Source organism: Papaver somniferum, chromosome 11 (assembly GCF_003573695.1).
Source record: "Papaver somniferum cultivar HN1 chromosome 11, ASM357369v1, whole genome shotgun sequence".
NCBI classification, from domain to species: Eukaryota; Viridiplantae; Streptophyta; class Magnoliopsida; order Ranunculales; family Papaveraceae; genus Papaver; species Papaver somniferum.
This window is the reverse complement of record NC_039368.1, coordinates 103,508,587-103,580,675: the sequence shown is the minus strand read 5'-3', so window position 1 is coordinate 103,580,675 and position 72,089 is coordinate 103,508,587. Positions and strand designations below refer to the sequence as shown.

Genomic DNA, 72,089 nt, shown 5'->3' with positions numbered 1-72,089 from the left:
CACTTTTAAACAAAACAAATACTAGATTAGTTAACTAGTAATTCTTGTTAAGGCATTCAGTTAGACTTGAATAACCAAAACCTTCACATTTGATAAGTCTAACTAAGATCCGAAAAACTTAGTTTCTCTTATCCGGAAATCACTTGGACTAAACAAATGATCCCGAAACACTTTTGTTAAGCCATAAACAATCCATACAAACCAAATAAATCAACTTGCATAATCATTTATCTTAACCGGAGGCAATTGAAACAAACATAGACATTATAGCACCGCAATTGCACCGAAATTTTGTAAGCCTAAACATTTGATATCAAACAATAACGAAAGATAACAATAGTTTTTCCTAGCCGGAAACAATTGAATCATAATCAAACATCCATACACAAACAATGGAATCAACATCAATTGTACCGAAATTTTTGTTAAGCAAAAGCAATAAGGATATGAAATAAAATCATGCTTTTCTTAAACAGGAAAACATTTAACTAACAAGATTGTTACCCCAAATTCCGCATCCTCTTCTCCTCTTAAGATATGTCATTAAGTGCAAGTTCACTTAGAACTCTCCCCTATTAAAGTTGTCATCCTCCCGCCAAAACAAAAGAACAACAACAAAGAGCAATCTTTACCAGAGAAAGGTTGAAAACCGGTTTTAACTGTGCGATGCAAAAGTTGAAACCTCGAAACACAAGGTACTAATGTACCTTGACAATGCCAATAGACTTACTTAGATTTTCGAAAGTTGACCTATCTAAGGGTTTAGTGAGAATATCATCAAGTTGACGCTCAGATGGCACATATTCTAATTTGATAACTCCATTCTCATATAATTCTATAATAAAGTGATACCTAATATCTATATTTTTAGTACGAGAATGTTCAACTGGATTTTCAGCCAAGCGAATAGCACTTGAGTTATCACACAATATGCTCATAGTTGAAATATTTATTCCATAGTCAATGAGCATTTGTTTCATATACAAAAGTTGAGTACAACATGTACCAGCAACAATATATTATGCTTCACATGTCGACAAGGACTGTGAATTTTGTTTCTTGTTGTGCCAGGCTACAAGATTTTGCGCAACATAGAAGCATCCGCTAGAGGTGCTTTTTCGGTCTTCTACATATCTTGCCCAATCAGCATCTGAGTAGGCAACGAGATTGTTGTTCGTATCCATAGAATAAGATAAACTATAATCCAGGGTACCATTAACGTATCATATGATTCGTTTTACAACTTTTAGATGTGATTCTCTGGGATCTGCTTGAAATCTTGCACAACATCCTACACTAAAAGCAATGTCTGGTCTTGTTGCAGTCAAGTAAAGCAAGCTTCCTATCATAGATCTGTATAATTTTTGATCTACTGATTTTTCTCCTGGATTTGATGAAATTTTCCGGTAGTTGGCATTGGTGTCGCCATAGGAGTTGCACTTTTTAATTCGAATTTTTCAACCAAATTCCTTGCATATTTTTCTTGAGAGAGAAGAATATTGTCTTTTCGTTGCTGTATTTGCAAACCAAGAAAATATGATAATTCTCCAACATTACTCATTTCGAATTCTCCACACATAAGATTCAGAAATTCATCTGTCAGAGATTTTGAGGTGGATCCGTAGATGATGTCATCTACATATATCTGAGCTATAAGAACATGTTTTCCATTCCATTTGGTGAAAAGTGTCTTATCAGCACCTCCTCTAGAGAATCCTTTTTGAAGTAAAAAGGATGTTAGTTTATCATACCAGGCTCTTGGAGCTTATTTTAGACCATACAATGCCTTTTTGAGCTTAAAGATATGATCATGAAATAATGGATCTTCGAACCCTTTTGGTTGAGCAACAAATACCTCTTCTTTTAGATCTCCATTAAGGAATGCATATTTAATATCCATTTGATGGAGTTTAATCTTTAGATAGCAAGCATAATCAAGTAGTAATCTAATAGAATCTAAACGAGCAACATGAGCAAAAGTTTCGTCAAAGTCAATACCTTCAATTTGAGAATACCCTTGAACAACGAGTCTGGCTTTGTTTCTGACAATTCTTCCGAATTCGTCTGACTTTTTCTTGTAGATCCACTTTGTTTCGACAATGTTTACTCCTGTTGGATTAGGCACAAAATCCCATACTTCTTGTCTTTTAAACAGATTAAGTTCTTCATGCATTGAGTTTACCCAAGCAGGTTCACTAAGAGCTTCTTCAATATTTTTTGGTTATATTGAAGATAAAAATCATGTGTAGTGACAAACATTTTGAAGTTCTCTTCGAGTCATAACTCTTGCATTAGCATCTCCAATGATATCTCCAGATGAATGTCTTTGATGTACCCACTTAGCAGGTTTTTGTACAATATTTTCGGTATCATTGGGTTGTTAAACAATACTTTCATTGTCATCTTTATCATCAGTGTCACTAACTAGAGGAACAATTGATGGTTCTTTTTCAGTCTGTTTTTCTTTGATAACCGTTTCATAGGGAGGTAGTTCTGAAATATGATTGTCTTGACTGAAATCGCTAATGTCATCAATAACCACGTTAATTTATTCCATCATGACTTTTGTCCTCAGTTTATATACCCGGAAAGCACGGCTATCAGAAACATAGCCTAGGAAGATTCTTTCATCACTTTTGGAATCAAACTTTCCTCTATGTTCTCTGTCTTTAAGAATATAGCATTTGCTTCCGAAAACCCTTAAATAACTTAGATTGGGTTTTCTTCCATACCATAAATCATAAGGAGTATTAAGAGTTTTAGATCTTAAATAGACCCTATTTATAAGGTAACATGCTGTAAAAACAGCTTCCCCCCCAGAAGGTTAATGGTAAGTTTTTATTGTGAAGCATTACTCTTGCTGTTTCTTGAATATTTCTATTCTTTCTCTCAGCTACATCATTTGCTTGAGGTATAATAGGGGCAGAGAATTGATGACTAATTCCAAGTTCATTGCAGTATTCATATACTTTTGCATCCTTGAATTCTGTACCACGATCGCTTCTTATTCTTTTAAGTTTGCGACCTTGCTCATTTTGAATCCTACTCACAATGATTTTGAACTCCTCAAGAGTATCATTCTTGTGTTTCAAGAAGGAAACCATGTGAAACATGTATAGTCATCTACCATTACTAAAGCATATTTCTTTCCTCCAACAGTAGCTTGTTGAATTGGACCAAACAGATCCATATGAATTAGATCGAGAGGAGCACGAGTGGCTACGTCTCGAGAAAGTTTGGGGGGAATTTTTCCTTGCTTACCTTTTTGACAAGCACCACATACACCTTTTACTTTAGTATTTTTCTTTGGAACACCTCTGACAAGTTCACGGTTAATGAGCTTACCAAGCATTCGGTAGTTAACATGACCAAAACGTTCATGCCATAAATGGAGTGAATCAACCTTAGTCAGGTTACAATATAAATTTGACTGTATATCGAGTAGATAACATTTTTTCATACTTCTTCGTCCTCGAAAAATAATTTTTCCGGACTTGTCTTTAATATCACAACCTTTCATATTGAAGATGACTTTATGACCTTTATCACAAATTTGACTCACTGAAAGAAGATTTGCTTTCATTCCTTTAACATAAACAATATCATGAATTTTGGAAATACCTGGAATCTTGATAGTACCTTTCTTGCTGATTAGACAGCTACTCCCATCTCCAAATGTTATCGATCCTCCCTTGTAGCCTTCAGTCTTTGTGAACCATGAAAGATCACCAGTCATGTGTCTGCTACATCCACTATCTAGAAACCATTGGAAAGGTGAAGTTGTTTTGAGTGAAAAATCTCTTAGACATTGTTCACCAGATTTATGATATCTTGTTAGTTCTTTATACAATCCCATGACACGTTTAATCAGATGTTTCGCAAGGAAAATTTTCTGAGTTAAACATTTCCATCCCTTTTTGAAGAATTTTCTGGCCAGTTCTAGATGTCTGGATGTTGATTTTGAACATTTTTGATATTCTCCCTTAGTAGGGTTATCTACGTTTTTGACCAGTCCTCTATCAATCATGACACTACTAATCTCGTTAGTAAATGACTAGTTATGTTCAACTTGTTTATCTAACATCCTGACAAGAGCAGAGTAATACTCTTTAGTGTCTTTTTGAAGATCACTTAAAATCTTTAGAACATTAACCGAATCGCTCATGGGATTCAATTCTTATAGGTTGGATCGCACCAAACACAGATTGTTAGATCTTTTCGTGTTTGCCTGCTCTGATACCAATTGAAAAAACGATGGTACCCAAATACACCTCAATCTATAACTTTTCCACCTATAAGTCCTTTCTCCGAAAGTGATTATCTATAGACTGAGTCGAGACAATACAACTAATCGGTTCACACTTCGTGTGATCGTCTATGGATACGAGATTGAGACAATACGACAACAAGATAACTTGTGCGATTGACTATGGATACAAGATCGAGAAAATACAACAACGAAGTATGCTTACTTGATAATAGGTTTGGACTTAACCAAACTCTAGGCATTGTCTATCAAGTAAAATATGAATTAACGTTTGTGTATTTTACTTCTAATTATAATGAAACAATTATAATTGCGGAAATAGAAAAATAAAAGACACAACAAGATTTTGTTAACGAGGAAACCGCAAATGCAGAAAAACTCTGGGACCTAGTCCAGAATTGAATGCTCTCAGAATTAAGCCGCTATACAAAATCAAACCAACTTCATATAGTTGAGACCAAGCAACTAAACCTATAGTTCACCTAGTTTCCTCAGTATCCCTGCGCCTCCAACTTGTTAATAAGTCATGCACTTGGAACAATTCCTTTGGTTCGTATTCCAAACAGTAAAGGAACAACAAATCTGTTCGGTAACAACTCTTTTCAAACAACGTGATATGAGTCTGAAAAAGGCTCTTCCGTTTAACCAATAAACTCCTTTATCGGGTCTTTAGATCAATCTCTCAAAAATCACCGAAGTAATTGTTAGACTATGCAATCAATACTATTAATCATAAAGAAGTGTATTGGTGCCGATCTACTCAACTAATCAATCCAATCTATCACAAAGATAAACCGATTATAGTTGGATCCCTTTCCAGCCGAAATAAGTATTGTGCACACCAAAGATTATGAAACCAAAAAGTCTTCTTGTATTAATATCTTCATTAATCTTCAATCAGCACCTACACACAATCAACTTGAATATTTTGTGTTCAGTTACACACATAATGAAGTCTGTTAACGTCAGATTATCATAAGATGTCTTTAGATCTACAAACAGTCTAAAGATCCCCGTCGAAACTTCGATCTAGTTTGAGTGAATCTTATATCAGAAGAGAAGATTCTCAAGCATAAACAAACAAGGTGCAATCAAAGTTCAACAACCGTTAGTCAATCAAATCAATCGAAAACTAATAATAAACCGCAATTATCTAGTTTTCCACCAACGGTACTAATAGAGCTTCTCAATCTCAAAGAAGTCTTTAAACTAAGCGGTCGTAAGAGATTTAGCCTAATTAGGTTACTTTCCTCTCCGAATAGGCGCTCCACCAGTAACAACAACACTAGGTAGTTTTGCTGGCTCTGAGGATTAGCTTGCTAGAAATGCAAACTTCAATATTTATAGACAAGGAAGTTTGGACACCAAAGAATTTCCAAAATCGAATATTCTTAAAGATATGCAATAAACACAAAATCGGTTTTCATAATTCCTGGAAATGCACTGTCCAAATATTAACCGAAATCCCAATAGAAAAATCTATAATCAGTAAATGCACATTACTAATTATTATTTTCTAAAGATATGCATTTAATTGCTGGAGATTAAATAGCATATAAAAACTAAGAAACCTTAATTAAAAGATTCTCAATTTATTTCGATCATGGGATTCTCCTTTAGCTATTAAGGAATATCTTTGAACAATTAATGATAAGAGTTACTGCACATGTTCAAAGTATGTCGACATCTTTAATTTGCAAGTCCTTTTCATACTTACAATCTTGGAAACGATTTTCCACACTTCCAAACAAGTTTAGAATTGGTTCTTCTGAATTCCAAGAACTATGTGATTGATTATCCTATCAAATCACCAATTATGGGTTTCAAGGTTCTACCAAAACAAGTTCGGTTCTACCTCCATGTGATTACTGTGCATAGTCACGCTAGTTACCAAAATTCGGTTGAATAGGTACTAGGATCGGTTCCCCACAACTTATGGTAACTACCTGTATTCGGTTGCACATGTCTGTAGGATCGATTCCCCCAAAACTACAAACTTGTTGCACATGTTCATAGGATCGGTACCCCATCTACTAAAAACGTGTTGCACCTCTTACAAGGATCGATTCCCTCTTGCAAATTTGTTGCTTCTCTTAATAGGATCGGTTCCCCAATGACTAGATAAAAGTTACTATTTACAAGGCATCAATCATACCATCTTGAGTGATTGCTTAAGATCGGTTTCACTAATAAAAGTCATACCAATACATAAGTCAGGCCTTGTGAATAGTTTTACCAAGATACATAAACAAGTTTATGAGGGGTTATACTAAATACATATTGGTAATTAAAAATAGATTTGCAATGAATAACAATACCAATAAGCCTAGCGATTTCCCTTTCGATTCACAAAACAAGTTTATGAACTTACTTCCTTTAAGAGAATGTAAAATATAGTTTCCTAGGATTAAATATTCACTCATACCCATACATAATCACAATAGCATTCATATGATCATGTCGTTGTCTTATATACAAAGTTTAATGGTTAAGCAATAAACCTCGTATTGTATTCCTTAATAATATGTCTAACTAGATTTTCATACACAACTTCGCAGTTATGTTTTCAATATGCACGACTTGAAAGATACGCTAGGGAATGAAACAATTCAAGTCAAATATTACTAGCCTCAAGAGGAAGGATAATGTTGTCATTGTAGCTCCATACTTCTTCACATTCTTCAAGTATTCATGTAATACTTGTAAGTCTCATATCCTAACATTTTCAAGCTAACCTATACGAAGTTGACTCTAGTATATAATCAAGCGACTCTTTAAATGAGTTTTGATTCACCAAAATGTGACAACCAAACTTGACATACCAACGCTTGGTGGGTTCAACCGGGCTATGCTCTAGCAACAGCAAGGTAAGTTCATTTCGTCTTCGTATTTTAGCTGTGAGTGTAATATCCACGAGTAGTTTATCAAACTTGAATATTTAGTTCGGTGTGAATGACCTTCTTTGTTATCAGCGGTAAAACGAGTATCAACAGCAACATAGCAATCTCCAATGGTTATGATCAACAACAATGCGAGCAAGGAGAACTCAATGTAGGTGCTCTTTTCTCATTTGCACATGTAGCCACCCAGCAATAAATAGGAGCGTAATTTTTTTTTAGTTGGATAAGATGTCACCTGGTGATATTTCCGTTGCTAAGCCAAGAGGCATTAATGATTCCAAAGACATGCCAAATATGGATGATGACTTCTTCGAAGTGTCATATGAGACTTTTAGGACTCATCTTAATCACGTGATGATTCTTCTTCCTGGACCAGAGGGTGTAGAAGTTGTACCATCGATCTTCTCTGGAATGTGTAATAAGCATCTGCCTCCTGAAGAATGAGTATCCATCCTCTCCAATGGATTTCAAAATTTTCCAAACTCCATTGTGCTCCTGGGTTGGATGGATGAGATATATGTTCGGCAATGATCATGTCAGGGCTAACCTTGGAGAGTGTAGCTGCGTTGTTGATCTTTACGATTGCAAGAGGCCTTGACTTTAAGTTGTTTGATGGGTGTCTGATTGGTATCCTCTAGACAAGGCGGAGGAAGTCCCCAGGAGAAATAGGTTATGTCGAAGAGGATTGCAGGTGGCACTTGAGCATCTACAGTGATCTTCAATTATTCGGATATACGTGCATGTACATGTTTTGCTCAGTTTGACTGGCTGAATTATATGGATAATTTTGAACTAATCTTGATCAACTTCTTACGTAGTTTTAGTGCTTTGAGAGGATGAACGCCTTTGTTGGACTTGCGCTAGCTGCAGGTAGCCGGGATGATGATGCGTTCAAGACACCTCCAGAAGAAAAGGAGAATTCTGAGGATACCATTCCCGAGGAGAATTCAATAAAACACCGTTTCCATAGAGAATTGGATGGATTTCTCTTTGATTTTGACCACTTCGCTTCCATATGGCGACGATGAAAACTGAACAGATTCAAGATCCAATGGCAATGAAGGCAACGCTTCTCCATTATTTGGGATGACGTTGTAGGAAGGACCGAGAGATAATCCAAGGATGGAGGCGACCGACGATGTTGATGATGTGAATGCGTCCTCAGCCCTCAATTTGATGCTCCTCTTGTAGATCATGTCTTAATTCGAGAGTCCAGCGTGTAAACCAAGATTGCTGAGTTGTACCCCCGAATATGGAAGAAGTATGGACACATTTCCACGACCAAATGTGTGGTATGATCAGGCATGCTGCTTCTGAATGAATGATCGAAAATCGAGAGTATCATCAATACATGTGCGTAGACTTCGGGTTTAATGTTTCCTGGTTATGTGAAGGGATTTCCAAAATACAAAATTCGAGAACTGAAATGGATAGGCTTCCTTCCATGAATGTCATTAATCGTAAAGAATCGGAAATTGAAAAGTTGTCTCAGGAGTTGAAATTGAAGCAGGCTGCTCTTCGGGGTATGAAAAGTGTTTTCTCTGAAAAAGATGAACTGTTGCCGAATGATTTCCCCTGAATACATTTATTTTCTTCCCAGGACTTTTCCCTTTAGGTGTTTTGGAAAGATGTGACGTTCCTTTGTGGTTTGATTTGGTTTTGAACAGGCAGGCGTCCGCTCTTGAAAGAATAAAGGTTTTTGTTTTGTGAAAGAAATGATGTTTCACTTGTTTAATAGACTGAAATCCTAACTATGAATGCAAATTGGTGCAAACATTTTGGAGGAATTGCAAACATTGTATGAAAACAAGGGAAATACTAGGAAATGACAATATAACATTTTAGGCACCGACGAGAGATATCTAGCGTGTACTGCTACTCCTTCCAACTTGCAAGTGAAAAGGCGGGGGGTATAATAACACCACCCCAATATTTCACTTGGAAATCTGTATGGACAAACTCCGAAACACTTTCTAGAGAATCAACTAGACTGTCAGACTCAATCTAGATAAAAGTATCTCAATGAGTTAATATCTCAATCTCTCGATTTAATCTTACTCAAGAAAACTGCGAGTCTCAATTAAAGAGAGATAACTTGGATGGTACCAAAGACCAATATCCAAGGATCAATCAATATCAATCAACAACCGTTAGGTCGGACTCTCCAATTAATCGATCTAACGCACAACCTGTATTATTTCAATTATAAAAATAAAACAATATAATGCGGAAATTGAAATAACACAGACACCAGAAAATTTTGTTAACGAGGAAACCGCAAATGCATAAAAACCCCGGGACCTAGTCCAGATTAAACACACACTGTATTAAGCCACTACAGACACTAGCCTACTCCAAGCTAACTTCGGACTGGACTGTAGTTGAACCCCAATCAATCTCCCACTGATCCAAGGTACAGTTATGCTCCTATGCCTCGGATCCCAGCAGGATACTGCGCACTTGATTCCCTTAGCTGGTATCACCTACAACTAAGAGTTACTACGATCCAAAACCGCAGGCTTTAACAATAAACAACTCTGTCTCCCACAGACAAGTCTATCAAAGGATCAATCTGTCTCCCACAGATAAACCCTAAAGATTTTGTTCCGTCTTTTGATAATAATCAAGGTGAACAGGAACCAATTGATAATCCGGTCTTATATTCCCGAAGAACAACCTAGATTAATCAATCACCTCACAACAATCTTAATCGTATGGTAGCGAAATAAGATGTTGTGGAATCACAAACGATGAGACGAAGGTGTTTGTGATTACTTTTTATATCTTGCCTATCGGAGATATCAAATCTCAAGCCAATCAATATGATTGTACTCGTACGATAGAAGATGCAAGATCGGATCACACAACTACGATAAAAGTAGTATCGGTCTGGCTTCACAATCCCAATGAAGTCTTTAAGTCGTTTAATCCGGTTTGAGAAAAGAAAACCAGAGGGTTAAAGGAGAATCGACTTTAATATGCAAACTAGTATCACATGTAAGGTGTGGGGATTAATTTTGCACAATACTAGATGCCTCTTATATATAGTCTTTCAAATCAGGGTTTTGCCTTGGTTACAAAGCAAACAATATCCACCGTTATATGAAAACCTGATTTAGATTCAAGGTAATACTTCTCAACCGTTAGATCGAAAACTTATCTTGTTATACACACTTTAACTACACGCCTCTAGGTTTGTTAACCGTACCCAAACATGTGTATTGTTGGTTCAATAATAGTCAACCAAAAGGTTAGCCATATGAGCATTTCATATCAACCATGTTCTTCTTCACCATAACTAGTTCAAATGACTCAGATGAGCTAGTTAAGAGAGTTGTTCAATTGCAAGGACATCTCATGTAATACACAAGACACAATTGAAGCAAAGATGATTTGATTCACTCGAATCGGTTCATGAACTTTTATAGCCACGGTTTGCAAACTGCATTTCTTAGTCTTTATAAGTTTAAGTTTCAAAAATCATCTTCAGATATATAACCTTTCTCAAGTTGGCAGACTAGGTTCGCGGACTTAAGAAACCGGTAGAGTTTACAAACTCCAGCAGAAAATATCTGCAAAGACTTTCCGCCGGTTCGCGGACTGGGTTCGTGGACGCATCTAGTTCGTCAAATCCAGCAGAATTCCTCGGAATGAGAAGTTCGGCAGTTCGCGGACTGAGTTCGCGGACTTGGCTCACGCCATTCTCCGGTTTCTCTTGATCAACAAAGTTCGCAAACTTTGGTTCAAGGAATAGAACTTATACATAAATGTGTTTCCACAACAATGTTTATGTCCACCATTGGTTATGTAATCTAAACTCTCATTTCAATCATTGAAACATTCTTAGAGGACGTTATACAGTTGTTACACCATTTCTCGTCAAATAAATTTTCAAAGTGATTGAAACATAACATGACTTTCGTCACTAAGTAAAGATAAACTTGATCGAAGCGAAAAGCTTACCAACACATATTTCGAGATATAGATAGGCGAGATATACTCGGATCGAAATACCAAATGTGTATAATCCAGTCTATATATATAGCATACGACTTCTTGTATCAAAGAGTAGGAGATAGAGTAGATAGACTTTTGAGTGACAGATAAGTTCAAGTCTTCACATACCTTTTTGTCGAGAAGTTCCACCGGTTCCTTGAGTAGTTCTTCTTCTTGTATGATGAATCGCCATGAAGTCCTTGATCTCAACTACACTTTTCTATCCTAGTCCGAGACTTAAATATAATAGACTAGAAATCAAGACTTATAGTTTTGATCACTAACATTGACAAACATGCTTGAGATAGCAACGCATGCGAGTTCGACCGAGCAATGCTCTAACAATCTCCCCCTTTGTCAATTTTAGTGACAAAACTATCAATACATATGGAATACAAAAAAGATAAAGAAACTTTAGTAGCTTCTATTCCACATGTCTAATTTTCAACATTCCTCGAAATCTTCGTCACTTCCAAGTACTCCAATGATCCCAAAGGTTGTAAGTTTAGTATTACCGTTGTTGAAGATCCGTAGCTATAACAATGAGAAAGCACCAGTCTCGATCATTGTTATACAGTGTCATAGTATTATTACACAGTGTCAAAGTCCAATTGTATCACAACTTCAACAATAATACTATGGTGATATGTATCACTCCCCCTTAGTCAATACCCCATCTCACATGGAAACCACTCCCCCTTACACAATGATCTGAAAACCATATGTATTTGTAGTGTGAACTACATATTAATTCTCCCCCTTTTTGTCAATAAAATTGGCAAAGGTACAAGAACGGAATCATAATGAAATTTCCGTAAGAGAAATTTCATGAATAAAAGAAGAATACATACCAACTTAATTTAGATGCAATCATATAGCCGAGCTAATAGCATTCATCAAGGAGTTTAAAGATACAAGATAACCCCTGTAATAATTCCACAGCCGCACTCCCCACAAAGATATGGCAATTAAGCACAAGTTCAAAAGAACTCTCCCCCATTTGATGTCATTCCCGAAAAAACAACAAGAGCGACCTTAATTTCAAAAGAAAAGAAGGATTTTATTGGACATCAAAAACTATGAGAATGATTTCCTATATCCAAAAACTCAATCAAATTAATCACAAGTAAACCCATGATTAATTTAATCGGAATATGCAATCAAATTAAACACACAAGGCGATCAACTTAATTGATTATGCTCAACATAAGAAAACTTACGGAACATATGACTAACATAACCATTAGACAATGATTAGGATAGTCGTTCATATACTCAACACAACGGCTCATGGTATATATGAATACTCAGCTAGACTAATTACAAGAGAACCCATAATTAATCTAATTGGAATACACAATCAAACTAATCACAAAAGTAATCAATTTAATTGTCAATTGTTTTGCTCGACATAAGAGAACTTACGGAGCAATAACTAAATAACCAAACGAGATGATTAATTTAGTTCAAAATTCTCGACATAACATGCCTCACGGAACAACCAACAAAGCCAATCATAAAATAATCAACTTTGTTATATCGTGCTCAACATAAGACACATTACGGAGCCTCACAGTAATACGTAGGATATGGATCAATAAAGATCTTTACTGTGGAATACACAAGGATTCATTCTATCTTTCATCATTATATTCATAACAACATTAATAGACACAATCCTTGAAAACAAAAGATTTTAACCTATCTTCCATCAAAGAATTGACAATATAGGCTTAACTTTTGTATTTGTCAAAAGTCTATACATCCTTTAATCAATAGTGAATACCAATTCATGAACGACTTTACTTTTGACAATATATGGGACCTTCAAGTTCACGGACGCAACCATACATATCCCATAACAAATTACAATATAACAAATCATAAAGAGTAATACTCAAAAAACATCATCCTCCAAATATTTTTAGAATTTTAAACCCAAAAACCTAAAAAAGAAACAAGAAGATGAAAAATAATAGCTATGTGTAGTCACAATCATTGTTATTCAAGCACTAGTTATTCGTCCAACTAAATCAAAAAGAAGACATACTAGGCAACTAAAAAGCAACAAGCTAAAGAAAGAATAGACTCCAGCGCTATGCCTGATCACGAACTAAGATCATATGGACGGTTCAGGATCCTCACGAGTCATAGGGTCTTTGAGCTTGTGATCAATAGCTACCATTGTCTCATCGAAGAGATGATTCTCTTTGCGAAGATCATTGATTTGATGTTTTATGAGACCAAGGTCAGAGACAACCTTTTACAACTCAGTTTTCAACTTATCAAGACCTTTTAGAGTATCAACGAGCTGTTGTTTTGCTTCCCCAAAGTACTTAAGAAAGTCATGAACAACTTCAGCAGAAATCATATCATCCTTCTCAACATCTTCATGATCATAGGCAAAGAAACATGAAGCATTAGGATGACCTTCATCTACAATTGTTCTCTTCCTCTTAGTTTCAACAACAATCTCTTTGTCAAGGAATCCTTTTGCAAAACCACCGTAGCAAGATGAGGAGGAAGACATTCTTGAAAACCCAAAATCCAACCTGGAGTACACGTACGTGACTTGTAACCAAGAGGTCGGATATTTATTCTTGGGAAGGGATTTTAGGTTTCTTAGAACCGTTGACTCGGGCCAGAACAGGTATCCGTTCGAGTACAACATTACCCAAAAGAATAAAACAAACAAAGCACAAAAAATACTTATGCAAATATGTTTGTGATTGATACTCCAGCTAGAGACGATAATAAAATAGCTTAGAGAATCAGAAAAACACTTTTCCATCAAGTATACCTGACTATATCTCACTTAACCAGGATTTTTGTGAATGAGATTCCACCTTATGATTAATTAGCACAAGTATGAGCAACCAGATCATCAGGAGATTTTTGTTTATGATCAAGTATCTTTTTCCTCCTAAAACTAGGGCGAGATCCCTTTTGTTGCGAGAAATTATCATAAAACTTACTGTCATCAAAATACGAGACATAGTTGGAGTTCTTTCCAGAAGGATTTTGACACGAGGCGGAATACATCCTGTTGACAATTTCTTTATATCTTTCAGTTAACTCTTCACTCAACTCATCAATTTTCCTTCTTTCTCCTGGGATTTCTTTCACGTTATGGGTAATGTTGCTTCCAGAGAACATAACACGATCTTTCTTTAGATGATGTTTATTAAGAGTCTGTTCTTCTCTTGAGAATTCGAGGAACTCATTGAACTGACTTTCCTGGTAACATACACAGGGTAGGTACGAAAACCAATTGGTTTAGACATACGAATGTCAGTTACACCTTTGAGAATTAAATCCAGGGTGTGTTAAAGTTGAACCATGGAGTTTTTCTTCAACTTAGAGTTTCCCTTTCGTTTAACAGAACTCTTTGTCTCACAGACAAGACATACTTTCTGATCATCAAAATGATTTAAAAGTACGGTATTAATATCATCGTTAGAAGATTTCTTTTCTTCATTAGATGTGCAACATCCTTGATTGATGGATACTTTAGGCACATCTGTTTTTACTTCTGAGAACACATCACCAGCAGTGTCAGAAGTACTTGGCATGTCAGATTGCTTTGAACATCCTTGAATCGAGAGCTTACTCAAGCGATGTTCAATTTCCAAGGCATCTCTTTCGAGGATATCCTCAAGAGTCGTGCACGAAGACTGATCTTCAGCATTACCTTTGAGTTTGCAATCTCTTATAACGCCAAGTAGAACATTGACATGGTGTTTTAATCGATTAAATCTATCATCTTGGATTCTAGCGAGGTTTAGAATCAATTTACTCTCTCCAGCTGCATCCCATTCATCAATAGAGAAATTCTCTTTAGAAGGGTAATCAGAATCACACATGTCAGTGTTTGTATGTCTTGTTAGAACACAAGGTTCGTCTATATTCGAGATTGAAATATCTTTCTCTTTATTAGAATTAGACGAGACGGAGCTTTTATTTCTGGCGACACGTTTATCAGAGATAGTACTCGTCCATATAGTCAGATCGCTACAAACACAGACTTTTTAGGTCTTAAACGTGTTTGCCTGCTCTGATACCAATTGAAAAAGCAGGGGTCTAACAACAACACCCAATATTTCACTTAGCAATCTGTATGGACAAACTCCGAAACACTTTCTAGAGAATCAACTAGACTGTCAGACTCAATCTAGATAAAAGTATCTCAAGGAGTTAATATCTCAATCTCTCGATTTAATCTTACTTAAGCAAACTGCGAGTCTCAATTAAAGAGAGATAACTTGGATGGTACCAAAGACCAATATCCAAAGATCAATCAATATCAATCAACAACCGTTAGGTTGGAAATTGATTGATCTGACACACGACCTGTATTATTTCAATTATAAAGATAAAACAATATAATGCGGAAATTGAAATAACACAGACACCAGAAATATTTTTAACGAGGAAACCGCAAATGCAGAAAACCCCGGGACCTAGTCCAGATTGAACACACACTGTATTAAGCCGCTACAGACACTAGCCTACTCTAAGCTAACTTCAGACTGGACTGTAATTGAACCCCAATCAATCTCCCACTGATCCAAGGTACAGTTATGCTCCTACGCCTCTGATCCCAGCAGGATACTGCGCACTTGATTCCCTTAGCTGATCTCACCCACAACTAAGAGTTTCTACGATCCAAAATCGCAGACTTTAACAATAAACAAATATGTCTCCCACAGACAAGTCTATCAAAGGATCAATCTTTCTCCCACAGATAAACCCAAAATGTTTTGTTCCGTCTTTTGATAATACTCAAGGTGAACAGGAACCAATTGATAATCCGGTCTTATATTCCCGAAGAACAGCCTAGATTAATCAATCACCTCACAAAAATCTTAATCATATGGTAGCGAAACAAGATGTTGTGGAATCACAAACGATGAGATGAAGGTGTTTGTGATTACTTTTTATATCTTTCCTATCAGAGATATCAAATCTCAAGCCAATCAATATGATTGTACTCGTACGATACAAGATGCAAGATCAGATCACACAAATACGATAAAAGTAGTATCGGTCTGGCTTCACAATCCCAATGAAGTCTTTAAGTCGTTTAATCCGGTTTGAGAAAAGAAAACTAGAGGGTTAAAGGAGAATCGACTTTAATATGCAAACTAGTATCACACGTAAGGTGTGGGGATTAGTTTTGCACAATACTAGATGCCTCCTATATATAGTCTTTCAAATCAGGGTTTTGCCTTGGTTACAAAGCAAACAATATCCACCGTTAGATGAAAACCTGATTTAGATTCAAGGTAATACTTCTCAACCGTTAGATCGAAAAATTATCTTGTTATACACACTTTAACTACACGCCTCTAGGTTTGTTAACCGTACCCAAACATGTGTATTGTTGGTTCAATAATAGTCAACCAAAAGGTTAGCCATATGAGCATTTCATATCAACCATGTTCTTCTTCACCATAACTAGTTCAAATGACTCAGATGAGCTAGTTAAGAGAGTTGTTCAATTGCAAGGACATCTCATGTAATACACAAGACACAATTGAAGCAAAGATGATTTGATTCACTCGAATCGATTCATGAACTTTTATAGCCACGGTTTGCAAACTGCATTCCTTAGTCTTTATAAGTTTAAGTTTCAGAAATCATCTTCAGATATATAACCTTTCTCAAGTTGGCAGAATAGGTTCGCGTACTTAAGCAACCGGTAGAGTTTACAAACTCCAGCAGAAAATATCGGCAAAGACTTTCCGCCGGTTCGCGGACGCAGCTAGTTCGTCAACTCCAGCAGAATTTCTCGGGATGAGAAGTTCGGCAGTTCGCGGACTTGGCTCACGCCATTCTCCGGTTTCTCTTGATCAACAAAGTTCGCAAACTTTGGTTCAAGGAATAGGAGTTATACATAAATATGTTTCCACAACAATGTTTATGTCCACCATTGGTTATGTAATCTAAACTCTCATTTCAATCATTGAAACATTCTTAGAGGATGTTATATAGTTTTTACACCATTTCTCGTCAAAGCAATTTTCAAAGTGATTGAAACATAACATGACTTTCGTCACTAGGTAAAGATAAACTTGATCGAAGCGAAAAGCTTACCAACACATATTTCGAGATATAGATAGGCGAGGTATACTCGGCTCGAAATACGAAATGTGTATAATCTAGTCTATATATATAGCATACGTCTTCTTGTCTCAAAGAGTATGAGATAGATTAGATAGACTTTTGAGTGACATATAAGTTCAAGTCTTCAAATACCTTTTTGTCGAGAAGTTCCACCGGTTGCTTGAGTAGTTCTTCTTCTTGTATGATGAATCACCATGAAGTCATTGAGCTCAACTACACTTTTCTATCCTAGTCCGAGACTTCGCTATAATATACTAGAAATCAAGACTTATAGTTTTGATCACTAACATTGACAAACATGCTTGAGATAGAAACGCATACGAGGTCGACCGAGCAATGCTCTAACATCAAGTACCAAGGAGCTTGCAATAGTCACCTTGTATGATTTCAGAAACTAGGTAAGGCTCCTTCTACTTGACCTCCAGACTTCTTATCCTCGATCGAGACTTCTTCTAAACATTTGATAAAATATTTACATGTACCAGCTTCCTCTTCACATCGCCTAGTCGCATTTGGGTTGATGATCAAATCAAGTTCCTAGTTCTTGATGAGATTAGGATTAGCCGGTTGTAAAAGAGGTTGTTCGATAAGACTTACTTGTACGTGGAGCCTCTGGATGTACGATGTTGCATTTACACAAGTGATACAGCCGTAGAAGCTTATGGACTTCCCTTCGTAGTCCCTGACTATGTTTGGACATCGAGTAGCTCATCGCTTTAGAATCCCTGCATCCTTCAAAGTCTGGATAATGACAACGTTGAGATTATTTCCTGCGTCAGTTAGCACTTTTCCCAACTCGACATCTCTAATATAAGCAGTGGTTAAGAGTCTCCAGCCGCTTATGCCAATCATGTCTTCCAAAAGAGATTTAGGCTTAGGGGAAGCTTCATCGATCGAAGGTAGTCGCTTGCCCGATACAACACAATTTAGAGAGGCAAAGATATCTTTACGTTGTGCCTTGGATAAATAGAGAATTTCGCACACATGTTCTATGGTTGACTGTACATTTTTGTAGACGAAGTCCCCAGAAAGCATGCAACAACTTCTAATAGGAAGATGGTATTTGTATACTCCTTCAGTGCCTAGTTGAAGTTCCCCTGATTCGATCTTCTCCTGGAAAATGCGCTTCAATTTATTGCAGTCACTTTTAGGATAGTTGACGAACCTATGGAAGCGGCAGTACTTGGGATCTTTCATTTATTGTATGGTTGGAGGACGTATGACACGAGGTAGCTTGATGACGCCATCTTGTATCCAGACCTCCAAGAGTTCAATCACCTCTTTCACTGGAAAGGCAAAATCTGGAAATGATGGAGTCTCATTTGATCTATGTGAAATGGGAGTCGGGAGCTTAGATTTTTGATAGTTGTTCCCAAGATGCTTCCTCTTTCCACCTTCACTAGTGATTAATTGGAGGTTGGATATTTTATTGGAAAGACTCCTGCTTTCCTGAACATCTTTACGAGCTTCTTCATTCTTTTCATCGCTAGGACTCTGATGAGGACGTGATAAATTCCACGAGTCTTCTTTCTGCGTTTGAGGAAACATCTCTTGATCTTCATGAGCATACAAGTTAGGTTCATGGTTACCTTTCCGTTCAGCGTGAGCATAGACTTCATCTTCCTCACCAGGGATATGAATATTGGAAGAAGGACTACTATCATAAGTATTGATCCAAAATGAATTGTTGATAGTGTTCCCTCCAGAATGAATACATGTTTGTTCCTTTGATAGTTGATCCGTGAGGACTTTCAAAAGCGTAAATACTTCGTCCTGCGTCTTGACAATAATAGCTTGATCCCTGACAATATCATTACGATTTTCATCAAATCGTGAATAATTGTTAAATATTGAGACTCCATAGCCTCGACAAGGGTTTTGAATGAAACAACGGATTCAGGAATAACATGTGAAGTATTTGATGAGTGCTAAAAAGTGCATATTTCTATATATTTTTCTTGGCATTTAACTCATCTTTTGTGCATTAATTCTACATTTTATCCCATATTCTGTATTTTCATTGTTTTCAAGAATAAATATTTTTCTTACTTAATTTTGCATTTTTAGGTAATAAATAAAGTTTGGATGAATAGCAGAGCGGAAAAGAGCAGAAAAGTAGTGAAAAGCCGGGAGGAATTACACAAGGAAGCCGCGAAGAATGTTGTGCACAAGACCAAAAGGATAGAAGTGGGCTTGAAGAAGAAGAATTGTCCTTAAAGAAGATATGGGCTTGGCATACCCAAGGCCCAAAACCCTTACTCAAACACATTTCCACTATCCAATCCCGTCTCGGATTTCAGCCGTCAGATCGAAGCATTTCAGCATCCTACGGTCGCTCCATCATCGCACATCAAACTCCGAAGCCCCCGCTTTACATCGCAACGCCCATCTCCATCTTGGGTCGTCCGTTTTGCTACATCCCTTCATCCGACGGTCGCTCCACGCTTACCTCCGTATCGCCGTTGGATCCACCTACCATCTTCCCATCCATCGCTCCTTGTCGCAGATCATCAAACTCCGCTGAACCTGCTTCACACCCTAGCAACCGAACACCTACACCCCAAACAAACAGACCCTAATCCCATTTCCATCGAGTTCTTCCCCTTCTTCCCAAAAATTTGCAGAGCTCTGCAACTCCATCACCACCATCTCTTCCATCTCCACCTCGAACACCACCACTACCACCTTCCCCTGACAAACTCAGGAGTCAATCACCACCCTTGTCTCTCCCTTTCTCGTCTGTAGCATCGAGTCCTGATGCTGCAAACTCGACAGTGAGAGAATCTAGGGTTCAAAGAAGTCTAGGGCTAGGCCAACAGCGCAACAAGAGTTAGAGGAGGAGCAGTAGAACATCAACAGGGCATGGGTCGAAGCCAATTTACACATGGGTATGTCGAATTTGATTTTCCCCAAAAGTTAGGGTTTGCAAATTTAGGGTTTTGGTGAAATTAGGTATTTGGTTGTAAACTATAAATAGGAAGTGATGTAGGATGTTAAAGGGTGTTCTTGGTTAGCCGAGATACCCCCAAATTTGGGTTAATCACTGTTTAATTTTAGTTTTAATTTTCAATTTAATATTTAGGGTTCTTCAATTTCTGTTCATGTTTGTTCTTTGCTAATTTCACTGTTAATTTTTAGGGTTCTTCTTTTGCAATTTTCATTCACTGTTTAGTAGTTTAAATGTTGTGTTGTTCCTGTTAATCATGTGTTGTTCCATCTGTTTTATCATGTTCTGAGTTCACTGCTGAGGCTCAGATGAAGCTTTAGTGGACTGTTAGATAGTGGAATGCTAGGTTAGAGCCTTAGTGCAGTGTGTTGATTGAGCAATGGGAAGAGATTGATGCTCATAGTGCCTGTGATTGATTGTTCTGTCAAAAGACAGTCAATGCTAGGGGCAAACTAGTGAGCAAATTAATTTTCCTCCCATTCTAGATGTATGCATAGGATTTTCAACTCAACCTAGGATCACATTGTTTGGCTAGGACACAAGGTGGATTCTAAGCCTTAGCTTAGCCACAGCTGCAAACTCCTCCCTTCCCTTGGCTAACAGCCTTGGTTTATTTGGCTTTGTTTCCTGTTAACTGCCACTGTTACCTTTGCTTCACTGTCACATTTACTTCACTGCCTTGGTCTTTCTCTTTGCTTCATTACCTCATTGCCATCCTCACTGCCATTTTCACCATTTCCTTTGCTTTTCTTCACTATCACTCTCCACTGTCACTGTCACCTGTTTTGTGTTTTGTATTTGTATCTGTTTTCTTGTGTTTATTGTTTTATCATCCATTGTCTCATTATTTCATTACCATCTTCATTGCTTTGTAAATATCACAGTTTCACTGCCACTATTTGCTCTTTCTTCTCTTTTGTTTCTCATGTTCTTGTTACTGCATTCACTGCCTTGTTTTCCCTGCTGAGCACCTCCCCCAGCTGCTACTACTTGCTGTTGTTGTGCTGCTGCTGTGCACTGCTTCTGCTGCTGCTGCTGCAACTGAGCTTGGCTCAGCTAAGACCACCGTTCAGGTTAAGGCCTAAGGCCCAGTTCACTGTTACCAAGCCCAGTTCACATCAAAAGATATTGAGCCCAATTCACAGTCACTGTTAGCCCAAGGCCCAGTGCAATTCAAAAGACCAAAAGCCCATAAGTTCACAGTCAATCCAAAAGCCCACTGAGCCCAAAACCATTTCATTGTTACAAAAACCCACTAAGCCCAAAGCACAATTAGAATCCCAATAGCAATTTAGAGCCCAAATAGCTAGAAACTCCAAACACACCCAGTCTCTGTGGATCGACCCGTACTTGCACGAGCTACAACTGACGACCGTGCACTTGCGGTATTACTGTAGGCCCGCGTTTCATTTCGCTTCAAATTTTATACGCTTTCCCGGGCCCACCAAGTTTTTGGCGCCGCTGCCGGGGATTGGTGCTGTGTTTTTCTTGTAGTTTTATTAGCTATTTTTGCATTTCACTGCATAGCATTTGCATCTGCATCTGCTTCACTTCATTTGCTGTTGGTCCTGCTGTTCTGAACCAGTTTTTCCTCTGCTGGGACGCCACCAAGGAAAAGAACCAAAGCCCAACTGGGTTTTTGCAACAATATCAGAGCAGCTGGGCTGTGCTTAAAAGGTAACCCATTTAAGAGAACCCGAATTGTGGGCTTCCAATTCTTAATTGTGGGCTTGTAATATTAAAGCCAATTTTTGGGCTTTTTATTTTCTGTTGGGTTTGTAATTAATTTTTGTGGGATTGTTTGTTTAATTTGTGGGCTTGTATTTAATTTTTGTGAGCTTGTTTAATTTGGACTTGTATTTTGTATTCTGGGTTTTTAAACCCAGCTGAGCTTGTAACCGATCACGCTAGGTTAACTCGTTAGTGGGCCGAGTACCCAAATTCTAGGCCGAGATTTTGGACTCAGTTTCACCAAACGTTTTCAAACCAGCTGAGCCAAAGCAAACACAAAACCAACAGTGGGCTTTTTTCCCATTCAAAAACCAAATTTTACTTGCTCCCATTTTAACAACCAAATTTTTTCTTCTTTAACCCATTAAAACCAAACTTGCTCCCAAAATTTTAAAAAACCAAAAAAATGTCTCCCACCAAAACCAAATTTTTCCCAAAAATCCAAACCCTTTAAAAACCAAATTCTGAGCTTTGTACATAGTTACTTAGCTTTTGAGCCAATCATGTCTAGATTTTGGCCTGCTTCGGGGAGTGGAAACAAAACACTTAGAGAACTTGCTTACGGGCCAAATTCACATTGTGATCCTCCCCCATTCCATGATGTCAATAGTTATAGGAATTATAATGGACATTTTCAAAGTCCTGAGCCTCGATACATGAACCCTAATGACTATTCACACATGCATCATTCATCACAACGTGAAAATGAATATTTTGCTAATGCCTCATCTCTTATGGATCAAATAGAAGCTCGAATCACAGCTTTAGAAATGCAATCACATGAGGAATCTGTCACATCTAATTTTCTTAGGCAACCTGAAATCTATGCATGTCCCGCATGTGGTAGTTTAGACCACCCTGTTGAGAATTGTCATATTTTGCATAATTTTAGGCAATCTAGAGAAAATCCAAGGTATGAAATGCCCATAAATTGTGAGAATGGTAGTCATTGGGACCATAATCAATCCTTTGAGGGTTGCGATCAATATTTTGTAAACCCTAATGACCATGCACACATGTACCATTCACCACAATTTGAACATGAAGAATTTGGTACTCCCATGAATTTAGACTCCACCACAGAAGCTTTAAGACTCTGCAAGCAAGACTATGATAGATCTACATCACGAATTCATGCATATTTAGATCAGATTTTGCTTCACCTACAAAAGGAGGAAATTCATGAGGAAATGTATGTTGTCCCTAATGAAGTGTCTAGTCCCATTCATGTAAATAATGTTGAATATGAACCTAATTTAGAGGAACATGAATCGACTAATGACACCACCACTGTTAATGAGGACCAATATGCATGCTACCATGATGATGATTATGATGATATGTTAGAAGAACATGAAAATATTGTGGAACCTGTTGGTTCAAAAACATATGGCTTCTCGCCCTCGACCTTCATGCATGTTGTTCTTTCTAATACTCATTGTAATTCATATGATTTTGATATTGACATGGGATTCGTACAATTATTCTGTGAAGATGAGCATGACATAGGAATAGTTGAATCTTCTGTAGACACTAATATGCATGAAAATATATTTGATGTGTCTGATTCTCTACCTAGGTCACATTGTGATATTTCTCCTGATTTGCCGATGCATGAGAATAAATTTGTTGATGATGTTGATGACTCTGATTGTGATCTTGCAAATTTGTTTGATGATTGTGAGCATGTTATGACACTTGTAGAAGACTTAGGAGATGTTGATGTGATTAGTAATGATGTGCCTATCGTCCTACATAAGTCACAATCTGATGGCCTTCCACCCAACCTAGATTTGGTTTGTACCCATATTGTCAAACCGACTTTTCTGAGAGTCCCTAATCTAGGATTGGAACTGTGTGCTTCCCAAGTCCTCTTGGACTATTTTGCTTCTAAGTATAATACATTTGAGGAACCACGGTTGGAATTAGCATGTTTGCCCGTCCCTAGCACAGTTCATTTCGAGCTAGACCTTGTGCATGATGAACCCCCAAAACTGCGAGATTTTGTTTTCAAAATTATATCTTCTGTAAAATCCAGGTTTGGGGGTAGCTCATTTGGTTTCACAGCTTCACGTGCTTTTCTTTCATGTGTGAAGCTGTTGAAACCTCTACACTTTGTCTTTTGGGTTGATCCTCAACTCTTTAGATTGTTAGTGTATGGTGAATTTTTGTATATAATCCAGTAGATAAAATTTCTTAAAAACCTTTTTGTTCCTTTTGTATATATTTTGCTAATCCAATATGATCTCGGCTGACATATGTTGGATTCTTTCCTTGAATAACGGAGTTCTAATATTGCTTTCGCCGAAATCGGGTATTCTCTTTCCTTTCTCTACTCAACATGATCCTCTTCATATGTTGTATTATAATTTTGTTCATATTTTGAAACATTGAGGACAATGTTTAGTTTAGGTTTGGGGGTGAAAAGTAGATACTTTGATAATATGCCATAATTGAAAACAAGAACTCCTTCTTTTTGAAAAAAATGAAAAATAAAATAAAAAAAAAAAATTGAAAAAAAAAAAAAAAAAAAAAAACATAAAAATGGAGCTCATTTACCTTGAAATGTTGACTCTTGTGCAAATATGTAATTATTAGGAGTCTTAGTCTAGATATTTAGGCACCCTGATTCTAGCACAATTCACATAGTGATAAGAAATTTGCACGCGCACGATCTACCAATACATGTATGGCCTCGATCTTCAAGGTGTTTGATAGGAAGTCACGATTGCCAATCACTTTAGAATACTGAACGAAACTTGACTAGCTTGTTCTTTGGTTGGTTGGGATAGAAGGTGGAGGTTACATTAAGAAAGACAACCATCGAATTTAACTGGGTGCATCAAAAAGGGCTACCTCTTGCAAAGTGTCATGTAATTTTTTGTTTCTTTTTGTTATGTATCAAAAGAGCTACCATATGTAAAAATCAATTTCAAGTTCTTGTGCAAAAAAAAAAAAAAAAAACGATGTATATTCAGAAAAAAAAAAAAAAAAATCAGAAAAATACAAAAAAATCAAAGTATTTATCAATTCCATTCTCTCTTGTTCCAAAAATAAAAAGAGAGTAGTCAATGTAAATAAGAGTCATGTAAATAGTCATTTTGTTGTTTTTTGTAATAAGCAAGGAGGGTGTATGCCATTGATGTACAACGCGAGTAATTGTGAAACACCTCCAACTCATTCACAATTCTCGTAAAGTCCGGACAGCTAGCTAGATTTCGACCTTGGTTCTTAGCCTGAGAAACTATCTCTTGGTGATTAGTAGTCATAACTTCAGATCTTTCTTTACACATGTGTAGATACACTTTACACTCTTATCACATGTCTTTATTTGTTATCAGTGCTAGGATTGTGCCTTCGATAGCTAGATTGACATCTCCATTTTGCTGTGAGCTTAACTCTTGCACATGTCACATTTGATGGAATCTGAGCTTATATTTTGACCTAGAACTTTGTAGGTACGTTCTAAGCAAACCTTCACGAGACTTCACTCGTCCACTAGGGACACTTAGTGGTTTAAAAGGCTTAGTGCATACGCTAAATGCATTCGAGAGACCAGCGACAGTGGTATAGGTAGGATTTCCTTAGTTTTGTTTTACTTGAGGACAAGTAAAATTCAGGTTTGGGGGTTTTGATGAGTGCTAAAAAGTGCATATTTCTATATATTTTTCTTGGCATTTAACTCATCTTTTGTGCATTAATTCTACATTTTATCCCATATTCTGTATTTTCATTGTTTTCAAGAATAAAATTTTTCTTACTTAATTTTGCATTTTTAGGTAATAAATAAAGTTTGGATGAATAGCAGAGCGGAAAAGAGCAGAAAGTAGTGAAAAGCCGGGAGGAATTACACAAGGAAGCCGCGAAGAATGTTGTGCACAAGACCAAAAGGCTAGAAGTGGGCTTGAAGAAGAAGAATTGTCCTTAAAGAAGATATGGGCTTGGCATACCCAAGGCCCAAAACCCTTACTCAAACACATTTCCACTATCCAAGCCCGTCTCGGATTTCAGCCGTCAGATCGAAGCATTTCAGCATCCTACGGTCGCTCCATCATCGCACATCAAACTCCGAAGCCCCCGCTTTACATCGCAACGCCCATCTCCATCTTGGTCGTCCGTTTTGCTACATCCCTTCATCCGACGGTCGCTCCACGCTTACCTCCGTATCGCCGTTGGATCCACCTACCATCTTCCCATCCATCGCTCCTTGTCGCAGATCATCAAACTCCGCTGAACCTGCTTCACACCCTAGCAACCGAACACCTACACCCCAAACAAACAGACCCTAATCCCATTTCCATCGAGTTCTTCCCCTTCTTCCCAAAAATTTGCAGAGCTCTGCAACTCCATCACCACCATCTCTTCCATCTCCACCTCGAACACCACCACTACCACCTTCCCCCGACAAACTCAGGAGTCAATCACCACCCTTGTCTCTCCCTTTCTCGTCTGTAGCATCGAGTCCTGATGCTGCAAACTCGACAGTGAGAGAAGCTAGGGTTCACAGAAGTCTAGGGCTAGGCCAACAGCGCAACAAGAGCTAGAGGAGGAGCAGTAGAACATCAACAGGGCATGGGTCGAAGCCAATTTACACATGGGTATGTCGAATTTGATTTTCCCCAAAAGTTAGGGTTTGCAAATTTAGGGTTTTGGTGAAATTAGGTATTTGGTTGTAAACTATAAATAGGAAGTGATGTAGGATGTTAAAGGGTGTTCTTGGTTAGCCGAGATACCCCCAAATTTGGGTTAATCACTGTTTAATTTTAGTTTTAGTTTTCAATTTAATATTTAGGGTTCTTCAATTTCTGTTCATGTTTGTTCTTTGCTAATTTCACTGTTAATTTTTAGGGTTCTTCTTTTGCAATTTTCATTCACTGTTTAGTAGTTTAAATGTTGTGTTGTTCTTGTTAATCATGTGTTGTTCCATCTGTTTTATCATGTTCTGAGTGCACTGCTGAGGCTCAGATGAAGCTTTAGTGGACTGTTAGATAGTGGAATGCTAGGTTAGATCCTTAGTGCAGTGTGTTGATTGAGCAATGGGAAGAGATTGATGCTCATAGTGCCTGTGATTGATTGTTCTGTCAAAAGACAGTCAATGCTAGGGGCAAACTAGTGAGCAAATTAGTTTTCCTCCCATTCTAGATGTATGCATAGGATTTTCAACTCAACCTAGGATCACATTGTTTGGCTAGGACACAAGGTGGATTCTAAGCCTTAGCTTAGCCACAGCTGCAAACTCCTCCCTGCCCTTGGCTAACAGCCTTGGTTTATTTGGCTTTGTTTCCTGTTAACTGCCACTGTTACCTTTGCTTCACTGTCACATTTACTTCACTGCCTTGGTCTTTCTCTTTGCTTCATTACCTCATTGCCATCCTCACTGCCATTTTCACCATTTCCTTTGCTTTTCTTCACTATCACTCTCCACTGTCACTGTCACCTGTTTTGTGTTTTGTATTTGTATCTGTTTTCTTGTGTTTATTGTTTTATCATCCATTGTCTCATTATTTCATTACCATCTTCATTGCTTTGTAAATATCACAGTTTCACTGCCACTATTTGCTCTTTCTTCTCTTTTGTTTCTCCTGTTCTTGTTACTGCATTCACTGCCTTGTTTTCCCTGCTGAGCACCTCCCCCAGCTGCTACTACTTGCTGTTGCTGTGATGCTGCTGTGCACTGCTTCTGCTGCTGCTGCAACTGAGCTTGGCTCAGCTAAGACCACAGTTCAGGTTAAGGCCTAAGGCCCAGTTCACTGTTACCAAGCCCAGTTCACATCAAAAGATATTGAGCCCAATTCACAGTCACTGTTAGCCCAAGGCCCAGTGCAATTCAAAAGACCAAAAGCCCATAAGTTCACAGTCAATCCAAAAGCCCACTGAGCCCAAAACCATTTCATTGTTACAAAAACCCACTAAGCCCAAAGCACAATTAGAAGCCCAATAGCAATTTAGAGCCCAAATAGCTAGAAACTCCAAACACACCCAGTCTCTGTGGATCGACCCGTACTTGCACGAGCTACAACTGACGACCGTGCACTTGCGGTATTACTGTAGGCCCGCGTTTCATTTCGCTTCAAATTTTATACGCTTTCCCGGGCCCACCAGTATTGTCGGTGCTAGGAGAAGTGAAATTGGGATTGAGGGTTTCAGAATCATCCCTAAGGTCAACCATCTTGAGAAATTTAGGAAATCGAAAATGAAATTGAGGAATTGATTTTGCAACCGAGAGATTAATCTCCCACTGTGCTCGCCAATTTGTAGTAGGGTAAAAATTGATTCTGCTGGAAATGGTAATTTGGGTGTGCCGCCGAGAAACGAATCTAAACCCTAAACAAATGTAGTGCACATGAGTACTTTAGATTTGAGAGATCAATCTATAAAATTCTGGCCTAAACCAAAAAATGGTCGGCCATCTTTGGGTAGCTGCCAGGAGCCGCTCGAGTAGGCCAAGGGCTAGTCGATCAACCCTTATGGAATAGGGGCGTACGGTGATCACTATGGCACCTTATTGGTCTCTCAGAATTGGATCTAAGCCGGTCAATTTGGATAACAAAGTTGGGCGACCAAGATGATTTGCGGTAGTAATCGGTTGTCGTTGAATTTATTAATACTTTTGTAAGCAGCGCGACTAGCCTGCTTTGAGCAACTTCCAGGAATTTTATGTGTGGGTTGACGATGGGCCGATCGGTACATATAGGAGAGCACGACTGATGATCATGACAGCATCTCATTAGTTCCCCGAAATCATATCTAGGCCAGTCGATTCGGCTGGCGAAGTTGGATGGTCGAGATTGCTTTGCGGCACTTATGTGCTGCAGTTGGTCGACCTTGAGTCCTTTAAAGCCATGTGGCCAACCTACTTTGAGCTAACGGTTTTAGGTGTTAGCTGCAGGCTGGGAGAAATTCAATTGTCCAGGGCTAAAGGCGAGTCGCCGGTGAGCATACCGATACTTCATTGGCCGCCCAAAACAAAATCTAAGCCATCCAACTAGACTGGCTAAGTTGGACGTCCGCGATGAATTTGAGACTACCATGGCCAGTCTTAACTTGTTAAACCTCTTTTTTCAACAGCGCGACTATCCTAATTTTGGCTAGCGGTTATGGTTGTTGCTGGCGGGCTAGGAGAATTTCGATTAGTTGGAATAGTACTGGGCCCGCTTGTGAACACCATAGAGCTTGTTTGGTCACATTGGAAGAAATCCAAGCTCGTTAAATCGGCCGGACAAATCGTGCGGCCGAGATTGTTCTAAGACTGACATGGACAGTCTAGATTCAGTTTATGAAGGAATTTAAGCGTGTCGACCAGCCAACTTCCGCCTTTAATTAAAGTGTAGGCTGCGCATTTAGAGCGATTTGATTGGTCGATGGAAAAGAGTGGCCGGCCAAGTGGTCTCGACCAATCAAATCCTGAATGATATTGTCAGGAGCGTCGGCCAAAGGAAGAAGGAGCGTCGGTCAAAGGAAGCTCGAGTCAGGGCAGATTGGCTGGCTGAGTGGCGTGGCCAAGCCCTTTCTTCCAAGGCTCCAGTTAGTCGCGGTTTCCTCTTTCTTCCTATTTCCCATTTTTTGGTAGGGTTTGCTCCTACTAGTTCCATGGTGGATCAATTTCCTAGTTTGCCTAGGTTTGGTCTCGACCAATAGGGTTCGAGATATTGCGCAGGCCAAAAAAACCTAATTTTTGCAAATTGATAAAATTAGGTTAGAAAAATTGAATTTTGCGAGCTGTCACAAAATAAATCAATTTTGGTGAATTTTGCGCATTGATACAAAAATCACTAATTTTTATCTCAGAGGGCAGCGTAACTTTGCATGCCTCTGATTGAGTACTTCCATGCACATCTTAATCCTGACACTTCGGGAAATTCATGCTACTCAACTGCGAGCGAACATTAATTGTCATGTCATGTAAATATTAAGAGTTCGGCTGGGTAACGTAGCATATAATAGATACTCAGCAGGCTCCGGCATTAGTGAATAATGCAGCTAGGAGCTTATTATGTAGCGGGCCTCGGCATTAGTGAATAATGCATCTAGGAGTTTAAATACTCATTAGGCTCTATACTGGTGAACAATTCATCTAGGAGTTTGAGTTTCAATATAATATGAAGAGAGACATAGGCACTCATCAGATTTTGATATATTCTTCAAATTCCTTTCAGAATATAGACGTATCAAGGCCTACTACTTCTGATGCCAGGTCAGGTAGACAGACTTTTACAGTTTGCGCCCTAAACTAAAAACCACTATCAACACAGGGTACAAGAGAAAGCTGAAATGACAATAAAATGTACTCCCTCCGTTCCTTTTTAATCCTGGCTCGATTGGGGTATACCCAAATTAATTGAAGTATACCAAATGAGACAAAATAAGGTCATTTTGAAGTAAAACACAAAACCCCTTATCCACATATTTACAAAAATGGCTAATCTACCCTTGATTAATTAACACTAATAAATGTGATAAGGATAATTAATTTAATTAGTTAATTAGTTGATTAAAATTTTGAAATTAGGTTTTATTTAGATTGAACTCATGGATGTGGGTAGATTTTTGAGATTTTTTTTTAAGAATTCTACTTGTAACGGAAATGAAATCGTAATACCCAAACACTTATAAATATGGGATTGTAGAGCTGCTGGGCGATTTTATACTCAAAATTATAGAAGGAATCAACATTTTCAGTTCTGAAAATATGAAAAGTCGGCGAGGTCTACGGATGAAGAACATGCCGACTATATCTGGCCGGCAAGGTCTGTGGATGAAGAACATGCCGACTATACTTTAGCCGGCAAGGTCGATAAAAAAATACCCTGCCGACTATAGATTTTTGACATACAAAGAAGGTGTTACAAATACATGATTAGTCGGCAAGGTATTAATTTCATAACCTTCCGACTAAAATATAGTCGGCAAGGTATAGAGATGGATATCTTGCCGACCCTGTAACTGCTAATTTCAGAGATGAAAAGTCGGCATGGTATTCAACCTTAATATAGTCGGCAAGGTCGACAAAAATTACCCTGCCGACTTTTGGTTCGTTTTGATTCTTCGTTTTTATTTTTTTGATTTCACTGTATAATTAGAGTGTAGAAGAAAGATTTTGATTTTTTTTTAATATGTTTTGGCCGGCATGGTTTTTTAGTATGGGCAATTTGGTCTTTTAACACCTTTTAGAACCCCTTAGCACACTAGTTTGGATAGGAATAAAATGAGTATACCCCAATTAATCTGGGTATACCCCAATCTCGCCAGGTTTTTAATAGGCTGGTTTTGTTTTTAGAGAAATTTAAGGAAATTAAGAGAACTAATCATTGAAAGTGGTCCTCATGACACTTGTCAATAAAAGAAATGAAGTGAAATGGTCCCCATGACACTTGTCAGCAAAAAAAAGTATAGTGAAATGGTCCACATGACACATGACACTTGTCATCAAAAGAAGTTAAGAGAAAATTAAAGTAACATTTGAGTTTCCCAATTACGAAACCAGCCTATTTTTTTGAAACATTTATTTATAGAAACTAGCCTATTAAAAAGGAACAGAGGGAGTATTATGGTCATTTGTATGTAATACTGCAACTGGCTATTAATCCCTAATTGATCGGACGAAAAATAAGGTAGCTTTTATTATGGGACTCTGAAAATGAACATTGTCGACTTTTGTTTCAATGGATAAGAAATTTTGTGGAGTCACACCCAGCCAACCAGGCCAACATGGTGTTCAGGCTTGCGTGTGATACACCAGGAAAGTGTTACCGCCGCTGTATTTTGATGCCAATACCTTTCCATCGGTGGTAGGCTGTGAAAATGCAACTTGTGATGCTTCAATAGTGTGACCCATGCAGAGACTCTTCCTGCATAAATAACAGAAAAATGAAATACTATAAGCTACGAACCATGAAACCTTAAGCTGTTCCCTCTGAAACCATGCTTGAGTTCAAAGATCAGAAGATAATGACTGGTGGGGTACTTAAAATGAATATCAATGATGGGTAATTGAGCAAGTACTAACCTAGCAGCATCAAGTAATTTGGTGGCAACATGTTTCTTTCGATTAAAAGGTGTGACCCAAATAGCTCTAATTCCACAGAGGGCTGAAACAGCATCCTTCTCGCACAGAGTGACTCCACTTGGGTCTTCTGACGCATTAAGTTTATCAACAGAAGGCATATGCTTTACAACTTCCTGCTGAAAGTTAACATCCCCAAAACGCAGTACAACAGAATTTGTCTTGCTGCTTTTTCATTTGAAGTGGAGCTTTTCTGGACTACAGAGTTTGAAATAACTCTGTATGCAGTTTTTATTGGTTCTACCACTAGACAACCAGCAATTCTCTGGCTCAGTATGAACAGATACACCTGAAACCAAGATGAAATGAACGAGTTGAGATTTTTTATAACTACCTGTGATGTATACACTAGAGGTTTTTTTGTAAAAGACTCTGGTCTGTACCTTGCAGAGTTTGTGGAGAAGCCACCCCTCGCCCAAACCAAGCTCACCCTCCACCATCTTTACAACCTCTTGAACCTGACAGTAGACATCTCCCTCATTAAACCTTTCAAATTTGATTAGACCAATTTTGCTTAAACAAATCTGGTAGACAGGAATATAACAATGAGAAAAAAGTGGAACCTTTTTCATGTGAGCTGGTGGGTCACCGTCTAACACTAAAATAACACGAGCACCCTCACTTGCTAAGATTACTCTTTCTTTACGCCAACCCTGTCCATGGATTTAAGATAAGACATGAGAAACAATATCCAGAAGTATATACAGATATTGTTGCTGATTAAACAATGATCCCCAATGACTTTGAGTTAAATACCTTAAATTGGTTTCCATGAGTGTAGCTCTTGTGAAGCTCTTTGTGAACCTTCTCATCCCCTCGTCTCCTATAGCAAAGTTAAACCCACATGTAGAGCAGGTATGTAGAAGGAAATCCGACTGCCCTAACTCCAAATGGAGCTGCGCATAACTTCTCTTTTTGATCAAAGTTTTGCTTGAACTAGAAGCTAGTAGTCTGGGAGGAGCAACTTGAGGTTTTTCTCTGTCTGTACTAGTGATTTCACCTTTTCTGTGCAGGACAAGCAATAATTTGTTCATTCAGTGCGAGACTCAAAGAAAATTAAAAATTATTGTAATGATGTAGATTCGCCTACTCAGAGATCGTGCAACTATGACTGAGATATCTATTAATTCTTAATCAATAGAAATTTGGTGCACAGGATTGAATTCCATACCTGTTTGGTTCCTCTTTAGGTGTTCGACGCTTGTATGTTATTAGAATCTCGGGTTCTTGAATGTCAAAATACGTATCTTCAACGGGAGTGGAAAGTTTAGAAGGGTCAAAGGTTTTGGCTGCGGAGCGCTTAAAGAAAGAACTGATTTTGGCTTGCATTGAAGTTGAATGCTTTTAACAGACTGCTTTCTGGTTTCTAAGGTGTTTAGCCGGCACAAATTTCGACGAAGTCTTAGGCTCTTTGCATATCCAAATGAAATGGGTTTTTCGAGCTTCAGCACTTCACACAAACTAACAAATGGAGTAGTATTTGTCTCTGAGTTAAAGCAAGCATTTAGTCTGCATTACAGTAAACTAAACCCTAAGACAAATTTGAAAAACAACATATTAGTGAACCAAATATAAATAGACGAGAAAATGACGACAAAACCCTGATAGGCACTGTAATAAGAGATCAACAAATGCTTAGATTGGAATTAGGTTTATGTGTGCATCGAATTGATAATTCAGATTGAAATATAAATAGATGAATCGTCTTTCTAAATAATTTGCCTGTTGTTTATAAATCAAATTGATAATTCAGATCTGGGGTTAGAGGATAACAAAGTTAAGCAAAAAGACATGATCAGGAAAACAATAAAAATACCTGCTAATTTTCTTCACCACTGGCACTGCGAAAAATTGAGAGAGAAGTGGGAGAGAGAGGCGGGGGAAAAGATCAGAAAAATAAGAGTTGCGCGGGAAATTTTATTTTAACGATTACCGCACTCAAACTTTGATTTGGGCACCCCGTGTTAGGGAAAGTTGAAAATGATCCTTAGGCCAAGTCCTACGGCTGCTAGATTGGCAGCTAGATTGGCAATCCACGTACCTCCTAAATCCCATGGGAATGCTAATCTAGCAGCTAGATTAGCAGTCCATCTTATCTGGGACCACTGTCCAGCGCTGTTTGGTTCAGCGTTTTAAATTTCAGTCGTCAGATCAAATTTTGTGATTTTTGTAATCCGTGTGATTTTTGTGATTTTTATGAGCGCTGAATCAGCGTTATGGTCACTTTTTGAGCGCTGAACTATTTAGCGTAAATGTCACTTTTTGAGTGTTGAATCATTTAGCGCTTTAAATTTCAGCCGTCAGATCAAATTTTATGATTTTTGTGATCCGTGTGATTTTTGTGAGCGCTGAACCATTCAGCACTATGGTCACTTTTTGAGCGTTGAACCATTCAGCGCTTCAATCTCGCTGCTAGTTCATCTGCGAGCAAATGCTAGGAGAGAGAACTAGTATTAACTTTTAGACCACACTTTTTTTTTTTATTTGCAACACTTAACTGCCAATCTAGCAGCTCAATCTAGTCCATAGAACTTAGCCTTACAGAGAAATGAGCAATTCACCTGAAATCTAGAATTGATCGTGCATGTCGTAGACAACAATTTTCTTGAAAAGTGAATTTGCGCATACGCAATTGTTTAGAATAGTGAAAAGAAAATCTTGACTCAAAGATAATAGTGATAGAAACCATCATTCTGAGACTTGTGATTTCAGAATCGTAATATCGAAGGGATCAACAGCCCAAAAATAATACTTAAAAAAATGCAGAGAATAGGCGCCAAATTGGTACAATAGAATTTTGTTAACAACATAAGATATGAATTCAATCCAAATTCTAATAACTAAACACCATATACTTTTTGCTAGTGAAATGCTAGAATACACGCCAAACTAGTCCACCCACATACTCGAATGTATTCAGAAAAAACCGAGTTGCAGGATTCAGAAAGCAGTAAACACTGGCCCTTGTTCCAACAAAAGGCATAATCATGTTCAAAGACATTATAAAGTTAAGATGTAGTGTAAAATAAAGCACATCCATAGTTCCAATGTCTCATTACAAGAACCGGCAAGTTTAGTTAACGAATTCAGGTAGGCTTCCGCTTCAGAGACTGTAAGCTTGAGATTCTGTGAGATGAGAAAGAAAACAGAAAACGAAATAAATATTAGTTATATCAGCTGGAAAAAAGAAAAAGAAAACGGTCTACTATTTACATGCTTTCTTAGTGATACCTCGAACTCCTCCTTCATTTCATCGACGTTACAAGCCTGGAATTCATTCTGACCATGGTGAAATTTCGCGAGATGCTGGAGATGTTCTTCCTTTTGTTTATTTATATCACGCTGAACATTCTCATCCATCAACTTCACATTTGTTTCCAAATGTTCAATAGAGTCCTCGAATTTCGAAAGCAGAACCCTTTAACTGATCACGGACCCATGCTTTGTGGGGATCCTGAAGTGCTGCATCCAACATGGTAGAAAAGCTACAAAGCATCTGATTACCAGTAAACGTAAAAAGAACTGTTCCTGAGTGATCTTGCATTGAATTAACATGCATCTAAAGGTAAGAAATGAAAATCAAGTAAAGGGAGTGTATCCGAATAACCTTGGCTTTTAACTGCAGTGTGTGGCAATAGAAATACTCTTGAACATACAATGCAGCAGTAAGCCTTGGACTTTCCTCTTAACAATTTGATATGAAGTTTCTATATGTAAAAAGAAAAAACAAAGAATCAATTAGGAATAATAATAATACTAATAGTAGTATGAATAACATGTTGGTGTTCAGATTCTTACATTGCAGATTGTATAATCAACAAATACTTCTTCTGTACTTTCATAACAACGACTTGCACAGTTGGGAAGTCACTTTAGAAAGATATAATGTAACTGTTCCTTCAGATTCTTCAAACCTTCTCCACTCAGTCAGAGGCCTATAATAGAGGTAATAATGTAGGCAAATATTAATTAAGCGATTCTGTACTAGTTTTTATTGGTGTATCACTTGCATAGAGAATGAATAGCTGAACGAGAGGAGAGATATGTGTCTTTCACTTTTATAGTATATTTTTTGCTTATATTGTAAAACATAATACAAATTATAAGATTAAGTGAAGGAGAGGGATTGAGCTACCCATTCCCTCCGCTGTCGCGTCTTTTCGAGCTTGAAGGTTCTTCCATCGTTTTCCTTTTCCCTGTTGAGAAGATCAGCCAACATAAGACGACACAATCCTTGATTGATGATCAAATAAAAAAGAAGCAGACGAAAAACACAGGAGACCAATAGAAACTTACCAGTGGATTTGTGAAACCCCACATAATTCTCTTTTTGTTCGAAATTTTGCTTGAACTAAAAGGTAGTTCTGTGGGAGTGGCAACTTGAGATTTTCCTATGTCTGTAGTAGTGATTACATTGTACCTGTGCAGGACAAGCAATAACTTGTTCATCGAGTGTGAGACTCAAGGAAAATTAAAATTTGTTGTAATGATGCAGATTTTCCTACTCAGAGATCATGCAACTATGACTGAGATATCAATTGGTTCTTACGCAATAGAAATTTGGTGCTTAAAAGTAACTAGATTGAATTTCATACCTGTCTGGCTCCCCTTTAGGTGTTCAGCGCTTGTATGTTATTCGAAGCTCTGGTTCTTGAATGTCAAAGTGCATAGTATCTTCAATTGGAGTGGAAATTTTGGATGGGTCAAATGGTTTTGGCTGTGGACTGCTCGAAGAAAGAACTGAAGCTGAGTGATTTTGACAGACTGCTTTCTGGCAGGTACAAATTTTGATAATGATCTAGTTGTAGGTACATTGCATATCCAAATGAGCCTGTGAATAGAGTTTTTTTGAACTTCAGCACTTTGCTCAAACTAACAAATGGAGTAGTATTGGTTTCTGAGATAAAACTAAAAGCAAGCATCTATCCTGCATACCAGTAAAGTAAAAACCATAAGTCAAATTTGAAGAACTACGTATTACTGAACCAAATATAAAAATAGACAAGAAAATGATGATGCACTATGATAACAAAAGCCTGATCCAAAATGTCACAGACATATACGATTACCGCACCCAAACTCTGGTTCTGTTTGGGAAAGTTATCCATATAGAGAAATGAGCGCAGCTGCACAGAGTAGTTCACCTGAATTCTAGAATTGAATAAAATAATTTAATTATTAAATAAAATAATGCAGAGAATACACACTAAATTGGTACAATGATAAAATTTTGTTAACAACATGAAGATATGAACTCAATCCAAAATGTAACTAAACCCCATATGCTTGGTGCTATTAAGGATAATCATCAAATTTATCTAAATCCTTTTCTCAAAGCATTCCCCTTGCAAACTTCTCTCGCAATAATCTTTGCTTCACTGCTATTTTTGATGACGCTTTCTTGACTGCAGACCGGCTGAACTGAATTAGGACCCAAGTTCTCTTTACTGGAGGAAATTTCGATGCTGATCGAGTTAGGATCTGCTTCATCGAACGATATCTGAAAACAGAATTATCATTAGATCACCTTAATAAATATCTATCAGAAACAGAAATGAACAGGACTATCAAAAACAGAAATGAACAAAATTTGAGTTTTGAACTTACAAGGTTGTTGTAATAACCAGTTATGTCTTCTAATGGCCACCTCAAAATCCACAAGGCGTCGAATTTTATTTCAGGCGCTGCACCCATAGGTTCGATCTTCTGGTTAGGACTTGTCTTCTTATAAAGTAGCCTCAGTTCGCTGTTGCTATTAGAGAACTCCATTGCAAATGTATCTTCAAAATGTGGCATCCTTTTTAAGGAAGAAAACAGAGCTAGTCATTATTGTAATCGCTGGGCGACCATAAAGTTTCGGTGAGACCCAGAAGAAAATGAGGAGAAAAGCATGTTTTTAACTTTTCTTTAGATCAATGAGTCCAGGTAAAGAGGCCAAACATAACGGTAACTAGCCAAAAGTATTTTCCCAAACAAGGTTTGACAAACTTGTTCACTTCATGACAAACTACCACAATTTTTTTTTTTTTTTTTTGTGGTCTAACATTCTGAGTAACTTGATTTGTTAGTATTTTGATGAATATATGAAGCTTCACAAGTTGTTATTGACTTATTGTGTTTTTATAGCAACCGTGCTGCAATCGAACCATCATTTTCTCCAATACAAGTCTGACATAGCCATTACTGGACAAATATATAAACATTATTTAGTACAGTATTATGTTACCCATGTTTTTAAACATTTTAAGTTTCTAGACTTCTAATGGGAAGTCTCTACAAAGACGTCCCCACATATATAGTGATGAAAGTGTCCAAATTCACAGATGAAAAAGATTGTATGAACCACAACAACAGGATCCATGTACTGTAACACACCACTTAAGTTCCAGCTTCTACATCCTTGACCAGGAGCGGCTCAAGCTCGCCTCAATTGTTCCATGTGGTTCATCAGTTGGTGTGAAAACGTCGTCGTTGAACTGCAAGTATCATCAATATCGTAAGCGTGATAGCAATTCTCGGACAGAGAAAAATAAGCATTTTCTAGGATCACATGCGCACTTGCTGAAACTGCATAAACTCAGAAAAACTTATACACACTGACAGATTAATAACTTGGTGTTACCTTGACAATGGTAGGGCTGTCCTTGTTTGGTAGATTAACTGGTAGGAAATGAAGATTTGGCATTCTCAACTGGATTGATGCTACATCTGGGAACCTGAAAATTTATGACCAAAATCAATCTCAATGGATTCAAAACCTACTTCTGAGTGTAATGCAGAGAAAAAGTAAGACAGAGAGGACATGACCTGCTGAGAACAGCCCTGGCCATCTGATAAAGTGTGCTCTGGACAGACGCACTGTACACACCCTCCTTTGGAGGTCCAAAGAAGGTCTCAAGCATAACTTTCTTCACATCCAAGTACTTCTCTGTGAAGTAAGGCGACTTCACGGGAATGTTCGAAAGTGATTCAAACACATACCTGCAATAATGGTAATCCAGCTTATAAGAATACAGTTTGCAGAAAGGAAACCAAATCTGTATATATATATTCTTTCGTTCTCGAAGATACTTGATGAGATGCGAACACATACTTCCATGAAGCACTAACTTCTGTGGCCAACATCCTCTCTCTTGTCTCTGGCAGAGCAGTGTACTTATCTCTAACAAATCCCTCAAAGCCTGACTACTCAAATCAAAAATAAATGTTATAATCACAAGTCACTAAGATTTCAATTATCAGTAAGAGCACTTGCATGAGATAAAGCTTGACATGATATGTTAACCGCTCACAGAATTCCGTCATTGAGAAAGACTTTCGATCATCTTACAGTGAAACTAACATGATTCGACTACGGGAGATTTATGTGCCATACTTCCAATGAACATAATCAACCACCAATGTCAAATACTAAACTCTAGTGACATCCGGATAGATGTGCAAATGGATAAACACAGAGATCATATGTGAGTTACTAAGCCGTGACAAGAGTGATAAACAGTTACCTGGGTTGTTTTCAGCACAGCTAGTCCTTCAACTCCAGAAGTCAACCTTACGGCACCTGACTTTTTCACTATTGCTTCTGCTGTATGTTTCTCAGACCCAAGTTTAAAACCTAAAAAACCAAACATCTCTAAAACTTAATAAGATTTATAATGAGACTGAGAGAAACTGACTACTAACATGATAACAAGGACTGCTCTACGACTTTATAAGATAATGAAATAACAATGTAAGCATCGGATTGCTCTAACCATGTTGATGTGGTTGACCACCTACAGATACGCGTTCCCATGGCTTCTCGACTATATTGATTATAGCAGTTGTAACCTGTGCACCACGTATACAGATTCAGGTCCTTAGAATCTATGCAATTGGGATACATTTACCAAAAGGATACTAGAATAACATTTGTGGTCATGAATGAAATGAATCAGGAGAAGCATCGGAAACGATCTTCATACATGCAGCCTTCTGTACAAATTCTCTAAGACAGAAACAGTCATATTGCATTCATGAAATCCCGATCAAATCTATGACCAGGGAGCGTAACTCTTCTTCAAAAAGCAGATCTGTACATACTTAAGCGTTCGCCACAATGAATTTCATTTTAACAAACAACCAGCAAATGAAATCCTAATCGGACTTTGATAAAATATAAAAAGGCATTTCGTTCAAAACTCATTACCTGAGGATACAAAGTTGTGAAGTGCTTTCCAAGTTCAATTGCAAATTCCTCCACCGAAAGAACTTCAGAACACTCCTTTGCTTTCGCATACACCTAATTTACATTGTTTAATTATATATGAAACTCTAGTGAAAAAAATAAAGTGAAAAGGCAACAGATTCATCGTCCAATAAAACAGTGGATGACCACAAATAGGTTGAATATAGCCAGCTCAATAGTACAAGAATCAAGATCAACCGTGACTCTAGCTAAACTGTACTTATAAACCTTATAACCATAGACAATCTGGAAAATTAATCTTCAACAGACATTCAAAAATCAAAATAGATCTTATAATATGGATGAATTAACGCATGAAATCAGATAGAAATGCAATGGATTTAACTCAATGTATCAGATCAATTAATTAGAAAGAAATTCAAGCTGCAATTCGTCTGAGCTAAATACTTACAGTGTTTTTCATAGTATCAGTAGCAACGATATCAGAATTATCATCACGAACATATGCAGGTAAACAATCAGAAAGGAGACTTATATTAACATTCCATTCTACAAAGAAATGATTTCCATCTTCTTTTCTCCATATTCTACCAACCCTAACTCTACTTTTTCCATGTTTCTGCTCAAAATTCAATCCTTCTATTTCATTCGCCATGATTCAGATTCAAGCTTCTCCCACAAACTATAGAGGAAGTATAATAGTAGCAACTTTTTTTAGATTCCTTTATCACTAATAACTCACAAGTGAGATCAGTTTTGGGTTCAATAATTAGAGGTTAGTGTGTCTCGAGTGTGTGTGACTGAACAAGGTTGGAAACACACTTGTTGCAGATGCAAACTACAGACTCTTTCCTGATGGATTCCGTCAGTACGTGGTGTCACTGCGTTAGAAGTCGGAACTCTGGTATTCCAATCCTATGGGCCTTTTCCAAATAACTCTATTATTGGGCTTAAAAACAAGGATGAATTGGGGCCATGGAAAATAATTAGGGGCCTCGTCCAATTTATAACCACCACATAACAGGGGCTCGTCCAATTTATACCCACCCATTAGAGGGCTTCCAAAATATTGGTGAAAATACCAATTTAGCCTTCTCTAATAACTACCCAAAAAATCTCATTAACCGCTAACCTCGGCCCACAATGTTCATTTCAATCAAAACTTCTTCTCCTCCCATTCTTCTTCTCCTCCGCTCCCTCCCTCCCACTGTCTCCCATTCCATTAACGATTTCTGAGGAAAAAAAAATTCTCACCGATTCATCGTCGTAAGTGAACTAAAACCCCCTAATCTAAGTTGGGTTTGTGTTTAATTTGATTTGTTGATTGAAAAATTAGGTTTTCAACTGCCAAATTGCAGTTATAGTTCCAGAGTCGTTAACCACGGTTTTTTATTGCTTAACGATTTTTGATATGCATATTGAATTGATGAAAAATCGTTAACCACTAGGGTGTAGTAGATAACAACCCTAAACCTGGTTTTTTGTCCTAGAATAGTGTCGTCCAGGAATTTCTAAATCGTTAACGATTCTTCTTGACGACCCTTTTTAAATACGAACGACTCTGTCTTATGCAGAACCACCTATCTGTCCCAAATAGTGATAGGGTCGTTGGGTTCTAAACATATTAAGTTAACAACTCTGTGTGACCTAACTAGCTGGAGTCGTCAATTATATCACACTTGGTTGACGATTTTTCATAATCTGCAAAAGTCGCAGGTTTGAGTCATCAAAGGTTGTGTCAAGTAATTGACGACTTCTTAGAGTCGTTCGTTTATTACCCTCTCAACTTAACGACCCTCACTCTGAGTAGTTGTGTAGTGTACATGAATCGACCACTTGGAGCATCATTCATACAATTTGAAGAGTATAGGATGTTTACCTGATTGTTTTGAGCTTCGGGTTCTTCATTTTGAGGATTGGTTCCTTCATTTTGAGCAATAGGATTCCTCCACTGGAATCACTCATTTCAAATAACCCTAAATTTCCCCCCCCCCCCCCCCCCCAAAACTCAATTTCTTCCTCTCCACAACACAAAACACAATTTTTCTTTTATCAAAATTTTATCCTTAAATCTGATTTTAATCTAACTAAACTAATTAACAATTAATTAAACTCAATTAACACTAATGATTTGGGGGTAGTTTAGCCATTTTAAAAAAAGTGTGATAAGGGATAACTCTCAATTACTATTTCATGACCTTTTTTTGTCCTGTAGGTAGGATCCCCAATTATTTTTCCAGGGCCCCCGATTCAGCCTTGCTTAAAAAGGGTGAGTTTTTTTGGGGGCTTGGTGGGGTCATGAAATAATAACTCACGGAACCCCTTATCTATCATTTTTTGTAATGTCTAATCTACCCTTAATATGATTAACGCTAATTAAATTGATTAAGCTAACTAATAAATCTTAGTGAATCGATTAGACTAATCAAAGTATTAATCTTTTGCAAATCAAAGCTTGATTTTATTGAGTTTTGAAAAAGGAAAAATTGTGATTTGGTGAATTTCTTTTGAAAAATTTTGAAGAAAAATGATGAAATCCTTCATCACAAAACTCAAGATAACCTTATAATCAACTCCCAACATCAATTTTATCAATTCAAATCCGTCAAAAATCTGAAAAAGATCTGGAATTTTCTGTTGTTATGGCTGGGTAAATGTGTCGACCTGGCCGAAATTAGATAAAACGGTTGGGATATTAGGAACTCCCAGCTGTGAACACATAAAACGGATGGGATTTTATGAACTTCTGGCTGTTATTATTCCCAATATAACCAGAGTCTGCATTACGGCTGGGTTTACATAAATTTCTCGTCCGTAATTAGATTTAAAAGTTGAGAATTTTTTTGATTCAACAGGAATTGTTAATACGATTGAGAATTACTAATACATTCATTAACTAGACCACAATAAAACTCATTACATGCTTAATATATCCCCATTACAAAGTTGGTTTTAGTAACATCCTTTCCGATGTATCAAGAAATCTTCGGTGATGGTCATTTGAGCTTCGAAGTTGAAATTATAACCTTTCCATTTTCTCCATTCCTTGTTAGCTTGAGCTACGACTTCTTCATCAGTCTCACCTCTAAGTCGAAGTTGCTTGCACATACGAAGTAAAGCCATATACTCTTCCACTTTTTTGCGTATGTTTGAGAATCGAAGATACAATTCAATCCCATCGCGGTTGTTAGTGTTGCCTGTTTCACTACAAAAATATTCAAAAATATTTTTCCAATAAGATTGACTTGGTACACCATCATTCCTTCGTTCTTCTCCCTTCTTTGGATAGCATAGCACAAAATTTTGGGAAAGAGATAAGTCTTCATCCAAAGTAAAGTCGGGTTTATCCTTTGAGTACATTGCATTGAGTTTGTAGGAGTTTTAGTAGAGATTATTAGTGTAGAAGGTGTGATTTTGATTTGGAATGGGTGGTTATATGGAGATGGGGTTATTTCAAGTTTAAATAAGTGGTTGAAAAGCTATAACTTTCTATAGATCAGTCTTCAAACGGATCTATTTTTTAAAATTCAAAAAACTATCCGATTTGAAGTGGTACAAAAGGAAATTATAGGTAATTACCACTAGGAAATAGCAAGGTCGACCAAGACGTAATTCTGTATAACTCCACCTTCATTTCCTCCAGTAACAACTCCACCTTCATTTCCTCCAGCAACTTCAGCTTCATTTCCTCCAGTAACAGTAAGACCTTCATTTCCTCCAGCAACTCCACATTCATTTCATCCACTAACAACAAGTACACCTTCACTTACACCACCAACTCCAAGTTCACTTGTATTCCTTGCGTTTACACCCAATGGTTTTCTGTGATGAGGTTGCGGAGTGGGATCACTAGAAGGTGTTACTTCTATTGATCTTTTCTTCCTCTTTTCTTTTCTGTTCAAAGACAAACCAGACCAAAATGCAAAAAAAGATAAGTTACAACGGCTGGGAAATATGCATAGTTCCAGACTAAAACGAAATTATGGATGGCATATTTATCAACCGACCAAGACGTAAATAAAAAACGTCTAGGAAAAATGGAAAGTCCCAGCCGCAACAAAAATAACGGATGGGATTTTGATTTATCGACCAAGACGTAAAACCAATAACGGCTGGGAAAGTTTTTTTTCGCATTGCTTACTCATATTATGGATAGGAAAACCTATCTGTTGTACCAAATCGGATATGAAACTAACTTATACAGTTGGGAAAATCAATTACGGATAGAAAAACCAAGACGTAACCACTACCGCTGAAACATAATTCGAACACAGGGAGATATACGGTTAGGAAATCCCCAGCCGTAAATAACTTGTTGCGGGTAAGATTTATCGATCTCGTACGCATCGACTACTTTACGGCTGGGAGTTCTAAATATCTCAACCATAAGAAACATAAACGGCTGGGGTTTCTTATATCTCCCAACCGTGATACATATACACGGCTGGGAAACCAATAGATCCCAACCATGAGACATATTTACGGCTGGGAATTCAAGAACTCCCAGCCGTAAACACTTTCTCAAACTATTTTTTCAGACCTAAAATCTTCGAAACAAACTTAAAGATCGATAAAAAGCTTAAATAAATAGTGGATATTTCAATTCATATCTTATTGATGTCATCTCAGGAGTGTAGGAGGATGGTGCATCTCCTTCATTCAATTCCTCTTCATCTTCACTCCCTACTTCATTTGTTGAAGTTGGTTTCTCTGCTTCAAGAGGAGGTTCATTCGACGAAGAATGAACTAATTTTTCCTTTTCTTTCATGATTTTATACAATGAGTTTTATCGACGACGATTTTTTTTTGAATCGACGATTAATCGTTTCAAACGAAGAATGATAGATGAAGAAGAAGGAAAAGAGAAAGGGGGGAGTGAGGGAAGAAGAAGAAAGAGGAAAAGAGAGAGGTGGTGGGACTGTTTTTTTTCTTTTAATGATTTTGATTTTCATTCTTTTTTCATTTAATGATTTTCAGTTTTTTTTAATTAGATTAATCAGTTAATGGAAGGGTAGAAATGTCATAAGTGAAAATGATTGAGGGTGTTCTTGAAATTTTACATAAATATGATCTCCCCCTATACCACTTAGTCTCCGCATAGTCTTTCAAGCCCCCAAAGTCCCACCCTCTTTAAGCCCCAATAATAGAGTTTTTTCCAAAACAATCTTTCTAGAAAAATAAAAATCCTCCGGGCGGTTTATCATTTGGAGAAAATTGGAGTCCTAATTTGTGCACCTCGGGTGGACATTCCGGCCTTTTTTATTGAGAGCACTTTTAATAGCGGGGGATAAAACTCCTACGTGGATTTTTTTTAAGACCCTTAGAGCATCTTCAATAGAGGGTAAAAATCTTATTTTTCATAGACATATCAGGAGTTATAACCCCAAAGGTATCACTATCCATCCACGAAAAACCAATCAAAACAAAAGTAACACAAAAACCCAAAATAACAAAAGTAACACAAAAATCCCAAAGGTGTCGCTATCCACCATCAATCACCACCAACCAGTAACACCAATACTAATAACGGTAACATGACAAACAACATCGATGTCATCATCCTACCATCACCAATCAGCAACACCATCATCACCGCCACCAATACCATCACCAACCACCACCACCATATCCACCATCAATATATACCAGCACCATCATCTCCACCAACCAGCATCATCCATCACCATCAGCTTCATAACCATCATTGCCACCACTAACTACCACTACTAGCAACCAACACCACATCCACCAACGAATACTAGCACTACCATTACCATAAAAGGCAACACCACTAACCGAAAACAGTACCACCAAAAATTTGGTTTCATCATAAACTTACTGTTTCATCATTAAAATCTTTGGTTTCATGATAAAAAATAGGCAAAAATAAGTTGAAACCAAATTTGGTTTCATCATAAAATTTGATGAAACCAATTTTGGTTTCATCATAGAATTTGTTGAAAACAATTTTGTATGGGTTTTTGTATCAATATTTAAAAATTTGGAGTTTTTGTATCAATTTTGTTTAATATGGAATTTTAGTGGATCCCAACATTTGAACGGAGTTTGTACTCCAAATTTGGTCACCTTGGTGTTTTACTACTAGTTTTGTTTTAGACCTGTTGATACATGAAAATAACCATCCCTTGAATAGATGGCCCCTTAACCTATCAAGGGTTCCTTTTAGGATGAGGATACTAGGGGACTAGGCCTAACCCAATAAGGTGGGATGTATCTATTTCATCCAAGACCACATTAAGGTGGTTGGGCTTCAGCCCAAGAAGAAAGCCTCTTAAGGTTTTGTATTAACTTAAGGAAAGGGTAATGGTAGTTTAGTAATATGTTAATGTTATGGGCACCTATTCATAAGATAGTCATTATAAAAGGGGAAAGAGGCACACCTATGAGATAATCATTAATTCTCCATTACTTCCCATAAACCCCTCTTATCCTTGGGAGTACTTTCTGTGATTAGGGATAGTTCCTCCTTCCCACGTTTTACCCATCAATATTGCGACCACAGTGGGAGGTTCTTAGCCTCTTTTCTAGCATGATATTATCAAGTGAGAGCCAGGAAGTACCGGCAGTAGGAGCACTCCCGAATCCGGACCATGTTTCTGTGGAAGACGTACAAGGAGAAAGGGATGATGAGATACGTTTCCGAACAGTGGTTACTACGCCCATTGTGCAAGGAGCGGGAACGTCTCAAAAGAATGGAGAAATGGTCAAAGAGAAAGCTACAGCTGAGACAAGCAAGCAAGAGATATCTCAAATACAAGAGGAGCTAGACGCGTCTATCAAGAAGCAGCAGGAGTTGCGCGGATGTCTGAAGCGATCAAGGGAGCAGAACATGGCAACTAATAGAACGACTAGAAAGAAAGACACTTTTGTGGGTATGATGGAAGACGCGATCGCAAAATACTTGGAAGCTAATTATCGAGTAACAAAGCATGATGCTTATGATTCGTTGGAACCACCGTACTCCGTAGAGGTTGCCGACTACTTGCACCCTGAGGATTATACATTACCAAAATTTAAAACATATGGAGGAAAAGGAAATGCGTGAGAGCATGTGAGTCGCTTTATATCAGCAATGAATGCGTATGCTCAGGATGAAAGCCTTTGTATGAGAGAATTCTCGAAGTCACTCACGGATAAAGCTTTTACCTGGTATGATAACTTGAAACCTGGAAGTATTAGATCATGGTCCGCCATTCTGCAACTCTTTTTGAAGACATTCTATTCTGCACAAATAAGGGTCACAAGAATAGATTTGGGAAGATGTACCCAACGGGTAGGAGAAGAGATCGGCAAGTACATCACTCGCTTCCGATATTTCACGTTATAATGTCATGAAGACATCCCAGAAGAGTGTCTAGTGGAGATTTGCATCCAAGGAATGGAATCCATTTTTCGGATGAACTTAGACGAATTTCAAAACTTAAACCTTTGTAGGGGTCGAGGAGGCTGCAGTCCGGGTATCAGATTGTGCGGACGTTATGAACTCTGGAGTAAGCGGACATACTTGGCAACTACACTATATCAATACCGCGTCCACACCAACTTTTAACGATCAAGGAAGTGATAGAGGTAAAGGATGGGCTTCTTTCGGCTCGTACCGCGGAGGACAATCCGGCAGAAGAGGAGGAAGAACGGATGGAGGAAAATATAATCCGCCACCACCATTGCCATGAAGTAAAGAACAAATAATAGGGCTTCTGGAGCAATGGGTGGCAAACAAGGAAGAAACTCTACCACCCGTATCCACAGAGCCTACCGCAACAGATAAGAAGCACGAGCGATACTACCATTATCACAGGAGAGTTCATCATCCAACCGTGGAATGTTTCTCCCTACGATACATTATGCAAAGAAATCTAGGTAGAGGCGAGTTAGAGATAGGAGAGCAAAGCATCAAGAGCGATCCGCTTACCCAACATCTAGTTATGATGATTTCACATGAGTCTACTGAGGGAGAAGCTTGGAGGCCTTGGGAGGATGTGGAAGAAGAAGAAGCGTGCGAGGCTTCTGAGACAACCATTTTTCAGACATAAACGGAATTGCTAGTAAATTTTCTCAAACTGTTTTATCTCAGCAGTTCTTCGACTCACTAGGTTTCAGTGAGAACCAAATCCGCGAGGCATCCAAATCTATCACGGCAATCGCATCCGGAAAGGCGTACAATCCTATACCCAAAGAAGCTATCACCTTTACAGATGAAGATATATGTTACCCGGGAGAGAACCTTCGCCCCTTATATCTGACAGCGCTTATTAATAAACAACCCCTCAAGTGAGCTTTTATATATGGCGGAGCTTCCTTCAACTTAATTTCATTACATACGTTAGAGTCCTTAGGAGTGTAAAAAACAGCGATTAAGATGCGCGCGACAACCGTGAGAGGATCTGGAGGACCGACTCAGACAGCGATTGGGATTATGCATTTGATGATGAAGGTCGGACCCATTAGGACACTCACCTCCTTCTACGTGCTTGAGGACGACACCACCTTCCATGTCTTACTTGGGCGAGGATGGCTCATGAATCACAAGGTAGTAGCATCGACGTATCACCAACGTGTTAAGACGAATATTTGGGGAAAGCAATTCCGGATCCCAGCTACGAGCAACCCATTCGGACCGGAAGAAGCTTACATGGCAGATGCAGTTTTCTATACACAGACATTCGTCGATCAAGGAGAACATTCAGAGCATCTAACACCCCTCCCAAAATGGGAAGAATTCCATCTTGAAGAGCAAACAAAAGGAAAGACTAAGTCGGTCTCTATCCCATCACGTATGAGACCTGTCATGGGAAATAAGTGAGTTGTAACCGAAACAAAGAATATACAGTTCAAACGTTTCTCTCGGCCGGAGGGTGGACATGTCTATCGCTTATATAAATTAGCCGGGGAAGCCTCCCACTGTCAGCACGACTGTGTTTTGTCGTCGACGGATGAAGAAATGGCGGAGGCAACCCCAGTAATTGAAGATTCAAAGTAAGAGGTAGAAACTCCTATCTCAGAAGAAGAAATAATAGAAAATTTTCCTGAAGAACAAATAAAAGTCGATCCAACCCTGGATGGGCTAGAAGAGATAAATCTTGGTTCGTAGGATGAACCCCGTTGTGTAGCATCAGTAAGCATTTAAAAGGGGAAGAAAAGTTACGGATGATTAAGCTACTCCGCGAATACCAAGATGTGTTTGCATTCACATATGATGAAATCCCTGGTCTGGATAGCAGTTTGATTGCGCACAACCTCAATGTCTCGCCCGAGTATAAGCCAGTTAAGCAACGAAGGCGTAATTTTCCGGAAAAAATAGAATTGGCGATCAAGGAAGAGGTATAAAAGCTATTAAAAGCAAAATTCATTAATCCGATCCAACACCCCGTGTGGTTAGATAATATCGTACCAGTAGCAAAAAAGAATGGAAAAGTCCGGTGTTGTGTTGATTATCGAGATTTGAATCGAGTGTGCCCTAAAGATGATTTCCCAGTGCCAAATATAGACATAATGGTGAATAATACGTGCATATATGGTATGTTTTCTTTCATGGAAGGGTTTAGCGGATACAACCAAGTCAGGATGTCCGCAGAAGATGCTCATAAGACAGCTTTCCAGACCACATACGATAATTTCTATTATGTTGTAATACCGTTTGGGTTAAAAAATGCAGGCGCGACTTATCAGCGGGCGATGGTAGCCATCTTTCATGATATGATGCACCAAATTATGGAGGTTTACATAGATGACGTTGTGGTAAAATACCGAGCACGAGAAGACCACTTGGATCATTTAAGACGTGTTTTCAACAGATGTAGAAAGTATCACTTGAAGATGAACCTTCTCAAATGCGCTTTCGGAGTTACTTCTGGAAAATTCTTGGGGTTCGTTGTTACAGACAAAGGAATACAGATCGATCCGGATAAAGTCGAAGCAATAACCACTACGAGGTCACCCACAAATATGAAAAAACTTCAAACTTTTATAGGTAGAGTGTCCTATGTCCGGAGATTTATCCCTGGATTGGCACAACTACTGTCCGTGTTCACACCTTTATTAAAGAAGAACAAACAATTTGAATGGGGAGATGACTAAGAGCGAGCCTTTCAGAAACTTAAAGAGTATCTGGTTAACGCACGAGTCTTACGACCACCCGTCAAAGGTGAACCCCTTTATCTATACACGACATTTACCAATGCGGCGATTGGATAATTGTTGGCTCAAGATATCGACAATGATCAGCTGTGCCCAATCCATTATACCAGTAGAGGGTTCAGGGACGTGGAGTTCAGATACTTAAAACCGGAGCAAGCATGCTTGGCGCTCGTATATGCTACACAGAAATTACGATCTTATTTGCTCGCTCACGAAACCATAGTGGTAGCAACTGCTAATCCAATCGCCTATCTAGCTACAAAGCCAGTCTTATCCGACAGAACAGCCCGCTGGTTGCTACAGTTATCTGAATTCGAGCTGAAGTATCAGCGGTCTAAAGGAGTACGTGGACAAGCATTCGCAGACTTGTTAGCTGCATTCCCAGGCATGGATATGACATAAATAAGTGATGATATACCTGGAGAAGTCGCAGAAGTCGAGTAAGAAAAACGTTGGTTAATGTTTTTTGACGAATCGTCATGTGGTTCTTACGGAGGAGCGGGTATAGTGTTTGAAACCCCCAAAAGAGAGTTGTTATAATTTTCCTTCAAGCTAGATTTTGAATGTAGCAACAATGTGGCAGAATATGAAGCGTTGATTCTTGGATTACGCATGGCTGAAGAGCTTAATTTGGAAGAGATAGATATTAAAGGAGACTCTAAGTTAGTCACGAATCAAGTGTCGGGTGACTTCCAAGTAAAATAAGTGCATTTATCCCCTTACCGAGTGGAGGCCCAAGAATTGATAGAAAAAAGAAGAAGTATCATTATTGAGCATACTGGGAGGTCTATTAACAAACACTCTGACGCGTTAGCTACTTTAGCAGCAAAGCTGCAATTAAATGAAGCGGACGAAGGAACAGTAGTAGTGAAGAGAAGGGCGTTACCAAGCACGTGGAAAGAAGACACGGCATTTGAACAAAAGGACGATTGGAGAACAGCGTATATTTAAGATTTAACCAAAGAAGCGGATGATCAGTTGTTGTCCGTTAAAGTGTTAAAACAGTTTGTCATAGTCCGAGGAGCGCTATACTATCGAACGTCCAGAGGTGCCTTATCACGATGTGTGGAAAAGATAGAAGCGCAAGAGATACTGAATCGCGTCCATGAAGAATCTTGCGAACAGATAGGAGGAATCCCGTTGTATCGCCAATTGCAGGGGATGGGTGTATACTAGCCAAACATGACAGTTCAAGCGGCGGTGATGCTGGATAATTGTGAAGACTGTCAAGCACCTCCACAACAGACAACGCTATGTAGTGTATAAATAGAGGATTAGAGAAACCTTACACAGACTTCCTCCAGCATAAGCGCCTGCCTCTAGACATACAAGACGCGCTTAAGATTCAAAGTAAAGTCGGACGCTTCTTTATGAGTGAAAGAATCCTATGTATAAAGAGTTATGGGGATAAGATACTGCGTTGCTTGTTGCAAGAAGAAGCGGAGATAGTCATGGATACAACTCACAATGCGGAGCACCAAGGTATAAGGAAACACTTCCTGCAATTATACGAAGGTGGGTTTTACTGGCTTACGATGGAATTTGATACAATCGAACATGTGAAGAAGTACCAGCAATGTCAAAGTCACGGATCACTAATCCGCGCCCCATATACCCTGTTACACAGTGTCGTCGGATAATGGAACCTCTTTCGTTAACCATACTGTTAAGGAATTATTAGATCAATATGGAATTAAGTTCCATACTTCGACTATCTATTACCCTCAAGGTAATGGACATGCAGAAGCGACTAATAAAACGTTGCTAAGGATATTGAGCCACACGGTACATGATCACCACAGGAGTTATCATGAGCAGTTTCCCGTCGCACTCTGGGCATATCGCATTCCCAAGAGAAGTTCGACTGGCGCCTCTCCTTGTTCCTTGGTATATGGAGAAGATGCAATATTAACAACGGAGATTGTTATTCCCTCTGCACGAGTAGCCATGGCCAGCCTCACTACCCTGGACGAAGTTAGCCGACTGGCTCACCTTTATACCTTGGAGGAAAGATGAGTCAAAGTTGAGAAGTTCGCGGACAAGTATAGGCAAAGGACGGTAAGGTATTATAACCAGAAGGTAAAAGAACGAACTTTCTGTATAAATGATGTAGTCATGAAGATCGCCCCACACGTCCAACGAAATGAAAAGGCAGGAAAGTTTGCTGCGAACTGGCAAGGCCCCTACATGATTAGCGAAGCAGCGGAAAGCGGATATTATTACTTGAAGCGGATGAATGGATCACGAATCAATACCCCTATCAATGGTAAATGGCTTAAAACTTATTATGCATGAGTAACTAAATGTATGATCGGACGGCTGATTAATAATAATACGATTGTTTCTATCTTAAAATATGCATCACTCTTAATAGCTACAGAAATGGCTAGGTTCCGTGCATGACCCAATGAAGTTCACCAATAGCCACAGAAATGGCTAGGTTCCGTGCATGACCAAATGAAGTGCACCAATAGCCGCAGATATGGATAGGTTTTCGTGCATGACCCAATGAAGTGCACCAATAGCCGCAGATATGGCTAGGTTCCGTGCATGACTTAATGAAATGCACCAATAGCCACTGAAATGGCTAGGTTTCGTGCATGAACCAATGAAGTGCACCAATAGCCACAGAAATGGCTAGGATCCGTGCACGACCCAATGAAATGCACCAATAGACACATAAATGGCTAGGTTTCGTGCATGGCCCAATGAAGTGCATCAATAGCCACAGAAATGGCTAGGTTCCGTGCATGGCCCAATAAAGTGCACCAACGGCTACAGAAATGGTCGGGTCCCATGCATGACTAATGAAACGCACCAACAATTGTAGAGCCGACTGAGTTCCGCACCCGAAACATATTAAGATTTCGGAGAATAACCATAGACACGACGTCAGAAAAATATTAGTGTTGATAAAATCAAGTGATGATTACATTTAAAAGGCGAAACAGATAAAATGCAAGCATATAACAAACATAATCCTAAAAAAACATTGGTGCTTCATAAAAAATAACATAACTGCTATATTCATAAAACACTCGGAGTGGTACATAAAGCAGACGAGACAAAACATTACGTTAAGCCAAAGAACTAAAAACAATACTGAGTTTGCGTGTCTCAGTCTGCCGCGTGCAACAACTAAGTCGTTCTCTTTATGCTCCATGTGGCACGAGCATTACAAAATACCTCAAATGCTTCGTCTGAAGCCATGATATTATCTACTGAAGGGTCAATCCGGCAAGCGCTCAATCGGTCCACATACAAATCCATTACATCAAGGTATTGTGTTTGGCTAACCTCGAACAACTCTTTACACTCGCGATCAAGTCGAGTATTTCCGATAACAATAGCTTGTAATAGTTCAATCTTTTGTTTTCTGAGAGACAAACATAAAAGCATTAATTGCTTCTTCCATAGTTATTGATCATTTCTTATCCAAGAACCTTTAGGCTATATAAAAGGAAGGAAACCTTCTCATGATGATTCAGTTTTTTTAAAAAAAAAAAACGGAATGGATTTTTAAGATGACTCAGCCATAAGCATACGGAAAAATGTGACTTCCTGTGCTACATCTTACATCATTACAAGTGCTTCTTCATATTGAATAGTAGCCATAGATAGAGCAGTCTGCATATCCCCTAGCACTTGGTTTACTTCGTACATAATATTCTTGGATGCATCGTTCTGGCGAGCCATGATAGCAGTTTCATTTTGCTCCTCGAAAGCTTGGCGCGCATTATCCTGCACAGCTAGCCTATGAGTCTGTAAAGCCTCACTTCATCCCTCAGGACCAGCAATCGCGCCAATTCCACGTGTTTATTAGAAGGATATACTAAAGCAGATATCACACATAAAGATAGTGCATAACCACGCAGGCGATGACCCGACTGTTGGGAAGTGGGTGCACGGCAGTATGATATAGCCTGGTCAATATCTACCATCATAAAGTTTATTTCCTGACATAGCCGATCAACCTCCCGGCGAGCAGAGACATCATCGTCTAATGCATGCTGAATCCCGAAAGAAACAGGCCCGGACACTTGAGTCTTTCGAGCCATTAAAACACTTTGTATTGCCTATCAAACCGCGTGTGCGCCTTAGCAAGACTAGCTATTCTAATCTCCCTAAGAAAATCTATTTCAGCCTTCACGAGTAGTAAGCGGTTGTTGATGGTGGTTTTTAGCTTAGAGTTAAAATCGTAAAACCTTAGTCAAACAGTGACGTCACACTTGAGTAATAATGTCGCTACTAACACATTTATTGAACCATTCAACATGCCTGCATAAAATTACCGGGGTACTTTTTTTTTCTATACACTATGTTCCACGACAGAACCCTCAAATATAACTGGGGACTGCTCACCGCATCCCATTCCATACGATAGTCCAAGATTCAGAAGCTGGTTCGAATGATGTCTCTTGGAACAAAGTCCTTGAAGACTTGATAGCAGCACATCGGCAACAGAATGTCTCCCAACTCATCTATTTCATCCCGTGGCTTCGGAAGATTTCTACCATACAATCATCCACAACATATCATCATCGCGATCAGAAGGTCCATACACTGAACAACCTAAAGTCAAGGATGGATCGACAACGCAACCATAATCTCCAAGGTTAGCCATGACATGATCGTTGCCGAGCATATATTTCATCCATCCATCCCAAGCCACACACTGCCAGCGGATCCATACCAAGACGCACCATGCCGGAGGCTTCATTCGAAGCCACACATTGCCAGTAGCTCCATTCCAAGCCGCACCATGCCAACGGCTCCAACCCAAGATTACACCAACTGCCTGCGTCCCAGCCAACGTCCATCTCTACCACTCTGCGCCCTAGCCAGCAGCACTGTTCACTTTTCTATGGCTAACCAGAGCACCGTCTCACAGACCAAATTGCAATGCCGCCTCTTTCGACCAGTATCCAAAGATGCAACACTAATGCCAACATACCATGGCCGAGACGAATTTACGCGAAGCCGCCAACGCAAGAATTGTGGATTATCTTTACCTCCCGAAAAAGGTTAGCCGGATCTTCCTGACCATCTCTTCATGACTTTCCATTTCGATTTTGTCCTCGTCTATCACCATCTCATTCTTACCTCGCAACAAGGCCCCTGTTCCGAGCTAAGCAGGGGACTTAATGTTGATGGTGGTTGTTAGCTTAGGGTTAAAATCGTAAAACCTTAATCAAACAGTGATGTCACACTTGAGTAATAATGTCTCCACTAGCACATTTATTTAACCATTCAACATGCCTGCGTAAAATTACCGGGGTAACTTTTTCCTATACACTATGTTCCACGACAGAACCCTCAAGTATCGACTGGCATTGTCTCCGCACATGCCAGCTGTGCATGCTAACCAAGTTTGCCGACGGCATGCCAACCATGTCAGCCACGCCTCCGTGCCAATGGCATACCATGTCAGCCACGTCTCTTCGTCGAAGGCATGCCAACCATGCCAGCCGCACCACCGTGCCAATGGCATACCATGCCAGCCACGTCTCTCCGCCGAAGGCATGCCAACCATGTCAGCCGCACCACCGTGCCAATGGCATACCATGCCAGCGACGTCTCCGCGCGAAAGGCATGCCAACCATGCCATCCGCACCACCGTGCCAATGGCATACCATGCCAGCCGCACCTCCGCGCGAAATGCATGCCAACCATGCCAGCCGCACCACCGTGCCAATGGCATACCATGCCAGCCACGTCTCCGCGCCAAAGGCATGCCGACCATGCCAGTCGTGCCACCGTGCCAATGGCATACCATGCCAGCCACGTTTCCGCGCCAAAGGATTGCCGACCATGCCAGCCGCGCCACCGCGCCAAAGGAATGCCAACCATGCCAGCCGCACCACCGTGCCAATGGCATGCCATGCCAGCCACATCTCTGTGCCAATGGCATACCAACCATGCCAGTCGCACCATAGTGCCAATAGCATGTCGTGCCAGCCACACCTCCGCACCAAAGCCATGCCGGCCCTACCACATGCCGCTGGCTTCCAAACGAAGGGTTGCAACAACCAACGGCTACCCTTCCATCTGATATGCAGATCTCAGCCGTCCAAATTCGCCACCTAACGCATGGAAACTTCCGGCCCAAGGCCAAACATCACGGTTTTCCAAAACCCTAATTTTGGCCGCGCCTAAAATATGCCAAAGCCATGCCGTCCCTACCACATGCGGCTGGATGCCAAACAAAGGGTTGTAACAATCAACGGCTAACCTTCCATCTGAAATGTAGATCTCAGCCGTCTAAGTTCGCCACCTAACGCATGGAAACTTCCGGCCCAAGTCCAAACATCACGGTTTTCCAAAACCCTAATTTTGTCCGCGCCTAAAATATGCCAAAGCCATGCCAGCCCTACCACATGCCGCTGACTGCCAAACGGAGGGCTACAACAATCGACGGCCACCCTTCCTTCTGAGATACGAATCTCAGCCAAATAAAATTGCCACCAAACGATTTGTGGAAATCTCTTGGCCACGGTGCCAATTCTTGGCCGCGACGCCAAAACCTTAATTTGGCCGTGCCAAGAGCATGCACGCGCTGCAACCATGCCGTTGGTTTCCAGACGAATGGTTGCAACAATCAACAGCTGCCCTTCCTCCTGAGATACGAATCTAGCCATATAAACTTGCCACCAAACAATTTTTGGCAATCTCTTGGCCACGACGCCAAAACCCTAATTTGGTCGTTCCAAGAGCATGCAAGCGCTGCAACCATGCAGCTGGTTGCCAAACGAAGGGTTGCAACAATCTACCGCTATCCTTCCTCCTGAGATGCAGATCTCATCTGTACAAACCTGCCACCAAACAACTCGTGGCAATGTCTTGGATGCTAAATCTTGGTCACGCTACCAACTTGGATGCGATGCTAACTCTTGGTCACGGCACCAACTTGGCTGCGATGCTAACTCTTGGTCACGGTACCAACTTGGATGCGATGCTAATTCTCTAGTCACAGCACCAACTTGGCTACAAACACCAAATCCTTTGTCCACGCCACACGTAGCAACATTGCCAGCGGCTCCATTCCAAGCCGCACACTGCCAGCACCTCCATTCCAAGCCGCACCATGCCGGCGGATCCATTCCAAGCCGCACACTTCCAGCGGCTCCATTCCAAGCTGCACCATGCCAGCGGCTCCAAGCCAAGATGACACCAACTTCCAGCGGCCATCTCTTCCACTCCGCGCCCTAGCCAGTAGCACTGTTCACCTTTCTATGGCTAACCAGAGCACCGTCCCACTGACCAAATTGCAATACCGCCTCTGTCGACCAGTAGCCAAAGACGCAACACTGATGCCAACATACCATGGCCGAGCCGAATTTGCGCGAAGCCGCCAGTGCAAGAGTTGTGGATTCTCTTTACCTCCCAAAAAAGGTTAGCTGGATCTTCCTGACCATCACTTCATGACTTGCCCTTTCGTTTTTTTACTCGTCTCCATCTCATGCTTACCTCGCAACAAGGCCCCTGTTCCGAGCTAAGCAGGGGACTTAATATTGATGGTGGTTTTTTGCTTAGGGTTAAAATCGCAAAACCTTAGTCAAACAGTGATGTCACACTTGAGTAATAATGTCGCCACTAACACATTTATTGAACCATTCAACATGCCTGCGTAAAATTACCGGGGTACCTTTTTCCTATACACTATGTTCCACGACAGAACCCTCAAGTATCGACTAGCATTGTCTCCGCACATGCCAGCTGTGCATGCTAACCAAGTGTGCCGACGACATGCCAACCATGTTAGCCACACCTCCGTGCCAATGGCATACCATGCCAGCCACGTCTCTTCGTCGAAGGCATGCCAGCCGCACCACCGTGCCAATGGCATACCATGCCAGCCACCTCTATGCGCCAAAGGCATGCCAACCATGCCAGCCGCACCTCCGTTCTAATGGCATACCATTCCAGCAACGTTTCCGCGCCAAAGGCATGCCAACCATGACAGTCGCACCATCGTGCCAATGGCATACCATGCCAGCCACGTATCCGCGCCAAAGGCATGACGACCATGCCAGCCGCTCCACCGTGCCAATAACATACCATGCCATCCACGTTTCCGCGCCAAAGGAATGCCGACCATGTCAGCCACGTCTCAGCGCCAAAGGCATGCCGACCATGCCAGCCGCACTGCAGCGCCAAAGGCATGCCAACCATGGCAGCCGAACCACCGTGCCAATGGCATGCCATGCCAGCCATATCTTCGCGCCAAAGGCATACCAACCATGCCAGCCGCACCAAATGGGCCAATGGCATGCCGGCCCTACCACATGCCGTTGGATTCCAAATGAAGGGTTGCAACAATCAACGGATACCCTTCCATCTGAGATGCATATCTCAGCCGTCCAAGTTCGCCACCTAACACATGGCAACTTCCGGCCCAAGGCCAAACATCACGGTTTTCCAAAACCCTAATTTTGGTCGCGCCTAAAATATGCCAAAGCCATGCCGTCCCTACCACATGCTGCTGGCTTCCAAACAAAGGGTTGTAACAATCAACGACTACCCTTCCATCTGAAATGTAGATCTTAGCCGTCCAAGTTCGCCACCTAACGCATGGAAACTTTTGGCCCAAGGCCAAACATCACGGTTTGCAAAAACCCTAATTTTGGTCGCGCCTAAAATATGCCAAAGCCATGCCGACCCTACCACATGCCGATGGCTGCCAAACGAAGGGTTGCAACAATCAACGACTACCCTTCTATCTGAAATGCAGATCTCAGCCGTCCAAGTTCGCCACCTAACGCATGGCAACTTCGGCCCAAGGCCAAACATCACGGTTTGCCAAAACCCTAATTTTGGCCGCGCCTAAAATATGCCAAAGCCATGCCAGCCCTACCACATGCCGCTGACTGCCAAACGGAGGGTTGCAACAATCGACAGCCACCCTTCCTTCTGAGATACGAATCTCAGCCATATAAACTTGCCACCAAACGATTTGTGGAAATATCTTGGCCACGGTGCCAATTCTTGGCCACGACGCCAAAACCCTAATTTGGCCCTTCCAAGAGCATGCACGCGCTGCAACCATGCCGCTGGTTGCCAGACGAAGGGTTGCAACAATCAACGACTTCCCTTCCTCCTGAGATACAAATCTAGCCATATAAACTTGCCACTAAACGATTTTTGGCAATCTCTTGGCCACGGCGCCAATTCTTGGCCACGACGCCAAAACCCTAATTTGGTCGTTCCAAGAGCATGCAAGCGCTGCAACCATGCCGCTGGTTTCCAAACGAAGGGTTGCAACAATCTACCGCTATCCTTCCTCTTGAGATGCAGATCTCATCTGTACAAACCTGCCACCAAACGACTCGTGGCAATGTCTTGGCTGCGATGCTAACTCTTGGTCACGACACCAACTTGGATGCGATGCTAAATCTTGGTCACGGTACCAACTTGGATGCGATACTAATTCTCTAGTCACAGCAAAAACTTGGCTACAAACGCCAAATCTTTTGTCCACGCCACACGTAGCAACATTGCCAGCGGCTCCATTCCAAGCCGCACACTGCCAGCGCCTCCATTCCAAGATGCACCATGCCGGCGGATCCATTCCAAGCCGCACACTTCCAGCGGCTCCATTCCAAGCCGCACCATGCCAGCGGCTCCAATCCAAGATGACACCAACTGCCTGCGTCCCAGCCAGCGTCCATATCTGCCACTCCGCGCCCTAGCCAGCAGCACTGTTCACCTTTCTATGGCTAACCAGAGCACCGTCCCACGGACCAAATTGCAATACCGCCTCTGTCGGCCAGTAGCCAAAGACGCAACACTGATGCCAACATACCATGGACGAGCCGAATTTACGCGAAGCCGCCGGCGCAAGAGTTGTGGATTCTCTTTACCTCCCGAAAAACATTAGCTGGATCTTCCCGACCATCTCTTCGTGACTTGCCGTTTCGATTTTTTCCTCGTCTGTCACCATCTCATGCTTACCTCGCAACAAGGCCCATGTTCCGAGCTAAGCAGGGGACTTAATATCGTAAAACCTTAGTCAAACAGTGACGTCACACTTGAGTAATAATATCGCCACTAGCACATTTATTGAACCATTCAACATGCCTGCGTAAAATTACCGGGGTACCTTTTTTCTATACATTATGTTCCACGACATAACCCTCGAGTATCGACTGGCATTGTCTCCGCACATGCCAGCCGCGCATGCTAACCAAGTGTGACGACGACATGCCAACCATGCCAGCCACACCTCCGTGCCAATGGCATACCATGCCAGCCACGTCTCTGCGACGAAGGCATGCCAACCATGCCAGCTGCACCACCGTGCCAATGGCATACCATGCCAGCCACCACTCTGCGCCAAAGGCATGCCAACCATGCAAGCCGCACCTCCGTTCCAATGGCATACCATGCCAGCCACGTTTCCGCGCCAAAGGCATGCCAGCCGCACCACCGTGCAAATGACATACCATGCCAGCCACGTCTCCGCGCCAAAGGCATGCCGACCATGCCAGCCGCACCACCGTGCCAATGGCATACCATGCCAGCCACGTTTCCGCGCCAAAGGCATGCCGACCATGCCAGCCACGTCTCAGCGCCAAAGGCATGCCGACCATGCCAGCCGCACCGCCGCGTCAAAGGCATGCCAACCATGGCAGCCGAACCACCGTGTCAATGGCATGTTTTTCCATCCACATATCCGCGCCAAAGTCATACCAACCATGCCAGCCGCACCATAGTGCCAATGGCATGCCGGCCCTACCACATGCCGTTGGCTGCCAAACGAAGGGTTGCAACAATCAACGGCTACCCTTCCATCTGAGATGCAAATCTCAGCCGTCCAAGTTCGCCACCTAACGCATGGAAACTTCCGTCCCAAGGCCAAACATCACGGTTTGCCAAAACCCTAATTTTGGCCGCCCCTAAACTATGCCAAAGCCATGCCGTCCCTACCACATGCCGCTGGCTTCCAAACGAAGGGTTGCAATAATCAACGGCTATCCTTCCATCTGAGATGCAGATCTCAGCCGTCCAAGTTCGCCACCTAACGCAAGGAAACTTCCGGCCTAAGGCCAAACATCACGGTTTGCCGAAACCCTAATTTTGGCCGCGCCTAAAATATCCCAAAGGCATGCCGGCCCTACTACATGCCGCTGGCTGCCAAACGAAGGGTTACAACAATCAACGGCTACCCTTCTATCTGAGATGCAGATCTCAGCCGTCCAAGTTCGCCACCTAACGCATGGAAACTTCCGTCCCAAGGCCAAACATCACGGTTTGTCAAAACCCTAATTTTGGCCGCGCCTAAAATATGCCAAAGCCATGCCGGACCTACCACATGCCGCTGACTGCCAAACAGGGGGTTGCAACAATCGACGACCACCCTTCCTTCTGAGATACGTATCTCATCCATACAAACTTACCACTAAACGATTTGTGGAAATCTCTTGGCTACGGTGCCAATTCTTGGCCGCGACGCCAAAACTCTAATTTGGCCACGCCAAGAGCATGCACGCGCTGCAACCATGCCGCTGGTTTCTAGACGAAGGGTTGCAACAATCAACGGCTGCCCTTCCTCCTGAGATACGAATCTCAGCCATACAAACTTGCCACCAAACGGTTTGTGGAAATCTCTTGGCCACGACGCCAAAACCCTAATTTGGCCGTGACAAGAGCATGCAAGCGCTGCAAACATGCCGCTGGTTTCCAAACGAAGGGTTGCACCAATCTACGGCTACCTTTCCTCCTGAGATGCAGATATCATCCGTACAAACCTGCCACCAAACGACTCGTGACAATGTCTTGGCTGCGATGCTAACTCTTGGTCACGACACCAACTTGGTTGTGATGCTAACTCTTGGTCACGACACCAACTTGGCTGCGATGCTAACTCTTGGTCACGGTACAACCTTGTCTGCGATGCTAACTCTCTGGTCATAGCACCACCTTGGATACAAATGCCAAATCCTTTGGCCACGCCACACGTTTTCCACGAAAACGCTCGATACTTCAAAACATGTCACAGACCGGGGGATGCTCATCAGGGTATTGGTCTGGCGGTTTACAGCGTGCGGTGTACACTATGCCCGTTACAGGAAAGTGTCATAAGGATGAGGCGGTTAGTAAATACAAGAAGTAATGGTGAAACATTTCCTTCGTTATGGAAACATCAATTCCAGGCGTTACCGTTACCACTCTCTTCCATTTACTCAACCGTTTCACTTCTTACGAGACCAAGGTACGTTTCGTTGCGACTTGTATAAATACGTCTCACCTATTTCCACCAAATACAAGTTTTGGTTAGGATAATACAACACTCAGAAATCACTTGTTAGCTTTCCCATCTATTAGCTTTCCACTTTCTGATACAAGTCGTCAAACAACTACTCTTCCTGAATCAACTATTCTGGTCTCAACACTCTCTTCGCTTCCCTCCCTAGACCAACCCTTCTCCTTCACTTTGTGACCGAAGCAAGTCTGGGACGACCATTTCTTGGTTTAGGCCAGATTTGTACAGATTGATCTCTCGAATCAAAGTACTCCCTTGCAGTACATTGTTTAGGGTTTGGACTTGTTTCTCACCCACACACTCGAAATTACCGAATCAGCAGAAACTGTTTTCACCCTCAAACATCGGTCTAACTCAGATCCTCTTCTATAGGGAGTTACTAGCATTGGCATAGAGGCCAGAGACAATACATAACCGTGTAAAAGGTGAGCCATCCTGAAAATTCTAATATAAGTAATGAACAGAGTAAAGAAATGGAGATACCACACCGGTAAACATACTCTATTTATATAGAAGATACACACATCAAGGCATTTATTACCCCATAAATACTACCATAATCCCTATCTAAAAAAAATAAAATAAAATAAGACAACACACGAAGCGCCCTGTGAACTTCAACAAGAGCCGCTTCAATAGATCTTACGCTACGATCCGCCTCCACACATCGAATATGAGTAATTAGACGTTGCTCACGATAATGTACACGATATTCAAGAAGCGCTATATTAGGAAATCCACCTTCACTTCGAATCTTCATCACAAGATGATCCGCCGCTATTAATTTTTCATGCCAATACGAATTCTCGATCTCAAAAATATCGCGCGCGAGACACATTACCCGCAAGAGGCGATTTAGATACTTTACCTCCAGAACTAACCTTACACGATTACCCATGATATAAAAGAACTTAAGGAATATTTACCGATATTAACCAAAACAACTCTCATATATATATAACCAAATAATAGAACTTCCAAGACAACATCTACGAATCCCCATAAAAAAATGGTTAGATGGTAATAATCTTCCCAGGAGCGCTCGGTTATAAGCGAGCGACAGTAAGAGATGTCTTCATCTAGGTCATGCATCATCAACTGCACTTCGCCGCTTCACCATATTGAGTAGTGTAATCGGTGTAAGCATTACGCACCTCTTCCAGTACTTGATGAATCTTGTGCATAACATCGTCAGAGGCATGGGCTTCTTGAGATATATTTAGCGTCTCTTCATGCTCTTCATAAGCTTTGCGTGCCTTATCCAGAGCAATCAATCGGTGAGTCTGTAACATTCCAACTTCATCCTTCAAAACTAACAAACGCGTTAGTTCTTCCTTCATATTTCTGTAGGACGAATGAGAGCAGATACAACACACAGAGTCAAAACACACCCTCGGAGATTAGGACACGCATGCTGAGTAATAAAAGCACGACAATCAGCTATTACTTGCTCAATATCAGTTGTCATAATTATCGATTCTTGAAATAGTCACTCAGCTTTGTTCCGAGTAGCTATAGTATCATCCAGCGCGCGTTGTACTTACAGAGTCAGGCGCCCGGACGTCTGCGACCTCTGAGCCATCGAATATGTCTCATATTGCTCATCAAACTGAGCGTGCATAGCCACTCTATTCGTCATTCTAACTTCTCTAAGCATCTCCACCTCAGCTTTTACCAACAGCAGGCGAGTTAGCTCATGATCCTTTTCATAAGGAACAACCAGTATTGGCACAGGGGCCAACGCCAAAGTATAACCATGTAGACGATGAGCCATCCGCTGCAAAATATAGCTAACAACTAAAAGGAAAATGAAATACTGAAAGAATCTTGAAAGATACTAAGGAAATTCCACTTACCCCTACTTATAGAAACATATAGTAATACCACATTAATTACCATCCAACCATAATAATAAATGCAGGTAATCAAATAATAAAATATGTCTTGCAAAAAGAAAGCAAACTATCAAAATTCCCAGTTCAACCAAAACCAAAGCAAATAAATTATTGTTCAAAAATCATTATCAGGAAATATCCAAAACGACCAGCTCTGCCCTCTTCTTGGTTAGGCGCCCATTGACCTCCTCAGGAGCATCCCGGGCGATCTTCAATTCCTCGATAGCTCGACCAACATCCACTATCAGTCGGTAATATGCTACTTTCTTAACATTGGCAACATTGAGTAAACGCCTGTATTCTTGATCCAACTCATCAATCTCACGATGCAATATGGTCCGCGCACTGTGGCTCGCCTTTGACAGATCCAATAGGTTCTTAAGCCATTGAATGAGAAATCGAAGGACCAAATAAGTTTGGATGGTGGCATCCCACTTCATCAATGTAACCGGATCAACTTGGGTTTCCTCCGCCAGGGAGAGGCCATCCGATATATCAAGCAAATCCTCGTTAGCCATGATCAAAGAATTGACAGGCATTTCTTCATGAACACACATGTGGCCTAACTTCTCCACTATGCGCCGATAGGTGGCTGCCTTAGACGAAGGGACCCAAAACCCATGTACCAAATTGTAGCGGTTATCCACACCAGCCTCCGCTGCGGAAATAGTACGAGGATATCTGAACTGAGGATCATGCGGAGTAGCCATTAGTTCAATATCAGCATCCACGCTATGAGAAACCTTGGGGATCGGCTTGGAAGGCTTTTTTCGCTTATCATTGGCACTCCCTGACTCGCTACCCTTAACCTGTTGGTTCGAGCCGCTCCCCTTACCATGGGATCCATCTCGATTTCCCATATTCTGAAGAAAGGAAAGATAGACATAAGCGAAAATGCTTCAACACAACAAGGAAATAAATAAAAAATAATCAAAATGCGTAATATATACCAGATTAGAAGGAGAGAGAGGATTGGTAGGAGAATGAACCGATCGGGGAGAGGAAGAAGAAGAGCTTGACACATGTAGCTCTGAGTGATCTAATGATAGATGAAAGCAAAAGAAAAAGAAAAAGAGAAAATAAAATAATTTTATCAAAAGAATACAGGAAGTGAAGACATATATATAAATCACCAAATGCATTTAATAATCACAACAAAAATATTTCGACTGGCACGTGTAGGTACCCTAAACTTAACAAGGAAGACAATAGTACACTCACGGGATTTAGAAAAGGAAGATCTATGATTTTTGGCGCTGCCTTTAAGCCACTGTCCTCTTAGGAATAATCATGAATAGAATGATCCGTCTCATACTCGTCCTCTGCACCTAACATGTCGGAAGGTGTATGAAAAGGATGATTAGGATCTTGAACTGTATTTAAAATTAAAGGGAGAGTGGATTACAGGACCATAGGGGAGAAAGTACTTCAGGACCACTTTGACTAACTGATCGGCATAGTTGGTGTTCCACACGATCGATGAAGGTACTTGCGGAAGATTACTCCATTTTTGGAGCCTGCGGGGAAAATGGAGGGGAAACATTAGCAGTACGAATGGAAGGTAATCGCGGAATCGATAGCACGCCAGCATCTCGCTTCATCTTCTTAGCCAGCCGATCAGCCCTCCACTCGTTAAGAGGCAGGTTAATGTACTCTTCAAAGAGGAGGCCCCTAGGCTTGCAACCAATAGGTGGATAGTTCTAAAAGAATGTGACAAACAAATATAAAAGAGACTAAAAGTAGGATTCAGTCGAAATTAACAGAGGAAAAGAAAAGACGGGTACCTTAGCGGGAGGAGACGCAACTGGAGGAATATCCAAGGGTTTCATTGGCTGAGGACGGCTTATTTTCTTGGAGCTAAATGGAGGAGGTAAAGCACTACCTTTCCCATCCTCTTAAGAAGACTCATCTCCCGGAAGAGTATCCCAGCTGGTAACAAGCGGGCGAAGAGGGCGACCTTTGTTGCTTGAGGACAGCTTGTACTTCTTGGAGGTCTCTGCATTCAACTTAACGCGACCCGATGCGTGCATCTCTTTGAAATCATACTTAGTTAGAGCTGGGGGAGCATATGGTTTTTTAAGGAGAAGGTTCAACACAGTCCGGTTAACGCTATTGCGGTACCCAAGCCACTCATTGGTAGCGCTAACTTGTCGACGGGATTGAGGTTGGTAGAAATCAAAATAGCATTGGCGATCACTCATCCGAAGGCCACTCTTGAAAACAAAGCGATCAAAACTCTTCCGGACTTCTCTATCTTCCTCTATCGAGGAAGGATGGGGAGGGTCATAAGGGACTCCTTGATCGAAACCCAGCTGCCGAGCCACACGAATAGTATTGTATGTCTCAGATGAAAAATTCCCGCCATAGAAACCAGGAAGATGGCCGGGTAAAGTAGAAACAATGATGTCAAAATCATCGGCGGAAGGCGTCTCCGCGGAGGTCATCCTCCTTTGAGATTGAATAATAAAATTATAATGAAGAGAACCGGTACGACCATCTTGATAGATGACATGATTGAAATCAGCACCCTTATCCATGTAATCCTTGAGCTTTTCCGTGGGTAGAAAACCCTTATTGTGATAAAGAGCCATCCGAGGATGGGACTCAGGAACCGTATCAAGACGCTTAGAACCGTCCTCCTGGACGACCTCCTCTTGACGCGAAAGAGCAAGAGGATTCAGCTGAGGAGGCCTGTATTTGGGAAAGCGCTCCCAAGCCCATGCTTGAATGAAATTGGCAGGGAGGAAAGTCTCAACCTCATGGGACCCATCCACACGACGAATATCACGCACCAGCAAGTCCAAGTGGTGACACAAACCACCCAAGAACATAGGAGCAAGCGGGGATGATACGCCGCGGGACATCAATACGGCCATGGGGATAATCTCATTCTTAATGGTGTCCCGGGGAATGTACTTGAATACGTCATGACATAGCCAAAAGAGAAGGAAGGCTGCGAGCTCCGCTCTATCCGTTTCCCCCTCCCGAGGAGGAACACCCTCGCGGGGACCAAAAAGTAAAGGATCCTGATATTTAATACAACAGGAGAAAGAGGCTCGGTGTTGCCCGGACTTTGGTTTCTGGCCTCTCTTTACCTCTCTTACATTACCAGACTCTTCAACAGTAGACGACTTTGGTCGAGCAGCTTTTATGGCGGATGCCATAAGTTTTGAGAAAGATGGATCCTTGACGGGAGAATCACGGGAAGCCGACGCAGTATTTTTTCCCTTCCCTTTATCCACCGGGCCTTTTATTTTGCTTGGGGCCTCAGCTTTAAGCTCTTCTAGCAGTTGGTACGTTATGGAATTTTCCTTGGCTTTAAGCAAGCGATCACGAAGTTCTCTGTCGCTCTCGTTTAAAGACTTGTTAAGGCAACAACTGTTGAAAGTTGTGTCACCATGAACGGGTAAGCCGGTAAGTGACACTACGTCTTCTAGGATGGGGATTACTTCGCTCCAAGAGAACAGAAACGTGTGAGGATCCATTCCCCAACGCGCACATAAACGGTTTATGTTATCATGATCCCGCCGGATGTACCTGAACTTTGAAACTTCTAAAGATTCTTCTATCCCTAAAGAACGAATCATTATCGCATTATCCGGATTAGAACAAATATAATCTACCCATGGATCCCAGGCAGGATGAGACTCAGCGGACGAACGTAGGTTGATCGAAGGGAAAACGTAATCTCCCATATGAAGTGCCAAACGAGGTGCATCCTCAAAGGAAGGTATAAGAGGAGAGTCTGCTTGAGGACGGATAAGCCATACCTCAGACCCATACGGAGGAAACGGATGAGGATTTAACATGCGCGCAACCCAGATGTCATCGACTGAAAAAAGGATAGTACCATCATCTGCAGCGGGTGGCCGTAGTTGATCTCTAAGCTGAGGAATACTCCTTATTTCTTCAATTGTGTACGATTCTAACCTAGGGGGCGCGTCGCGGATAGGTGATTCGTTAGACATGGTGAGTAAAAGAAGAAAAGAAGAGAGAGAAAGGGATTCAGTGAAAAGGTGATAATCAAAGAGCGAGGTCCTCTCTATTTATTGGAAGGTAAAAGAAGCAGCAGTTACTGTATAGGCTAGTAACCGCAATTCCCCAAGAGTTGTGAACATTAAACCACCCATGACTCACCAGTTGTAACCGCAGTTGAATCCTCTTGACGCGAGAGAGCAAGAGGATTCATCTGAGGAGGCCTGTATTTGGGAAAGCGCTCCCAAGCCCATGCTTGAATGAAATTGGCAGGGAGGAAAGTCTCAACCTCATGGGACCCGTCCACACGACGAATATCACGCGCCAGCAAGTCCAAGTGATGATACAAACCACCCAAGAACATAGGAGCAAGCAGGAATGATACGCTGCGGGACATTAATACGTCCATGGGGATAATATCATTCTTAAGGGTGTCTCGGGGACTGTACTCGAATACGTCATGACATAGTCAAAAGAGAAGGAAGGCTGCCAGCTCCGCTCTATCCGTTTACCCCTCCCGATGAGGAACACCTTCACGGGGACCAGAAAGTAAAGGATCCCAATATTTAATCCAACAGGAGAAAGAGGCTCGGCGTTGCCCGGACTTTGGATTCTGGCCTCTATTTACCTCTCTTACATTATCAGACTCTTCGGCAGTAGATGGCTTTGGTCGAGCTCTTTTATTGCGGATGCCATAAGTTTTGAGGAACATGGAGCCTTGACGGGAGAATCACGGGAAGCAGACGCAGTAGTTTTTCCCTTCCCTTTATCCACCAGACTTCTATTTCGCTTGGGGCCTCAGCTTTAAGCTCTTCTGGCAGTTGGTACGTTATGGAGTTTGCCTTGGCTTTAAGCAAGCGATCACGAAGTTCTATGTCGCTCTCGTTTAAAGACTTGTTAAGGAAACAACTGTTGAAAGTTGTGTCACCATGAACGGGTAAGCCGGTAAGTGCCACTACGTCTTCTAGGATGGGGGTTGCTTTGCCCCAAGAGAACAGAAACTTTTGAGGATCGATTCCCCAGCGCGTGCATAAACGGTTTATGCTATCATGATCCCGCCGGACATACCTGAACTTTGAAGCTTATAAAGTTGCTTCTATCCCTAAAGAACGAATCATTCTCGCATTATCCGGATTAGAAAAAATATAATCTACCCATGGATCCCAGGCAGGATGAGACTCAGCGTACGAACGTAGGTTGATCGAAGGGAAAACGTAATCTCCCATATGAACTGCCAAACGAGGTGCATCCTCAAAGGAAGGTATAAGAGGCGACTCCGCTTGAGGACGGATAAGTATGGAGGAAACAGATGAGGATTTAACATGCGCGCAACCCAGATATCATCGGCTGAAAAAAAGATGGTACCATCATCTGCAGCGGGTGGTCATAGTTGACCTCTAAGCCGAGGACTACTCCTTATTTCTTCAGTTGTGTACGATACTAACCTAGGTGGCGCGTCGCGGATAGGCGATTCGTTAGACATTTTGAGTAAAAGAAGAAAAGAAGAAAGAGAAAGAGATTCAGTGAAAAGGTGATAATCAAGGAGCGATGTCCCCTCTATTTATAGGAAGGTAAAAGAAGGAGCGGTTACTGGATAGGCTAGTAAAGCATTGTCCCTAGAGTTGTGAACATTAAACCACCCATGACTCACCAATTGTAACAGCATCACCTCAAAGGTCGTGAACTTAAGCCGCCTATAACCCCCCCCCCTCCCCTCCCCCAATTATAACCATGGCACCAATAAATGACTGTTGACACGGCCTTTGACCGGTTAAACAGTCAGGGGATTAATATTGATACATGAAAATAACCATCCCTTGAATAGATGGCCCCTTAACCTATTAAGGGTTCCTTTTAGGATGATGAGACTAGGGGACTAGGACTAACCCACTAAGGTGTGATAGTTCTAGTTCATCCAAGACCACATTAAGGTGGTTGGGCTTCAGCCCAAGAAGAAAGTCTCTTAGGGTTTGGTATTAACTTAAGGAAAGGGTAATGGTAGTTTAGTAATATGTTAATCTTATGGACATTTATTCATAAGATAGTCATTATAAAAGGGGAAAGAGGTCACACCTATGAGATCATCATTAATTCCCCATTACTTCCCATAAACCCCTATTCTCCTTGGGAGTACTTTCTGTGATTAGGGCTAGTTCCTCCTTCCCACGTTTTACCCATCAACAAGACCCCCATTTAACAAAAACCCATCTCCAATAGTTAGGTCCTAAAAATTAGGAGGGATGAAATACTAAATATGGAGGTGTTAAAGAAAGTCTTAACTACACCTTCAAATGCACCTCCATGTCATTAATTTTATTTAAATATATCCATATTTAATATAGAACTATACTAAAAATAGATAATATTATTTTTATCTAAATCTAAAATGCAGGGTATAATCTAAACTATTGGAGATGAATTTTAAGACTAAGGTCTTATTTAGACCAAAGTATGAAAACCCCTAATAATGGAGGTCTAACAATGACCTCCACATAGGATTTTTTCGACACACTATTGGAAATGCTCTTATTTAGGAGGATTTGCACGTATAGTAAATATAGGACCCCATAACTAATAAACCATCTCCAATAATATAGAGGTTTCACCCTTAGAAAACCTTATGTGATGAAATCTTAATTGTTTAATTGTATTTTAATTAATTACTAAAAATATAAAATATGACATGGAGGTCATTCCGAAGGTCAAGATAATATTTTCTTCAAAACCTTCAAAATTAGTACTTCATCCATCATGTTTTGTAAGACCTACTGTTGGAGATGGATTTAGTTAAAAATTTAAAATGAAGGTCTAAAATCCTACGTGTCATTAAAAAATAAATCTTCCACCTTCTATTCGAGATGCTGAAAAAGATTTTTTTTTTTTCCTTTTTAACGAAAACGGGGCGAATTATTCTCTCCTTCACAAATTAGATGACATAGTTAGTTTTAAGTTTTGTCACAAAATAGATGACATATATCATTACACAATATAATATTTTTTAAATTACCCTGTTAATTGATTATTGTGAGAATAAGAAATATGTATAATTTTTTTTATGCTAGAAAAGAAAGTAATTTGTAGAAGAGAATCAAATTACAGAGTTTTGAGTTATGAAGTGAGGCTGATCAAATTGCATGCCATTCACCTGATACTTTATTCTGCCTACAACGCTTGGCTTCTTTATCAGCCAGCGAACTAAAACTTCTATGAATGTTTTGGAATTCAAAATATTGAAAATATTCTATTACTACTGAGCAGTCATCCAGAATAGAGTTGTTGTACCAACTAGTTTGGCCTTGTTTATTCAAAAGATAAGAAATAACATTCTTCGAATCACTGAGAATGCAAATATTTACCATCCTTCTTCCTTTGGCCCAATTAAACGCCTCCCAGATCGCTAAACTTTCAGCCTCCTTAACATCTCTTGTTATTGTTGTATGAATTTTGCATCCCATGTAAATGCCTATTATATCAGTAGCTACAATACCAATCCTTGCACTGTTAGAATATGTATCATAAGAAGCATCACAAAAGATTAATATGCATTCCCGAGGTAAATTTCAATTCCTAGGGTGTCTTGA

At 40.4% G+C, this 72,089-nt stretch overlaps 1 protein-coding gene, 1 long non-coding RNA gene and 1 pseudogene across 2 annotated transcripts; all 3 read right to left on the bottom strand.

The window, feature by feature from the left end:
• Window positions 1-31,682: 31,682 nt before the first annotated feature.
• Window positions 31,683-33,359, bottom strand: LOC113324847 (annotated as a pseudogene).
• Window positions 33,360-34,894: 1,535 nt separating this feature from the next.
• On the bottom strand, window positions 34,895-36,983 carry LOC113320392. The gene is made up of 7 exons (XR_003346077.1): window positions 36,626-36,983; window positions 36,327-36,450; window positions 36,166-36,226; window positions 35,829-35,965; window positions 35,638-35,737; window positions 35,262-35,526; window positions 34,895-35,156 (listed from the first exon to the last, which is right to left on the bottom strand). It is a non-coding gene; the product is annotated as an uncharacterized LOC113320392 (long non-coding RNA).
• A 1,127-nt stretch (window positions 36,984-38,110) lies between these two features.
• On the bottom strand, window positions 38,111-41,096 carry LOC113323856 (uricase-2-like). Its single transcript, XM_026572203.1, has 8 exons — window positions 40,670-41,096; window positions 40,219-40,311; window positions 39,785-39,860; window positions 39,536-39,645; window positions 39,124-39,215; window positions 38,838-39,011; window positions 38,653-38,746; window positions 38,111-38,506 (listed from the first exon to the last, which is right to left on the bottom strand). The coding sequence occupies exons 1-8, from the start codon at window positions 40,871-40,873 to the stop codon at window positions 38,423-38,425; spliced, it is 927 nt and encodes a 308-aa protein (XP_026427988.1). The 5' UTR covers window positions 40,874-41,096; the 3' UTR covers window positions 38,111-38,422.
• Between the last annotated feature and the right edge of the window lie 30,993 nt (window positions 41,097-72,089).

Excerpts from the sequence above, each read along its gene's own strand:
- LOC113323856 (XM_026572203.1), bottom strand. The coding sequence starts at position 40,873 with ATGGCGAATGAAATAGAAGGATTGAATTTTGAGCAGAAACATGGAAAA. Across the intron at positions 40,312-40,669 it reads CTGATACTATGAAAAACACT|GTGTATGCGAAAGCAAAGGA; the intron begins GTAAGTATTTAG and ends AATGTAAATTAG. Across the intron at positions 39,646-39,784 it reads TGGTCAACCACATCAACATG|GTTTTAAACTTGGGTCTGAG; the intron begins GTTAGAGCAATC and ends TTGGTTTTTTAG.